The sequence below is a fragment of the Nelumbo nucifera genome, chromosome 5 (genome assembly GCF_055504915.1).
Source record: "Nelumbo nucifera cultivar China Antique chromosome 5, China Antique-T2T, whole genome shotgun sequence".
Taxonomy (NCBI): Eukaryota; Viridiplantae; Streptophyta; class Magnoliopsida; order Proteales; family Nelumbonaceae; genus Nelumbo; species Nelumbo nucifera.
The window spans coordinates 49,170,080-49,242,168 of record NC_142653.1 but is presented as its reverse complement, the minus strand read 5'-3'; the positions used below and the strand labels follow the sequence as shown (position 1 = coordinate 49,242,168).

The 72,089-nt window shown below is 38.7% G+C and overlaps 1 protein-coding gene and 1 long non-coding RNA gene across 2 annotated transcripts; both read right to left on the bottom strand.

The window, feature by feature from the left end:
- Nucleotides 1–8,017: 8,017 nt before the first annotated feature.
- On the bottom strand, nucleotides 8,018–8,825 carry LOC148791582 (uncharacterized). The gene is made up of 2 exons (XR_016076055.1): nucleotides 8,688–8,825; nucleotides 8,018–8,574 (listed from the first exon to the last, which is right to left on the bottom strand). It is a non-coding gene; the product is annotated as an uncharacterized LOC148791582 (long non-coding RNA).
- A 3,916-nt stretch (nucleotides 8,826–12,741) lies between these two features.
- LOC148791581 (uncharacterized) lies at nucleotides 12,742–57,963 on the bottom strand. Its single transcript, XM_088888242.1, has 13 exons — nucleotides 56,894–57,963; nucleotides 56,651–56,812; nucleotides 51,568–52,440; nucleotides 40,093–40,254; nucleotides 38,400–39,589; nucleotides 26,626–26,751; nucleotides 23,367–24,330; nucleotides 22,977–23,138; nucleotides 21,861–22,718; nucleotides 21,183–21,341; nucleotides 17,911–18,783; nucleotides 16,425–16,592; nucleotides 12,742–14,077 (listed from the first exon to the last, which is right to left on the bottom strand). The coding sequence occupies exons 1-13, from the start codon at nucleotides 57,894–57,896 to the stop codon at nucleotides 12,897–12,899; spliced, it is 7,881 nt and encodes a 2,626-aa protein (XP_088744368.1). The 5' UTR covers nucleotides 57,897–57,963; the 3' UTR covers nucleotides 12,742–12,896.
- Between the last annotated feature and the right edge of the window lie 14,126 nt (nucleotides 57,964–72,089).

Sequence of the window (72,089 nt, the reverse complement as noted above, 5' to 3'; positions counted from 1 at the left end):
TTGAAGTTCCCATCCTTCTTCTTTTCTTGTAATATAGGGTTAGTCTTCTTTGATTCATTTTCCACAAAATTGACATTAGAGTTCAGCATACAAGCCAGGGTCTTATCCCTACTATCACTAATTCGAGACTCTTCTTCAATACGAAGGTTTTGCTAAATTTGCTCCAAGGTAAGTTCTTCAGCCTTGTGCATAAGCTTCTTCCTGTAATCCTTCTAAGAGGGTGGAAGTTTGGCAATGATTGCTCCCATTTGGAAAGATTCAGGAAGGATGACGTCAAGGGATCGAATTTTGTTGACTATCACCTGTTGTTCATGAACTTGCTCTAGTATGGGTTTATGGTCGTTCATGGTGAAGTCAAAGTATTCTGCAATAAGATACTTATTCGTACCTACTTCTTGAACCTTGTATTTAAATTCCAAGGCCTTCCCGATTTCTTTTGGAGATGTAAGTTCCTTGTAGAAGTTGTAGAGTCGGTCTAATAAGGCATTCAGTATGTGTCATCGGCACAAATGTGAGTCATCTTCTTATTTTGCTCTTTCCTTCTTTAGTTTTTTGGAGTTTTTGTCAGTGGGTTCAGGAAGTGCTTGCAGATTCGGGTCCAGCAGATAGTATAGTTTTAGTGTGGTCAGAAAGAAGATCATCTTGTCTTGCCACCAACTAAAGTTTATTCCATCGAACTGGTCTAATTGAACAAGATCTTGGTTCATCATCTTGATTGAAGTGATACTTGCTTCTACCTCCATTGGAGAATAATGTTCTAAAATTGTTGGAGATATGGGGTCACTATAACTTTAGAGGAGAAGCTTTGAAGCACATCTGAAGACACTGTCTTTAGAACGTTATTTGCCCCCACTTAGTTTCACTGAGTTTGCTGTTGGATTACAAGCAAATCCATTCCCAAGATACAACAGAGCCTTGGGCGAGAATTTGCAACCAACAAAGTAGAAGAATCTCTGAAGAAACCTTTTGTGAGACTATAGCAGACCGGACTGAGAAAGAGAGAGAGAGAGAGAGTGAATTTCAAAATTGTGTGTTTTTGAGTCTGATTCATGCTTCTTAAATAGTTTATGAAGAGGTATGAAGAAAAGGTAGGTGCTAGTTCAAAGAAGGCACCTTGAATAGTTACAATTTCAAACATTTTGACTATTTAAAAAGTAGTTAACAGTTAATGACTGTTAACTTTGAAATGTGCCTCTTGATCACACCTGATCGAATCGTGATCGTTGATCTCATCAACGGTGATCAACGGTCAGCATCGCACCAAAACATTGTGCCTTTTGATCACCCCCAGTTTTTTAGACTTGATCAACTGCCTCTAATTCTGGTAGCTCAGCACCATTATCTAATTAATCCTCCTCTCCTATATGGTGATTAATACGAAGTATAACCATTTTGCTCAAAGTATTTCTCTTTTAATCTCATGAGTTTTCTTTTCCTTATGATGAAGTATAACCAAGAGATACAAATGAGTAATACGAAGATGCAAAGGCTTATACCTGCATACAATATATGTCAATTATTAGTTAGTGAACAGAAAATCTATAGAGAAATGGTCATACGATATAGCCTTTGTTATATTGTAATTTTCTCAAGGAAGAAGGTTTCATAAATTGACTAATAACATGGCCGTTTCTCATAAAAAGAAAAAGGAAACTTGGCATAAAACTTCTAGAATCCATGCAGATTTTCTTTTTTCACTGTTGGTTTAACCCCTACAACATCCCCTATATATACGTACATACATACATATTGTGTATATAATGGGATTGGCTGAATATCTATTTGTTGATCAGCCTCCTTTTATAGTTGCTATAGTTCGTTGTATCTCTCTCTATTGTAATTTTCTCAAGGAAGAAGGTTTCATAAATTGACTAATAACATGGCCGTTTCTCATAAAAAGAAAAAGGAAACTTGGCATAAAACTTCTAGAATCCATGCAGATTTTCTTTTTTCACTGTTGGTTTAACCCCTACAACATCCCCTATATATACGTACATACATACATATTGTGTATATAATGGGATTGGCTGAATATCTATTTGTTGATCAGCCTCCTTTTATAGTTGCTATAGTTCATTGTATCTCTCTCTTAGTTTTTCTTTTATAAAAATCTTCTTTTATTACCAAATATGTATAATAGATCCCATAGAATGAACATGAGATATCCATTGTTCATGTTAATTGATGTATAATAGTTCGTTGATCAGCAGTTTTTTCTAGCCAATTAGACATGCAAAATACGAGAACCGTCTTATTTTGCTAGCCAAAATCTTGTTTGAATGTGAAATAGATCATCAAGTAACAATATTTTTAATTCACTTCCAGACTTCTAATCTAGAAAAGGAAATTTGTAATCAGCTTTTACAAAAGAAGAGCTCATAGCCAAATCCAATATATTATGATTAAATGTTACATATTATGTTCTATAAAAATTATACTTTTATATCATATGGCATCTCACCAAATGTTGGGTAATTATTGGTGAGAAGTTGTGTTGTAAAAATAATAATCAGAAGGTAGGGAAGTTATCAATGAACACTTTGTAAACCAAAATGTGACAGTGTTGCAGAATTGTTGTGTCAAGACTGAGAATTGCAGAGAAAAAAAGGGTTGAGTCATACCATTAGGCCACTCTCCTTAAACCATATTTGCCCCTACAAGCAGCCGAGTAAATACAAATCGGTCGTAAAGAAGGAACAGCCCACCACTACTAGTAGATGTGCACTCGTTTATCAAACCCCCACGAACCATTCAAAGATAATGCTTAGACATAGAGACAACTGATAGAAAAGGAAAATTGTGTTATAAGTGCATGTGATAGGGAGATTCATATGATCTCTCTAAAAGCTTTTCATCATTAGCATGAGAATGGGTTTATTAGTAATGAGGAGATGCACTATAAAATTAGGGTATCCATTTGGTAGTGAGTTTATTTGATTGGTTCATAAGATGATAGGGACATCATAGACCAATGTGGGAGGGGCCTATCCTAAAATGGAAAACTCTCTCATAGTACCTTAGCGTTCACAAATATGACAGGTCTGCACTTATTGGATAGAAGGGTTTAACCTATAATGGCAATGAACCTTTTCTGACAGAGGCCAAAGGGAAAACTCAGAAGATGAATGGATATGATCCTTCACAGAAAGTAGTGGGGTTTTGCAACTGAAGCAGTTGGCTCTATGTAGTGTATGTAACTTCCCACATTTCCAAAGACATAACCACAGCTGTCTCTGAGATGGGAGCAAAATCTCATAGATGAAAAAATGAAAATGAAATATAGATTAAAAGCCATTACTATGTAAATAACATGAACCAATTTAGGTTGTGCACTAATAATTTGCTCTGCCTTTTATTAGAAATGGAAAATGGATAGTTCTCCAAACTATTCGACGATAATAAGTTTAAGGGCCTAAACTTTGCTAACTAGTTCCGTAACTTATGCTTGTGTTAACGTCAAAGAAATTGGACAATGTAGCCAAAAACCTGCACTAGAACATCTGGGTGATAGGTCTTCCAAGGCACGAAAGAAAGAGTATCAAGAATGGGAAAGAACTCTCCTGCCTAGTGCTTTATCATAGCCTCCTTAGACAATTTGATTAGATCGAAGTGTACAAGTATATCCTAGATAGTCTGAGGACAATGTATGAATAACAGAATCGTTCTAATTGATAGAAGGTCCCAATGATGTTTATGGCCACAAAAATTATTGAGAACCAATAGGTTCATGACCATTATCTAAAGATGATGGGTTATATTAACGAAATGGAGGCTCTCGGTTCCAGGCTTGGTCATGCCACTAAAATTGATGCTGTCCTAAATACCTTGCCTCCCTCCTTCAATCAATTCATGATAAAGTATAACATGAATAAGCTAAATGTTAGCCTTTAGGAACTTAGCAATATGTTGTAGAGAGCTGAAAAACTAATTAAGAAGGACAAACTGATAGTCGTGCTTGTTGAAAGTGGCAAAGAGGAAGCCTTAGAAAAAGGTTAGCAAGCCTAAAAAGCAAAAAAAGGACAAGCCATCATATGCCTGCCACTTTTGCAAATAGATCAACCATTGGAAGAGGAATTGTCTTTAGTATCTAGAAACTAAGAAGTAAGGTAATTTTGAATCTTTTGTCATAGAGACCAATTTGTTGGTCGCTTCTGCATCCTAGTGTATTGACTTTGGGGCTTTTACTCATGCATGTAACACATTGCAAAAGTTTAAGACAAGCAGAAGGTTGAGTGATGGAGAAGTAATACTCTATTAGGGGACTTCTATAACAGTTGCAGCTACAACTATAGAAACTATAGAGTTAATTTTCAAAGAAGGCATTATTGTACTAAAAGTTATCTTTATGTATCTATATTAAGAAGAAATTTGATTTCAATTTCAAAGTTGTGCAAAGATGGTTATTCTATTTTGTTTAGTAATACTATTACTATTAAACCGAACAACAAATTCCTTGCTCATGAAGAATCTGAGAATTATTTCTCTGTTCTCCATCCTTCTCTAGAAATAAACATAATTGAAACTACACTAGAAATAATCCCAAGAAAAGAACTCGTAATACAATTAATCCCATGTGCCTATGGCATTACTGACTTACCCACATTAATATAGATCGTATCACAAGGTTGGTAAATGATGGTCTTTTGGATTTTCTAATTATAGAAGCTCCTCCAACTTGTGAACCTTGCCTTCAAGGTAAGATGACAAAATGACCATTTATGGGTAAGCCTAAAAGATCTATAGGCATTATTATCCTGATACATACTGATGTATGTGATTCCGTGAATGTTATGACATGTAACTAGTACGTTTATTTTATAATATTTACCGATGATTTTTCACGGTATGGTTACATGTACCTAATGAGACATAAGTCTGAATCTTTTAAAAAGTTCAGACAAGAAGTCGAGAAATAGTTGGAAAGACAAATTAAGACTCTTTGATCAGATCGAGGAGGCAAATACCTATTCGACGAATTCAATGACTAATTAAAGGAAAATGGGATTATATCATAACTAGCCCCTCCTACAGTACTATAATTAAATGGTATATTGGAGAGGAGAAATCGAACTCTATTAGATATGGTCCGTTCACTTCTTATCCACTTAGAGTTACCTGTATATTTTTAGGGTTTTGCATTAGAGATTGTGATTTACATGCTGAACCAGGTTCCAACCAAATTTGTTCCTAAGACTCTATATGAGTTATAGACGGGTAAGAAACCAAGTGTAAGATACTTGAAGATTTAGGGATGTCTGATACATGTTAAAAAAACAAGTGTTGACAAATTAAAATCCAAAACCAGCCATTGCCTATTTGTAGGATACCCCAAAAGCTCTAGAGGTTACTTTTTCTATGATTCAAAAGAGCAAAATGTGTTTTGTAATCGAAATTATTACTTCCTAAAGGAAGATTACATCTTGGACAATCATAATCAAAAAGTTGTTCTTAATAAGGAGAGCCTAGGGGTAGTAGGAGATGTCCTACAAGCTTCAAATTATAACTAACCTAGAAGGACTACCCGGGTATCCAGGCCTCCAATTCGTTATGGCTATAATCAAGAAAGTTACTTGATGGAGGCCACAATAAGTGAGGAGAATCCCATAAGTTATATGAAAAATATGTTGGACATGGATTCTTTGAAGTGGGTAGATGCAATAAAACCCGAGATGGACTCGATAGAGACCAATAAGGTCTGGACTCTTTTAGACCATCTCCCTAAGGCGAAAGCAACTGGTTGCAAATGAAACTACGAGAGGAAGAAGGGCCTTGATGGTAACATTACCACCTATAAAGCTTGTCTTGTGGTGAAAGGGTACAATCAGAAAGAGGGAATCAACTATGAGGAAACCATTTTGCTAATAGTCATGCTCAAGTCCATTAGTATCCTACTAGTTGTAGCAACACACAATGATTATGAAATTTGGCAGATGGATGTCAAAATCACGTTCCTAAATAGAGATCTCACTAAAAATATTTACTTGCAACAACCACAAGGATTCATAGCTGCAGGTCAATAATACATGGTGTATAAACTTAATCGATCCATATATGACTTTCACAATAATTCTCCATGAAAGATCTTGAAGAAACCTCCTACATCTTGGGTCTTCGACTGTATAGAAATAGATTGAAAAGAATAATAGGATTATCCTAGCCTACTTATATAGACAAAATTGTCAAGAGATACAGTATGGAGAAATCTAAGAAAGAAAATGTTCATTTTAGCCACGGAGTCATTCTTTCCAAGGGTATGTCTTTGAAGACTCCCGAGGAGATTGAGAGCATGAGAGAGGTTCCCTATGCCTCAACCATAGGGAGCATCGTGTATGCCATGCTGTACACTCAGCTAGACATTGCTTAGGCAATGAGTGTAGTAAGTAGATACCAATTAAACCCAGGATAGGAGCACTGGACAGTTGTGAAAAACATACTCAAATACCTTCGAAGGATAAAAAGAGATTTATTTGATATTCAATGGTAGTTCACTACAAATCATTGGATATACTAATACCAACTTCCAATCATACCCAGATGATAAAAAGTCTATATCTAGTTACATCTTTACGATGGGGTCCTGTGAAGTAAGTAAAATAGTCCACAACCCAAGTCATGCACATTACTGTAAGTAGGACTGCCTAATGGATGAAGTTATTCATATAGCAATTAGGAGTTGTTTCGTCCAACACATCACCCATTCCACTGTTGTCCGACAACATAGGATCTACAAAAGATTGTTGTTGGAGGAGATATCTCGATTCAGAAGGTAGCATCAATAGAGAATGTGGCAGACCCATTGATTAAGCGACTAATATAGAAATATTTGAGAAACATGTGAAAAGTATGAGACTCCAGTTTGTACCCAATTAGACTTAATTGCGAGTGGAAGCTATTAGACAGTGTATGCCCTTAGCTCCAATCAAATTGATGTACATTATTTACATTTTTTGTAAATATATAAACTACATAATTGATTTATGTTATTATGGCGTGTTTTTGTATAATACCCTTAACTAGACATATAAGAGACTCGTGTTAGTTTAGAATCTTCACAACCATTGGATAGACCTGGGGAGGTTTATCTTGGCAAGGCTGATACAAATGTGATGGAAAGTTAGTTGGGGTGGCTTATATTAATTGCTAGGGTGAGACCTAATGCACATCTAGTGTAGGTTTGCTTGAAACCTTAAACTGGACCATTTTCCATATAGATTAATTTAATTTTTCAGCAACATAATAAAATATTAATATTTAAGTTAAATTTAAATATTGAAATAAGATGAATAAAAAATATGTAAAATAAAAAAATAAATAATACGTTAAGACAAATAATAACTTTTATATTTAATTGAAAATATTTTTATAATTATAAATAATATTTTAAGATTGTAACTATAAAATCTATCTTCCTAACCATGGTATATTTTGGGCTCCACACATCGCTATTTTGTATTGACATTGAAACACTACTGTGTTCGCACTTTAGCATGAGAAGATGACTCTAATAGATTGAAAAAGTATCCCAATTTGTTTAGTTACTTGTTCGAATAAATCTTGACTGATCTGGTTTGGTTTGCCAAATCTATTATATAAATTTTTAGAAAATATTTCGTGAAATTAAATTTTAGAAACATTATTAATTTCACTATTAATAAACAAGCTTTTTTTAAACATTAATTTTACTTTTAATTAAAATTTCAATAAATAATTTTCTATTATATTTTTAGAAAAATTAAAAAATTAAAATTTTCTAAAAATATTTATTTTTGTGAATATAAATTATTTCCTCTATATTATAACTTCTTTGTGATGAACTCAATTTTTTGAAGCATCATGTAGTTGATCAAATGAATCAAATTGGTTCCCCAACTTTGGTAGTTTGGCAACAAAACAAGAGCCATCATCATTGGTTCCCCAATTTTCTAAAGGACCGAAATGGTCAGTTTGGCAACAAAACACAGCCCGAAGACAGGACAACCAACACTTGAACAAAAAAGCCATTTCATTTTAGATGATGAGGTGTACATTCAAAAAAAAAAAAAAAAAAAAAAAAAAAGAGCCATCATCATTTCAGATGAGGAAGTGTACATTTCATTTTTACAAATCCGGGGCTACTTCATCATTATTAGAAGCTACTTCGACAACACCCGAAGGCCCTACCTCCCCCTCGGAGTCTGGTTCGGCATCCGCAGCATTGGCCATCTCTTGAGTAATGCGCGAAGTGGATATGGCGCTGGTGTTGAGCTCAGGGTACGTGTTCCAGATCATCCACTAGCTTAGCTTGAAACCCCTCCTGTAGGAGTCCACCATCAGATCATCGAAATCCGGCGAAGCAATATAATCGCTAACAGCTTTCTTCTTCGCGTCTCCGTTGCCTTGAGAGAAGATCTGAGTCCGCACCCTGATATCCTCCTGAAGATACTCGACCTGATGCTGCAGGTCCAGCTTCAATTCCGCCATATGCTTCACCACCACTCCCATGGCCTCAGCATCTCTCTGAGACCTCGCCTGCCTAGACCGCGCGAGGCGAGCAGGCTCCTCGGCAGCTTGCGCCTGCCTCGAGCACCTCTCCACCTGGTTCGCCAAAGCGTGAATAGAAGAGTTCACATACCAAAAGAAAACAAGTGATCAAAGGAACGAATAGAAGAATAAAAGCCGAAGAACTCTAAAGAAGGGAGATCACTTACCACCATGGCATGGGTAACGGCACGACAGGCCACTTGGTGCAGAGGGAGCTCGGTCCACACCACGACTTCCTCGGGAAACATGGCCTCCTTACTCCTCAGAAGAGCGTGAATAGGCGACAGCACACTCCTGAAGTCCCCCAGGGCCTCCGAGCCAGACAGCCCAGCTCGCGTATGGGCAGACCCGGAGTAAGCAGGAGCCCCTGTGTGAGGGGCCCCCGCCGGCTCCTGCATAGGAGGAACCATTTCGGGCTCCATAGGCTGACCCTCCGCCAGGTAGTCCGGCACCTCGGGCTCCGCACCCTGGGGCAGCTCGGCGCGAGCTCGCTTAGCCACCCGTTTTCTCCTCTTCATGCCCTGGAATAAGTGCCCACCTCAGGTCCCTCGAGAGTCCATCGCACCTGCAAAAAGAAGTTCGACATCAGTAAAACAAGCAAAAGAAGAGCAAGACAGGATCACCAGGGGAAGAACCTACCCGAACTCAGGCCAGCAGCAATAAGCTTGGCCTCCGTCAGATACTGTTGACACGTCAGCCCAAGCCGCGCCCATTGCCAGAGGCCCTTCACCGTCTCTTTATCAAGTGTAACGCCGGAGTCGAGAGCGGCCATCCCCCAGCCGTTCTGAAACGGCCACCCCAGCGCACTTCGCACCCCGAAATAGTCCCGCTTCCACGCCGGGACCTTATTAGGGAGTTCGTGTAAGAGCTTGAAACCTGGGCGAGGAGACAGGTAGTATGCCCGCCTATGCCCAGGAAGGGGACCCACTTGCTTTTTTAGCATTAAAATAGAAGAAAAAATCTCCAAGTCCAAAGGAAAGTTCTCGTCGCAGAATAGGGAGATCGTCCCCACTAAATTCCCAATGGAGTTCGGGTGAAGCTGGCCGACCGTCACACCGAAGTGGTTTAGGACCTCGACAAGAAGAAGATGGAAAGGCAGCCGCAGCCCCGTAGCGAGCTGCTCCTGGAATATCACGATCTCATCAGGACCGTGTTCCCAAGGAAAGTTGCCTGTAGGGATAAAGTAGGCTTACTCCCCGGGCAAGTTATAGTAAGTTATGAGGGATTGGAGTCCCTCAGGTGTCACGGCCGAAGGTCCGAACTGGTCTAGAACCCGATCCCAACGAGAGGTGGACGCAAAACTACCCGAAGCCCCTCGACCTACGGGTTCAACCTCTTCCTTAAAATCTACATCGGGCTCGCTAGAACTACCGGGGGATGCAAATCGGTTCGTAGAACCTGCATCAGACCCGCTTGGACTGTCTGAACCCTCCGAGATAGACATCAAGGAATGGAAGACAGAGTTCCAGAAAAAGCACTCACCCGGGAAGAAGACTAGAGTAGACCACGAAAGCTCGAACAAGCAGAAAGAACCTGGGACGCGAGCTGAAGAGCTTGGACGCGAACTGAAACTTAGTCGCGAGCTCGAGAGGTACAGTGGCAGCGACTGGGGTCCCCCCCCTCGATTTATATCCACAGCAACCGAAAAGCGACGGTCCAGATCGAAGCCAATCCAACGGACCACAGCCGCGCTGACCGCACATCCTTCGAAGCCGAGACGTGACCAGTGCACGTCTTTCTGAAACGGACGGCGCCGGTGCACGTCTTTTTGAGACTGACAGGGTGTCAGCTCACATCTCTTCGCAATAAAAGCGTCTGCGGCACGACTCCCGAAATTTTAGAAAACGGCTACCGACACGTCTCCCAAACGCGCGCCTTTTTGAAAAATCAAAACGCACGCCATCAGTTGAGTAAAATTCAAGGTACGGGCCAAAACCCTCCTGCTACCTTACGAAACTCCCCACGCCAAGACAGGACCCTTAGCGCAGGGAGTGGGGGGCAATTGATGAAGGGAAATTTGGCCCGACCTCGCAATCACCCGACACGTAGCAAAAGCGAGCAGCTCGAGGCAGCAGAGCGCCCAAAACACAGGCACCAAAGGTAACCTGCAGTCTAAGAACTCGAGCTCCCTACTAGGAGCCCGAGCTCCCTACTAAGAACCCGAGCTCCCTACTAGGAGCCCGAGCTCCCTACTAAAAACCCGAGCTCCCTACTAGGAGCCCGAGCTCCTTACTAAGAACCCGAGCTCCCTACTAGGAGCCCGAGCTCCCTACTAAGAACCCGAGCTCCCTGTAAGGAGCCCGAACTCTCTCTTAGGCCCTAAGCCTCACAAAGCCGTGACCCGAGCTAGTCCACAACAGCTCGGAACACTCCCTAAACCGAACTCAAGACTCCATCTCGCTCGCCACCCCAGTACTTCACCTCCGAAGCACTAGACTGACCAAACATACCTGACACTGAGGAAGTCCGTATCCAAGGGCGGTGCGCCTGACTGATTTGGGATCTAACGCCTGACAGCCGCACTTCAAATGGTCTCCTACCACCTGCCACCGTCGTCACCAGCCGCAGAGATGGCTCCGACAAAAGGAGCAGTGGCGGTTCTGCCCGGCCAGAGGGGGTGACATCCGAACTGGCAGGGGCTCAGAGATAATCATGCCCGATCTGACAGAAGCCTAGAAGTGAGTGCGCGAGATGGTTATAAAAGGCTCCCTACCCCCCAAGAACGAGGTATGCTAACTTTGCGCTATCTAGCTTATCTTGCCTTTGAAGGATTCTAACTTGAGCTTCGGAGCCTTTACACCGGGTTCTTCCCGGAGCTTCTTCATCTCCTCCGTTTCAGGTCCCCCGCTACTCAATTCAGAGGCAAGATCGTTGATAGCTAAGACCGGCTGGATTGTGCATCATCACTAAGAAAAGTTAAAGGTAATAAAAAATACAAAAATAAAACAACCATCTATACATTTTCAATAATGTGCAAAGATAAGAATAAGCAATTATTTGCAAAAAAAAGAAGTTTGCAATATGTCTTTCTTTTTTTTCAAAAGGGACTCAAAAAAAAAAAAAATAAGAGGAAAGCAACCGAATCGCCATCAATCTATCATTACCAATCATGACTTGATGCCAATAACTAGGGTTACCTTTGGCTGTTGGGGCCCAACAGAATAGGCTGTTGAGATAATTTCTGGGTTGGGCATGTTCTAGAAAGTTCACTTATTGATGATCATGTTTTACTTTTAGTCAAAATAAATTAAGATATAATTACTAATTTATCCATTTTCATGATGACATAACATTCCCAGAAATTCTCTTAATAACATGGGGTGTTGACCCCAAATAGCTGCTAAAGTTTTTCCCCATCACTACCCATTATCGTACAATAGATTCTATTAGATATAAAAGCCATTGACGGTTTTATATAGAGTAGAGTACACGATTAATAGTAATGAATGATTGAGTCTTGATCGAGTTATTCTCTCCATCGTCTCCATTTCTCACAAATTAGCGGACTATCGTCTTTGAGCGGTACTTTGGCACTATGAGTTGACGGATTTTGTCCTTTCATTATTCTAAGAGAAATGGCATGCATCAAAAGCTTCATCGGAGCTAATGAAGTGATCATATTGGGAAAGAAAATAAGAGGGTATTTTGGGTATTATGTATTTGGGGCTTAAAGAAAAATATTTAAAATGATGTAACAGGAGTTAGTAATAAACAAATGATTAAATGATTATGATGCGACAAACTTGCTGCCACGTTCTTATCTGATGAGCCAGTATTTCATACATGGACTAAATTGTAGAAATTCCACTAAACCTCTTTCCTCTCAAAGTTTACTTTTAGTTGAATAGAAATGCAAATATATAGAATACAAAACCTTTCTGACAATCTGACGGTTCAACATTTCCTATTTCATTTTGGAGAGGGTGTTACGAATAACTCTCTTTCAACATAAAGATAACACATATATACTCACGATTTTGTTGTATTAGATTCAAATTTAAACTCTATATGGTTGTACTCACTTACATTTGGGAAAATTCACCCAAAACTCTGAGTTGTTTCACCCTCACATCAAATCTCAACTTAAAATAGATAAAATATAGAGGTAATAGATAAAAGAGAAGAGGTAAAATAAATCGTTTTATTAAAGTAGACACAAGGAAAGGTAAAATTCTCATTGATATTTTGGTAATAACGTGGAGATAAAAAATTTATTAAAGTAGTCACATGCCTTTGATATTATAATATGGAAATGGATCTTGTTATTTTGTCCATATACATAACTTCTTGTTCTGAATTTAATAAATATAGGAGCACATTATTTTCAAATACCATGAACATAGAAAAAGAACATTATCCTTACGGGACACCATATCTTAGCGAGGGAAATTCATTGACAATATCATATCTTTTACCAAAGTAGGTTGGTTAGATGTATCACCATCACCACCATGATATAGTTCTAAGGGTTTAGATAATAAGCTCACACTCTCTTCTTCCATTGGTTGAATCCATGGATGGTTTTTCGACTTTCTCAATCTTTGTAGCTCCATTGCAACTTCTTCCATAGTGGGCCTTTCTTCACCTTTTATACTGAGGCATCTTTTTGTTAGCTCAGCAACTACACAAAGTTCATCAACATTTTTCTCATCCACAAATCGATTTTCAATCATCTCGAAGAGACAATTTTCTTTCATTGATGAAATGAAATATGTAGCCAAGTTTCTTTGCTCTTGTGATCTTTCAAAACAAAGAGGTTTCTTACTTGTTAAGAGCTCTATAAGAACTACTCCAAAGCTATAAACATCGCTCTTCTCTGTTAATTGACTTGTGTGGAAATACTCTGGGTCCAAATAACCCAATGTCCCTTGAACCAATGTGGTTATTTGACTTTGATTCATAGGAAGTAACCTTGAGACTCCAAAATCAGATATTTTTGTTGTATAATTTTCATCTAATAAAATATTTGTAGATTTGATATCCCTATGAATGATTGGTGTAGAAACTGTAGAGTGAAGATAGGCAAGTGCACTGGCAGTTTCTGTTGCAATTCTTAATCGGTCTTCCCATGAAAGCAAGATGCCATTGTTTTGATGAATATGGTAAAAAAGGGTTCCATTAGAAACATATTCATAAACTAACAAAGGTACTTCGATCTCCAAGCAGCACCCCAAAAGCTTTACCACATTTCTGTGGTTAATTTGAGTGAGAATGAGAACCTCATTTATGAATTGCTCATTTTGGCTCTGATCCATTACTCTTGACATTTTAATGGCAACAGCTTGATGATTAGGTAAGATACCTTTGTATACTATACCTTGTCCTCCACGGCCTATGATACATTCTTCATTAAAGTTATTGGTTGCCAATTTTAACTCTTCAGTTGAAAAGATCTTTAAGAGCTTTGAGCCTCCATTTGAAGTTAATTGTTGCTGTAGAAGGAAGCCACCATTTTGCCTAAAGTATTTCTCTTTCAATCTCATGAATTTTCTTTTCCTCGTGATGAAGTATAACCAAGGGATACAAATGAGTAAAAACAAGATGCAAAAGCTTGTACCTACATAGCATATATATAAATCAATCATCAGCAAACAAAATATCTATAGGAGAGAAAGGACTCGTACAAAATACTCATTGATATATTATAATTTTCTTACACAATTTCATAAAAACAAAAATAATTCCAAGGATCCGTATATATTTTTTTCTTCCAATTTAATTTATACAACATTAGGAATGTGCATGTATACAATAGATCCTACAGGATGGACAGGAGAAGTCCATTGTTGATGTTAATTCCAGTTAACTAGTAGTCCATATTTTGATTTTTTTTTTAATATTTTGTATTAATAATTTTTCTATCCAGAATACTTGTCAGTGTTGTACTTGTTGTGAAATTGATGTAATGTTTCTAGCTCACTCCCAAACCTTCAATGTAGAATTGCACAACATAAGAACTCATTTTCTTTTAAATTAATAGCAAAAACCATTGTACTACTATTAAATGATACAAAACATTATGAAAAAGGTAGACGTGAATATACCTTGAGTTTTCTTAAATTGATTTAAATGTACCCTGATTTTTTTACACAGTCTAAAATATATCTCTCTCCAATATGCATAATTGAGGTGGCTTTCACTGGTGGCTACCTTCTTCACGTGTCCAACAAGTTAAAGTTGGTTTTCTGTCAAGCTTTTTCACGGTATAAAAACTATAAAAGCATTGCAGAATTTAATATTCTCTCCCACTCTGCAGTGAATTTCTAATTTCTGTTATACATAGTTTTTATTTTTTCAAGTGCTTGGTTGAGGTAAAACAAAATTTTGTCCTTATAATTTTCTAGTTTTAATCAATTTAATTCTCCATTAATCACCTTTTACTATGTTTTCTTTATATTTGCAGGTTTTTTTGTTTCTTCTGTACCTTCCCTTTACTGTAAAAAATAGCCCAACTTTCTTTTTGTTATTCTTCCACCTCACTAATAAGGTTGTTCACGGGTTGGGTTGGATTGGTTTATTGAGATTTTTTCAACCGATCCGACCTGGTTGGGTTACCTGGAATTAAAATCGAAACTGACCCTGTGTTAAGCAAAGCCGACCTGGTCGATTTGAGTCGGGTTGGGTCAGTTTCGGCTTTAAATTTAACATGGTAATAAATTGGTAGGTTAGAGAAAGAAGACTGAAATTTGATGTAAAAAAGGACACCTAATTCTATTAGAGAAAGAAGACTGAAATTGGTAGGGGGCAGACCAAGTTAAAATAGAAGTTATTAAGAAAATAGAAAGTTAAATTGTATTAGAGAAAGAAGACACCTAATTCTAATCTAAGTGAAAAAGGACACCTAATTCTAACTGTAATTGATTGCATATTTGGTGTAAAAGACCATAAAAGCTAGGATCCTTTGATTCTTTTCTTTAAACTTTTTTCAAAAAAATTCATTGTCTAGTTGTCTTACAATACTTGCTATTAATGTCATTCCTAAATAGAAGACTAGAAATTAAGTTAGGTTGTAAATAGGATAGAGACAACTTAGTTAAGTAGGAACTAAGTAGGTTATAATTACTAATTAAGAACTAAGTACTAACTACTAAGTCGGTTCGGTTCGGGTTAGTTTTGGTTTTCACGTATGAAAACTGAAACCGACCCGGACCATCGATTTATGATTTTTTACAACCCAAAACCGACCGGTGCTGAAGAAAACACGGCCAACTCAGATTGGGTCGATCCGGGTTGATCGGTTTGGTTCTTCTTATGAACAGCTCTACTCACTAGCTTCCTTTTCTTTTATTTCCTATTCGTAAGGGTAAAATAGGTTTCTTAAAATTTTAAATGACTTGTTTCATTGAAGTCCAATGGGATCAAACCACAAGGTATTAAGTCTATGTGAAAAACTCAAGATACATTTATGTCAATTTATAACAACTCATGGTATGTTTATGTCCTTTACCCTTATAAAAATTATAATTTTGTATGGTAGTATCTTACCATATGACATTTGAATCGACTGCTAAAGGATGAAAAATGCCATTAAAAATATGTTTCACTGGCATTTATATAAGTGCCATTAAAATTTGAATAAATGCCACTAAAGGTCAATTTTCCTGGCATTTATTTAAGTGCCACTAAAACCTTTACTGATGGCGCAATTCAAAAACACCACTATAACCTTTAGTGGCGCTTTTACCTATCTTTAGTGGCATTTTCAAATGCTGCTGAAGGTCAATTTTCTTGTTGTGGATACCGCGCAAACAAAAAAAAATTGATTTTATATGTCCTATGGTTACATTGATGATTTTTTTTTTTCTCCATGCTTTATCATACAAAGGTCCTTGACAACTGGGACTAAATGCAGAAGATGAATTTACAAAACTTAAACAAAAATTGCATTAGGACATGAATATTACCTAGGATAACCTTAATCACAGGAAAAGATTTGCTCTTTGGCTTGCAACCTGCAGGTTTCCTACCATCACCATAGCTACCGTTTGGGCAAGAGCACTTGTAAGATCCATTTGTATTAGTGCAAGCTCCTATGCAAGGATTATTATTTGGATCTTTACACTCATCTATATCTGGAAATATAACGATAATATATAAAGCATTAGATCAAATATTATAAGTTCTTTCAATTTCAGCTTAAATTCTGTTACATCAGAAGTTAGAAAAGATAGGATTATTATTTTAAAGAACTTTTTAACCCACTGATTAATATTGAAACTTGTAGTCACGTTTTAACAAAGTCATAAGAAAGAACATAATACCAAAAGCTCGGGGATAGGACATGGTTCGAGGTAGTAACAAATAATATGTGGACTCATATTTTTTCTGTGAATATAGCACTAAACAAGATTCATGTAACAGATCCCATATAGTTCATCTAAAACTTAGATGATGATAATATTCACGGTGATTCTAATAGAAAAGTATAAATGACATGATTAAAACAGTACTCAAAGAAAATTATCTCATGGCCTTCATTCCACTTTTTATTATTACATTATTTAGAGTTATGGTATTTCTTCACTTTTGAATTTATATTTATGAATTGGAATGAAAAAATATCTTTTAGATCATCTCAATTATGAGTTTATAAGTGATAATAGGGCTGATCAGCAATCAACTACTTTTGAATCTTCATACATGACCCCACCTGTTTGGTTCTGCTAAACAGAGGAGCCATGTGATCGAATCAGACCATCGTCAACCCCTAGAGCAAAGCTTGTGTAATGGAGTTTCTCCATGGAGATAATAGGGAAACTTGTTTTTATATGTGCTGCTTTTGAGTACTGGACCTAATGGTTGCTCTGGGCCTTGACTCTGTTTCGTTGAAACTATTCATTGTAAATTTTCTGAACTTTGTTTTTCTTTATTAAAATTTATACCTTAACTTAAAAAATTATTTGAAGTTCTGAGCTCAGGCCAAATCGAGTCCAATATGAATATCTATGCTGAGTTTAAATGAAACCTTGGGAACTTCTCCATATAGTATGGAAAATGTTCTCAATATGGTTGAGATATGCTGTAGGACATGTGTGCGGACACGCTCTGTAGGAAGCCAACACAAACTCTCCATTCAAACCAGACAATGGGCCTGGCCTAGGCTTTTGGAACGTCACTTCAAACTTTGATACATCTGTGTGATGTGTGCCATAATTTATTTATAATTCACTAAAAATTCATGGAATGAAAATAATATCATATTTGCCAGTATATTTATATTTATATTTATTTTATATATATATATATATAATTATAAAAGATGTATACAAGAGATTGAGAGGCGTACTCAAACCACAAATCAAAATACGGGCCCAGGCCCAGGCGAAGGCAAACTCGGACAATTCTATGTTTCAAAATTTTGAAGGAAGAGAGAATCCATGGAATTCGTACCTTGGCACCCTTCGGGGAGATAAGGATTCCCTTGAAAACCATTCTTACAATGGCAAAGATAACCTGGGCCATTTCTGGAGTTGGTGCAATAGGTGTTGTTCCCGCAAGCATAGGCGGTGTCGGTCAATCCTTCTTGTGCTTCCTCGCATGCATAGTTTCCAGTTCGAATTGCCCAATCAAGTACTATTGGAGTTCTGAACCCAACGTTGATAAGGTATTCGACTTCAGTTCTTGAACTCCATAGATAAGAAGCATTTGATTTAAACCATTCTTTATCGGACAGAAAGGCCATGCTGCATTTACTGATATTCGCAGCGGAGGATGTGGTATTTTGATTGCTGTAATTGTCAACTGATACCCCAAACGAGTTAAGATCCCCTGGTATCGACTCCTGACAGCATCCGTTGCCATCACGACGTACATTCGTCACCTCCCTATTATGAGGACAAGATGAGACACATTGGATGTACGACTCTTGGTCATCGTAATCAGACATATTGCCTTGTGTGTTACAACCGATTACCGTAAATTTGTTCCGTGAGTTAGAGAATCTGTATGCCTTTGGAATTTTGGTATAGACTGGGTACCATTCTGAGTCTCGGTTCTCCCCCATATAACAGTCGACAGCAGCCCAATAGGAGAAAGTTAATACGCCATCTAGTGATATGTTCAACACAATTTTATCACTATACTCATCACTGTCAGGGCCATACATCATCAGTTGCGGATGGTCAGTGGCTGTATTGCACAACAACTTGAATTCATCTCTATAACAGCTTGGATCATCTCCAACGAGGCCAAACGGGTACGGAATGCTGACATTTCCGCATTTGCTTTGACAACCTAGCTTTGTCTCCGGAGATTTTGGCAATACTGTTGGAATCGCTATTATCATCAATTGTTGTAACTTTAGGTGAACAAATGCAGCGAAAGCATTTTTATTTTGGATGAATTGATTTTGATGCTGCTGTTACGTTGAAATATTTTTATATGAATAGCCTTTACCAAATGAAGTTATTTACTCAACATCTCTCAACCATCTGATGCGTTTTAGGGCTTAGTTTTAGCTGGACAGTTATAAACAGATAGATAGATATTGCTATTGCTTAAAGCCTTAAACCTCCTCTCAGCCATCTCTCAACAAATTTTTCATATTGTTGAGTCTAAACTCCCTCCATTATCTTGAGCTGATGGAAGTGGCAGAATTACCGAAATACTCAACTTTGTGAATGGTAATTTGGTTTCTAAATTTGTCCTCCCCTATTACACTGGCTATAAAATTTAGTTAGTATAATTTTTTAAAATTTTATCAGTTTTTGTATCTCCTACATAAACATTTGTATGTATTTTTTTTAAATTTTACCGAAATACTCAACTTTTTATAATTTAATTAGTATAATTTATTAAAGGTTAGGTTGGGTCGGGCCTACGTTAGACTTAAGCTTTCTGAGACCTCAGCTCAAGCCCGTCCCAAGTTTAGGTCAATTCAAGACTTCAACCAATGTAAATTTGCAAGCCAAGTTGGTCTGGACTTGAATTAGGATCACCCAAGTTGCACCGTAGATATAGGTGCTTTTTGAGTATAGACATGTACTGCGTATGGGTCCATTAGTTCATGACTTCAATCCGAAGCGCGCCCATGATTCAAAACTACAGCGCAACAAGCAACGGCTTGAGCGCTACTAAAATTGCTATGCATGAATAAAATGAAGTTCATGGGTCCAACTAATTTAATACCCAAAATTATCCAACATGCTACCTTTAATTACTAGTTCATATCAAACTAGACAAATTTGGTTTGATCAGTTCAACTTGGTTATGCAATTTTGAAAACAAAAGGGGCAATAAAGGAAACTTTCACTAGAAGTTTGTTAATTAGAAAACAAGGAAAAATCAACAAAATAAGGGAAAATAACAAAAAAACACTATTAACAATTTTGTTAATAGACAGAAAAACGAAAAAAACGTAAAGGAAATTTTGTAAAAATATTGGAAAACTAAAAATGACATAAATTTTTTTAATTTACTGATAAAATTACAGAAAATTTTACTAAAAAAAATAACATAATTTTTTTAACATGTTAAGAGTAATATTTTTCAAAAAAATACTGAAATCAGAAAGTAACTAAAAATAAAAATAAGGGAAAATTACAAATCAGCAGCTTACTTTACATGATTAACTTATTAAGTACTTTAAAATAAATTAAATAACTTAGTTTTAATATCTTACTTCAAAATTAGTAAAATGAATTTCACAAAATTTATAATAAAATTAAATTTAAATTATTAATAAAAGAGTAACATAATTTAAACAATAAAAACTGTTATTATAATGAGAAAAAAGAGTAATTAAAGTTAATACAAATTAAAAAACATAAGTTAATTAAAATAAAGAAATTAACTTACTAAAAAAGTAACTCCCTCTTCCTAATGCCTTCCAGATTTTTGTTAATTTGTTAGAGAATACATAACCCAGAAAGAATTCTAAGATGGATAGGGTTGAGCTTTGCACAATTATAGATGTCCTAAGAATGTTATTTAACAAAGCTTGTGCATCACATTTTTGAGTAATAAAACTAATGAAATATAGTAACATAGTAAAAAAATATGATAAATAATAAAATCTAACACCTTTATCTAATAACACGTAACCCAAAAGTAGTTTGGATTGAGCTTGATACCATTTGACCCAATTGATATTGTCATAAGACTCATGCCACAATTTCTTTAAACAACACTTGTGCATCACATATGGCCGCTGACTAGTTACGGTCTGATGCCCATCAAGGATGATCTAGGCAGCCTGATGGTCTGATTGATTCTACAGTCGCACAACCTAGCTAGTTATGTGATAATATTTGAACAGTGTTCACAACTTTGACTATGTATTTTTCACGGCAAATCTAAATTTGTTTAAGTGGAATGTTATAGGAGAAAACGGATCTCCTGAAAGTGAAAATCATTTACACACCTTGAGAGCACAATGTGTACAAGTAGGAGGGATATTCCCGATGTATAGCCGGATGCCATGCTCTTACGGTGTATACATGATTTTTGCTCCAGGAGATCCGAGCTCGTTCCAGGAATAAAGATATTCTTGATCCAAATAGATAAACTAATAGTTCAAACTGGATACGTGGTCCCACTATTTCTTGCAGTATTAGAAAGTGTAATCAAGAGAAGTCTAATCTCATTGCCTTAATTGGCCAATTGTACTAAATTTTCCATTAAAATTTTGAAGAAAAAGGGAATTATTGTAGATGAACACGTACCTTGGCATCCATTGGGGAGATAAGGATTCCCATGGTAACCTTCTATACAATGGCAAATATATTCACGCTTGTTGTTAGAGTTGGAGCAGTAGGCGTTGTTTCCACATGCATTCATTCTTCCTTTCTCACATGTCTTGTTTGCAATTGAACTGTCTACCACTACATATATATCCAAAAATAATGCTTTTAAATATTACTTTTTTCTAATTAAGAGATATTGAAAATATATATTGATTACTTCAGCCATGATCAAATAGAATATTGGGTATAAGATTAGGGTCAATCTTAATTAGGTTTCAGGTTGAGGCTGACCCACACACCAGGCCCAAGGTATAAAATATTGAAGAGAAAAAAGATTATAACCGAAGGTAGCTAAAACACTGGTACTTTTATTTGGATGGGTCGATCAGATGGGGTTTCATCAAGTCGGGTTGGATTGCCTTGAGATGGGATTTAGGTTGAGCAAAACCCATAATACAGAACACTGTGAGTCCTATATGGAAGAGAAGGCGAACTCTTGGGGCGATCCAGACAAAATCCCTTACCAGATCAATGGTTTCGATTGATGACTTCCATATCTTTCCCGCATAATAGATTTTCCCTACATTTTAATTTAAATTTTGAAGGAAACAAACAATAAAAAAAAAAAAAGATTAACTATGTAGATTTAGAACATACCTTGGCATCCATTGAGGAGATAAGGATTCCCTTTGTAACCTTGTATACAATGACAAAGATATCCTGCACCATTTGTGGAGTCAATGCAATAAGTGTTACGCCCACAGGCATAACCTGTTGCATCTCTTCGTGCTTCCCTGCAAGTCTGGTTTCGAATTGCCCAATCCAATACTATGGAAGTGTTGATCCCGACGTTTCGAAGGTATTCAACGTTGTTTCTCATATCCCAGAGGTGTGAAACTTGTGAATCAAATGTGTCCTGTTCGTCGGACATAAGAACGGCGAACCCACATCTACTAATATTCCAAGTGTATGCGAAGTTGTTACGGCTACCTATGGATGGAGAGAAGTTATTGAGATCCTTTGGTATGGTTGTCTGGCAGCAACCATAGCCACCACAAGACGAAGGATCTGTGAGTACTTTTGTATCGTTCAAGCATGATGACCAACAGTCGACATAAAACGCCTTGTCCTCGTAGTCATACAACATTCCATATGCATCGCAACCGATTGCCATGAATCTGTTTCTGGTGTCTGAGAGCCTGTATGCATTTGGAAAATAATAGCTAATACCATGGCTCTCCAAGTCATCTGCATCCATGTAGCATTTGACACCGCCCAGAATGGAGATCGTCAGTTGACCTTCAAGTGATATATTCAGAATGTTATGATGCCATCCCCGATCATCGCCATAAAATGTCAATTTCGGAAGATGGGTGGCAGTGTTGCAGAACAACCTGAACTCGTCACTTTTGTAGCAGATTGGTTTATCACCCACTAGACCAAATGGGTATGGGATGGTAACATTCCCACATTTGTTTTGGCAACCGGGAATCGTATTTGATGATGTCGGTATTGCTGTTCCCATGTGAAATCATCACCACCAGTAATTGGATATGAAATGTAGAATTAAAATATTTTTCTAGCTAATTTCTTTGATGATTTCAGGCTACATCATTGCACGAGTGTTTTGAACATTTTCATTTATGAACAAAAATTTTGCAACAAAATATAAAATAAAATTTGTAATAAGAGCCGCACATGCAGGGCCAAGTGAGCACGATCTACAAGCCCTAATCGCGCGTTATCTTTATTTTACAGCAAACGAACTCATACCTTGGCAACCATGGGGGAGATAAGGATTCCCTTGATATCCTTGCAAACAGCGGCAAACATATCCAGGGCTGTTGTTGGAGATAGAGCAGTTGGTGTTAATCCCGCATGCATAATTTATGCTTCCTTTCTCACATGCCTTTTTTGCAGTTGACCAGTTGGATGCTAGGCACACAAAACAATATTTCTTAAATCAAAGGCTGCTTTTCCAAATATTAAGATTATAAACTGAAAATTGATCAGCCGGCTTATATAACTCCAAGTAGAAGATATGGAACGAGCAAATGGCACGATGCAGAGAAATCACATAGAGCATGTTCTATAAATAGTTGTGATTGGTGAAATGCTTGCTCCATGTCATCAAAATATATAGTAAGAATAAAAAGGTCATACCTTGGCATCCATCAGGGAGATAAGGATTTCCTTGGTAACCTTCCAAACAGTGGCAAAGATATCCAGGGCCATTTGTTGAATTAGTGCAATAGGTGTTGTTACCACAGACAATATTATAGCCCATTCCTCCTGCGTCCTCGCAAGCAGCCTTGTTTCGAATTGCCCAATCCAGTATTATTGGAGTTTGGATGCCAGAATTTTGCAGGTATTTCAGGTTGTTTCTTATATTCCGAAGGCGTGAAACTTGTGAGGCCATCAAATCCTTGTCGCACAGAAAGGCATACCCGCATCTAGTGATATTCCATGTGTACCTGAATTTGTAAAGGCTACCTGTGGAAATTTGAAAATCGGTGATACCCTTGGGTATGGTGGTCTGGCAGCACACAAGGCCATCACATGATAAATCCATCATAACTTTCGTATCGTTCAGGCAACCTGAACGGCACCCCACATAGAATGCCTCGTCCTCGGAGTCATACAAAGTTCCAGATGTGTCGCAACCGACAGTCATGAATCTATTTCTGGTGTCCGACAGCATGTATGGTTTTGGAAGTTCCCAGTAATAATCATTCCCTACCAAGTCTTTGTCCTCCCCTGCGTAACATTGGACAGCCGCCAACATGGTGGTCGCCAGTTGCCCATGCAGAGATATGTTAAAAATTGGTGTATCATCGGAATCGGAGTACATCGTCAGCTGGGGTTCGCCATTAGTGGTGTTACAGAACAACTGAAAATCTTCATTCAGGAAACACTTTGGATCATCGCCGACGCCAAACGGGTATGGGATGCTAAGTTTCCCACATTTCTCTTGATAGCCGGGTTTCGTCAGAGACGATGTCGGCGATGCTGATGCTCGTGCTACTGCTGTCTTGGTCATCAACAGCAACAGTAGGACCAAATGAAGCAACATGGACCAAAGCATGGTCATAGGATAATCGATCCTGGTGGGAAAAGAAACAAAACGCTACTATACCGGGAATTATCTGAGCCATGCCACCATATATAAGTGTTGATCCAAGCTTTCTATGGTCACGGTTTAATTAGCAAGTCAACTAAAGTTAACGACTCTCTCTCTCTCTCTCTCCATCATCTTCACTTCAGATGTCAATAAACTAAAAATAGTTTTCCAATTCACTAACGTTAAGGTCACGGTGTGTTATATTAATCAAATTAAAGCCCATACAGAAAGCTGATCGGACAAATGTGAATACCTTGTCTTGACTGAACGAGTAATAAGCTATTAGTGTATTAGTATTAGCTTATGGAGTTTGCAGTAGATTGATCGGACTAAAAAAGTTGATAAAGCAGTAAGCTGGTGGGTGACGGTTTACTTGTTACTCTGTCTGGTTCAAATGATTTGCTGATCCAAGGGATGTCATGATGAATAAATGAATGCACAAATCGGAGAAAAGAATAAAACACGGAAGAGAAAAAACACAAAGAAATAGTTAATCCAACACTAATACTGTAGTTAATTAAACCCGTCACTAAATATCACTAAACCCAAATGGTACGTTGGAACATATTGGCCCAAGTCCCCACATACAAGTCTAATAATGTAAGCTGCTGCTGGAATCCAACAAGATAGTGAACATCAAGGGTTCATGGACGATTTTAAATGGAAAATCTGGGTGGACGGTTTCGTGTGTACCTATAATAAGACTTCACGTCATAATCATATAACTTCGCGTGCGGGAGGGGCTGGACTAAATGTAATCTATCCGTGTATCTTCTTCGCTCGCATTCAATTCCAAATATTTGTAAAAGATTCCTTTTGGTCTGTTTTTTCTTTGAAATGTCATTCATGAATCTTTCAATTCCGATTCCACGTCTTGTAGAACTATTCCTCTCTTGGCGATATTATGATTCAAGTTTGGATGAGCTACGAATAAGGCCGTGTAAAATGGGATTATATGGCTCAATCATGTTAGTATTATGAGTCAAATCCTGATAATCTACAAACAAAAGTATGTCTAATGGCCAATGGCCTGCTCTAAAGGTAGTTTGAAGGGCAAAACGTCTCACATGAAAACACATAATCACTCTTGACATAGAGATGTTTTAGAGCAAGATGTTACATTTTTTAGGGCAGCAAATGGATCAAATGGAATTACATATAAGGTGTATCTAAATTTGATTTACTTTTATTTGACTTCTAATTAAATTTTGTTTGTTGAATTTAGGTTGGATTTGAATTAAATTTGGATATTGTAATTAGATATCAAATAGCATAGATAAAGTAAACTATAAATCATCAAAATATTACTTATCATTAATAAAATGAACTAAAAATGATTTTAATGTTGTATCACAAGAAGAAATGGATAATTATATATATATATATATATATAGATACCCTGACGATTCAGGAAATGGAATTTAATACAGTAACTATCGCTTATTTCCTTAAAATACCCTCCCCAATAAGATTTATTATTCTTTGAATACCAAACTCGTTGCATCGGCTGCCATCTGTCCAATCGTCGGGACGTAAAATTGGGCCTGACTGAGAGCTGACCAAACCAGCGTGAAATGTGGCTTGCTTGCCAGTTGTGAGAGCGAAAACAATGAATGCGACGTGAAATTGGAACCAGCACGAAAGAAGAATCTCTCTCCCTTAAATTTTTTATAACCTATTCTCCCTACCTTAATTTTCAGAAAAGAAAAAAAAAATAACTTATCTTAATTTAATTTTACCTTTCCCAGAAATGCAGACTTATTTACTTTTTTTATAACCTATTCTCTCTACCTTAATTTTAAAAATAACTTACACAAAAATAATTAAAAAACCTGCCTTAATTTTTTGAAAAAATAATTAGCTTTGCCTTAATTTAATTTTACCATAATTTTCAAACGTAAAGATTTATTTATTTTATAATAACATACTCTCTATCTACCTTAATTTCATGCCTCCAATCTTTCTTCTTCCTTTTTTTCTTTTTTTCTTCTTCTTTTCTCTTCTCTTCTCTTCTCTTCTCTTCTTCTTTGTTTTTCAATCGGATTTATTGCCAAGATGGTATAAGAGCAAGGCTATTGAATCTAGGCGATCAAGTTTCTTCTTCAAGTTGTTGAATTTAGGCGGAACAAAAGATTGAATCTGGGTTGATTGAATTAGATCTACAACTAATACAACCCTATTTTTTTTATTTCTTCCTTGGTCGTGTACCAAGAGGAAAACGAATGAATCTGAACCACTGAATGTCGGCACACCCTTGTGAAGTTTATACCTCTTTTTGTTTTGGATCGTGTGATCTTATACCTGTGAAAGGTGACTGTAGATCACAGATGACCTGTTTTCTTCGCTTGTTGGCTTGATTTCATGTGTGTAAGGATCTCTCTTAATGATCAATGCTTGTAGACCTTCTGGAAAACTAGTAGGCTGGGACTGTTATTCCATATAGGTCAGAAAATTAGTTTTGTCATATTTTTTTTTTTTTTGAAAATTGGTGTTGTTCTTGTGCTTAGATTAAGTCCACAATTGAAGTGTGTGTGGACTGGTCACTTGTTGTGTGTGGAGCTTTTTTTCTGATATAAGGAGGGTTCCTAAGTTGGGAATTTAGATAAAAAATTCTGTGTTGACCATGTCGTTCTTCAGGGGTTTCAAAAGTCAAAATGGAGTGAGTGGGAAAATGGATATGAGTTTCCTCATGGCTGTTATTCCATTTGACAGTCTGAACTAACTTGAATGGTATAGGGGAATAAAACTCTACATCAGTGCTAGGGGAAAAATATGATACATCAATGGGAAAGTGAAGGACCCAAAGAAAAGATGTGTTGAATATGTTAGGTAGAACCAACAAAATAGTATGGTGATGTCATGACTCTTGGTTTCCATGCTGCCACAAGTAAGAAAGACATTTATGTGGGCTGAAACTACTTGTGAAATATGGGAACAAGCAAAGTTCATCTATTCAGAGCAAAGACACTATGCCAAGATATACCAACTATACGTTGAATCCTCTACTTGCAAGCAGGGGGAAAGATGTCTCTCAATGCACTATTTAGATCTGACATCAATATAGAAAGTACTTGATCACTATCATAATGTGAATTGGAAGTATGATGAAGATGCAAAGATATACAAGTCACTTGTATCTTAGCAACGGGTATTTGCTTTTTTCTTTGGGCTAAATCCTTCATATGAGTCCACTAGGGTGCAGATCTTGGGAAGTAAAGACTTTCCATCAGTTTAGGTGGTTTATGCCTTAGTTCAGTCAAAAGAGAGTAGAAGTGTGATGAATTGTATAGAGGGGGAACTAGTTGCCCTAGCTGCTCGGGAAGTTCAGATACTAATGTTAGAAGTACTTTTAAGAAGGGTGACTCTCAAAAGAGAATAGATGACAAGAGTAAACTTTGGTGCACTCTCTGCCAGAAGACAAGACACACCAGAGATACATGTTGTGATCTCCATTGAAAACCTAAATAAGCATAGGATTTGGGTAAAGTCAATAATTGATTTGGTCAAGAAACACAGTTAACAGATTCAGAAAAAGTATAACTCAGATAATATGGCATCTCAAGAGATTAGGCCCATGATAAATCAAGAAAGGCATCCCAGTTTTGACCCTAAGGAAGAGATTATCAACTCCTTTAATGACCATTTGGAGTTATATAGTAGGATTCTTTGCCATATGGATTCAGGTCCTACTCCTTCTACCTCTTTTGCATCGACATCAGGTAACACTGCCATTACCTTCCATGTGTCATCTCATACTTCTGATTCTCCTTTGGTAATTGACTATAAAGCCTCAAAACCACATCATGACTAGTAAGATAAATTTATTTTTGGCATACAACGTTCTCTTTGGGAGTGATAAGGTGAGACTAACTGATGGTTCATTCTCCACCATAGCCGGCCAATGAACCATATCTCTCCCACTTGGCCTTACCTTTTCTAATGTACCGCATGTTCCTAAATTACCTATAAATTTGCTTTCCATTAGTAATATTATTCACTCATTGAATTGTTCAGTTACTTTCTCTTTGTCTTCATGTGTGTTTCATGATTTGGCCTCGGGGAAGACGATTGATAGAAGAAGCATGGTGGATGGTCTATATGTGTTGGAGAATAAAACTAGTCTTATGGCTAAAGAGTCATTGAGTTCTTCTAGTGAGAATCAAGCCTATTTATGGCACAATCATTATGGTCATCTTTCTTTTGAGTCATTAAAGCTATGCTTCCAAAGTTGTTTGAGTCTTTGTTAGTGAGTCAGTTGTAGTGTCAGACATGTCAATGGAGTAAACATTATAGAAGTTTTTTTCCTTTAAGAAATAAAAGATCTGAATTTATGTTTCATATTGTTTATTTTGGTGTTTGGGGCCTTATTACTCTACCTAATGACGCTGCATAAAAGTACTTCATTACCTTAGTCCATTATTATTCTAGATACACTTGGGTTTATCCAATGCGATCTAGAGATGAAGTCCCTAAAATTGTGAAAGACTTTCAATGCATGGTGTTCACTCAGTTCCAAACTGAGTGGATTGTTCACTCAGTTTCAATGCATTGTGAAACTTTCTTTGCTTCGAGTGGATTGCTTCAACAAAGCTCTTGTGCTAGGACACCCTAAGAATGTGGCAGAAGCTTTATCCAAACCTGAATGGACAGATTCAATGAAGAAATTGATGCATTACACAAAAATGACACTTAGGAGTTGATGGATCTTTTTGAAGGGAGGAACCAGTGGGTTGCAAGTGGGTGTTCATAGTAAAACACAATGCTAATGGAACTATTGAAAGGTACAAAGCTAGACTAGTGGAAAAATGTTTTACATAGATATATAGAGTGGACTATGTAGAGACTTTTGCTCCAGTAGCCAATATGAAGTCTATCAAGATTCTTCTTTCATTGGCAATAAATCTTGTTTGGGAATTTCATCAATTGAACATTAAAAATACTTTCTTGAATGGTGACTTAGAAGAGGATGTATATATAACCCAACCTCCAGGTTTTTGTGCCAAAGGCAGTGAACAGAAAGTGTGTAGGTTAAAAAAATCTTTATATTGGTTGAAACAATCACCTCGGGTCTGGTTTGATAAGTTCCACTTAGCAGTTCAACAGATGGGGTTCAAACAATGCCAGTTAGACCACACTTTATTTGTGAAGAAAGGTGAAGGAAAAATTGCAATTCTATTTGTGTTGTTGTAAAAGCAATTGAAGATAGTTGTTATTGCCTTTGAACCTCCAATTGAAGATAGTTGTTGTTATAAAAGCAATCCACCATTTTTCTCAAAGAATTTCTCTTTTAATTTCATGAGTTTTCTTTTCCTTATAATGAAGTATAACCAAGAGATACAAATGAGTAAAAACAAGATGCCCAATCTTACACCTGCAAAGAAATAGATAACGAGTTAATAGAAAGCAGAGGTATCGTATAATGTAAGTACTTATTTCATATTGTAATTTTCAAAGGAACATGACTTAATGAATTGACGAATAGAAAGAAATTGAATGCAGAAAACATATTTTATAACACTTGGGTGAAAATTGGATTAGGACAAGAGCATTTACCTAGGGTGATCTTAAGTACAAGGAAAACATTATTCTTGCAACCTTGGCCCTTTTTCCTACCATCACCATAACTCCCCTTCGGGCAAGTGCAATGGTAAGATCCAATTGTATTAGTGCAACCGCCTATACAAGGATAATTATTTGGATCTTCACATTCATTTATGTCTGGCAAAAGGACAATAAATGAAGCATTAGGTCATACGCAATAAAGAAAATTATTATTACTTTTTATACCCCAGATTAATATTGTTTAATGAATTCATTAATCACATTTAAACCGTGTAATGAAAATAGTAATAATTAAACAATATTAATGGCATGAATATGCTTTGGAGGGAATGATTAATAATGAAAATTTTCCTACCAAGTAATGCAATACTTTTAATCTATTATTCAAGTTAGGGATCATGAAATTTCAATGATATTTTTTCTAAAATTATAATTTTCTATATTCTATATTCCAATGATATTATCACTATTATAAGTTCTGTGGGGGTTGTGTGTTAGCCACACATGGGGAACATATACCCACATGACATCTTAGCCACATATGGGAATATCTCAATCTCTTAGAAATTATTGTATAGGGAGATATTCCGAATGCAGGGAGTTAGTGTTCTGTGAATAGGTGTGGGTGGAGTTTTAGCGGTATCTGATCCAGAGTCCTTTTTGTCTTCAGCCTAACGTCCAAAGTGCTCATTGAACGTACAGCATTATCTCTTCGAACTGGGAAAAATCAGAGGGCTCCATGAAAAATTGCTTTGATCCATGAAGATAATTGATATGGTGCGGGATTAGACATACTTGTCATATATAGCATAAAATTCCTCAAGGAGTCTTCTACACTACTCCAGCTTTATCTCCCAAGCTTGAATCTAAACTTTGGTCTAATTTGGAGGCAAAAGTCTATTGTTACAAAATGGACAAAGCCAGCAGTGAGTTGTGTAAAGCTAAATACAGACAAGGCTTCATGGAGGATCCTTAGTCTGAATGGTTATTGATGATGCGCGATCTAGCTATTCTTAGTTAGAAGATGATATGGGAGCTAGTTGTGTAGTAATTTGGTTTGAATTACAAGAAAATAGATCAGAGAACTCGGAGTCGCTAACTCGGCGAGGTCGCTCCAATGCTTAAGTTAGTATTGTATTATTTTAGTTGCGAGCTAAAAGCTTGAGTGTAGAGAGAGCTAGTGAGCAAATAATCGCATGTACCTTCTTCTCTGGGTCTTTGGAGTTAATGTCTTTATATAGGCATTGTTTGGTGTGGGCCTCATGCACCATATCTGAGATTTCTAAGAGGTCATGCCTAACTAGTCCGAAATCCTCAGAGGTAACCACCATGCACATTGACCACCCTCTGAAATGTTTGGTACGTGGGCCAACTTTTGAAAAATGTGAGTCTTGGGATATGCATGTTGAATTTGTCGGTGAACACGTCTCGCAGGTCACTACCTGGACCTTAGTCAGGCCAACAAGCCCTCGAGGGAGGTCACTCCTCACGTCAAGGTCACTTCGGCTAGTGACGAGATGCTACAGGTCAGCCCTGGACGAGGTGCTTCTAGTCAACCTGAGTTGTTCTCAAGGTTGCTAGGTTGGCAGTGAAGGTAGGTTGCCAGGATGGGGCAAAGAGAAACCGTGATCTATGTCAATTTATGAGGGTGGATTTGGCCCTCCAATGACATCATGACACATCTCATCTTGGAATAACTGGATGACACCTGGACATCTTCTAAAAAATGACTTGGAGTCCTAGATTGCGGTTTCTCTTTGCCCCGACCTGGCGACCTACCTTCACTGACAAACTGACGACCTCGACCACAACTCAGGTCGGCTAGAAGCACCTCATCCAAGGTCGACTTGTAGCACCTCGTCACTAGCCAAAGTGACCTCGATGCGAGGAAAGACCTCCCTTGAGGGCTTGTCGGCTTGACTGAGGTCCAGGTGGCGACTTGCGAGACATGCTTGTCGACAAATTCGGCATGCATATCTTGACACTCCCACATTTCTCGAAAGTTGGCCCACGTACCGAACATTCCAGAGGGTGGTCAACATGCATGGTAGTTACCTTCGAGGATTTCGGACCGATTAGGCATGACCTCCCAGAAATCTCGAATGCGATGCGTGAGGCCCACACCAAACAATGCCTATATAATGGCACCAACCCCAAAGAACTAGAGAATAAGGTATGCGTGATTATTTTTCTCACTAGCTCCTCTGTGACAATCAGACAAAGGGGGAGGGGGGGGGGATAGAACATGTACATTATGATCTTGCAAGTACTCACCCAAGAAGATAATCCTACGGGACGACGTTGGAGCAACTAGATCGCGCATCATCATTTACCTTGGCACCCATTGTTTCGAAATGTTTACCTTCGTTTTTTCATACATTGATCTTATCTTCGCATAAAGAATAAAGTAGAAAGATAAAGTTTAGATTGGTTACCTTGGCACCCATCGGACAGGTAAGGGTTCCCATGAAAAACTTTCTTACAATGGCAAAGATATCTAGGGCCATTAATGGAGTTTGCAACTTCTGCATTTTTCCCGCACGCAAAGTCAGACTTTCCTCTCTGCATTTGCTCGCAAGTCATGTTTCGATTTGCTTGATCAACAATCATTGTAGTTCTGAACTGAATGTTTAATAGATAGTCCACCTTGTTTCTTAAATTCCATATTTTATATCCAGTCGAAACGAACCAGTCTTAGTCCGAGAGAAAGGCAAAGCTGCATCTGCTGATGTTCCAAGTGTAAGCGGAACTGGTGTCATTACTATACGTTTGATGTTTTAGATCAAATGTGCCAAGATCATGTGGTATTGCCGTCTGGCAACATCCAATTCTTCACAAGATGACCCATTCACTTCTGTGGAAGTTTTTGTCATGGGAGTCAGACATGATGCCAAGTGTGTTACAACCAATTGCCGTGAATTTGTTCCGGGTGTTGGAGAATTTGGTAGTTCGATGGTTGACGCGATCCCCTGTTGATCTTGGTTCTCTCCCATGTAACAGGATGTAGCAGCCTTCCTTGAGAATGTCAATTGGCCTTGTAGTGATATATTCAAAATGCTATGGGAATAGAGAGAATCGCCATAAATCGTCAAATTTGGTGGATCAGTGGCAGTGTTGCAAAACAACTTAAATTCATCTCTGTAACAGGTTGAATCGTCACCAACTAGACCAAAGGGATACGGGATGCTAACATTCCCACATTTGTTTCGGCAACCAGGTCTTGTCTCTAATGATGTGGGCATTTCTGTTCCCACGCAAAACTACCGTCACCATTAATTGTATGTCAATTGTAACAATTAAAATGTTTTTTAAATTTGCAAGGTGCCAACCAGTAGGTTGGTACTTTGTAGGGTCTATGCAGGCCGTTGTAGAGACTTGGGATCCAATTCCGCCTGCACCTCGGTTGGGATGGTAAAACAATAAAAACGTTTTTCTAATTTCTTTCATTTCAAGCGAACCCTTGTTTAAGCAGGGATATGATGGAGGTGGAGGCGATGGTTTGGTTTCCGAAGCTCTGAGGAAAAGATGACTATAATCGGTACGGAATGAAATAGAATGATCAGACCTTGAGATGGGCAGCTGTATGTACATTAATTGGGATCAATTCCGGTGGCTTTTTTCAGTGTAGTAGAGATTATTCCAAATCCACAGCTGTGGGTAGGGATGTAGGAACAACTCTGGGGAGCATATGCGTCTTTTCTTAGAAGTAAACTTAAAAAAACATTTAAGTGAGTAGGAAATGCCGAGTGCATACTATGGGTCAATGGCAATTATCTCTTTGGACTTTTATTAGCTATAAACGCCCACTCTACTATGGGTTCAGTGACAATTACCCTCTTGAACATTCATTTGCGACAAAAACCCTCCTGAACTTACACTTTGTGACAAATGCCCCCTTCAGTAGAGTTCTATCAATTAATTTCAAAAAAGATTCTTATTGAACCATTTAAATTTTTTTTATCCCCAAATTACTTTTTCTAATTTATTTGTACAATTTTTGATTTGATTAGTTTTCAAAATATAATATTGAAGTCCCCTCTATTGCTTTAATAGATTATCACAGATTTCCGACTGAATTAAATATTCAAATGAAATCATAGGGGTTTCTTTCTGATGGATATAAATTTAGACTATATTTGGTTTGAAGGAAAAAGTAGGGAAAGAAAGGAAATGATAGGAAAACTTATACAAGATTTGTACATCTTTCTCTACCTTTTCTTTACTTTCTACACTTTTTCCTTAAAACTAAACACAACCTTAAGATTACACAACCTTAAGGTTTCATTTGGTTTTTCTATATTTATTAAAAAAAGGAGTGTATAACTTTTATATTTTAAGATGAAGAGAGACATTTTTTCTTAGTGAAATGAAGTAAGAGTTTAAAGCAACTTGTTTTTCTATATGCAAGATGCCTACTGGTTGGTTGTAAGGCCTCTTGATGGGTAGTGGGTGGGGTGGGGGGGGGTATGCTTAAAAAGACTATACCAATAAAATGGCTCTTGTTATTTTTGCTGATTTCTTTTAGAGAAAAATGAAAGTATTTTTGGGTCAATAAAGATTTTAGAGAAAAGGGCAAAGAAAAGAAAATAACAAAAGTTCTGATGAGTATTTTTGTAATTTAACACATTTTCTCGTCTGCCTTAATGACTAGAGGTATTTATTTCAAAGAGAAAGTTAAAAGAGATCTTTATCACAAATGAAAGATTAAGAGAGTAATTGTGACTGACCCCCATAATATTGAGTGATTTTGATGTAAATGAAAGTTCAAGGGATAATAAAAATCTTACTAACCACCCCAACACTACGCTATCGACAACACCACCTCAGAACCAATACTAACCATAAGTCCATAAGTCAACTACCGACATGAAAAATGGGTTTTATATGTTTTCTCTGTCTTTGCTAAGCAGGGGAGTTATTCTAGAATTTTCCAGCAGTTATTCCATCTCGGTATAGGTGGCCATCTGTCAGCCACCCATCCATTCTATATTCATGACTGCTTTGGAATATTGGATCGAGTCAGAACAGACACATTAGTGATCTTTTACAATCTTGTTTCTCTCAACAGTATAGGCTGTTAGTCCCAATAGCTAAAGTTTTTCCCTAGCTTCCCATCCTATCCCATCTCATAACATCCCACAAACCAAAATATGGGAAGAGAAGAATGTTCAAGAAAAATCCATTTTATCCCTCCCCATCCTATAAATCAAGCAAAAATTGCTTTGGCTGCTTTTGGTTTTGGAAAGTATGGTAGATAAGGAAAAGTGTTTCAGCAAATGGTTTAAAGTGCTTTTCCAAATTTTCAACCATTTTTATCACTTACGTCTAAGGATTTGGAAGCATAGCATTTCATACTTTATTTTCCAAATCAACAAATATAAATTTGGGTTGCAAGGTGGAAAGATAAGGATTCCCTTGGTGAGCTCTCAAACAATGGCAAAGATATCCAAGGCCATTTGTGGAGTTGGTGCAATAGCCAATAGGTGTTGTTTCCGCAGGCATAAATAACCAGTTGTCCCGCTTCTTTGAGCTTCCTTGCAATTCTTGTTACTGGAGTTTGGAACACAAAATTTAGGAGGAACAGACGACGTAAAAAAGCTCGCCATTGTAGTCATACAAATCGTTATATGTGTCTGTTGTCAGAGAGCGTGTATGTCTTTGAAAAATTATATCTAATGACAAGTTTTTGCTTGTCCCCATGTAACATTGGTAAGCTCCCCAAATGGAGGCCGTCAATTGGCTTTCAAGTGATATATTCAGTTCAGAATGGTATGACTGACTATTACCATGGCCATAAATTATCAATTCTGGAGGATCAGTAGCGGTGTTGCAAAATAACTTCAAGTCATCATTTTTATAACATGTCCGATCATCTCCGACTAACCCAAACGGATATGGGATGCTAATATTACCACATTCCCACATTTGTTTTGCCAATCAGGTCTTGTATCCGACGATATCAAAATTGCTGTTACCATCATCATCGACATCGTCAGCTTGTTGCAGTAATAAAGAAAACGTGAAGCAAACACGGATGATACGTCACATATATATATATATTAAAACAAATTGATAAAGAAATTTTCTCATTTTTTATTTTTTTATTTTATGTCATTTTTTAAAAAACTATTGAGATGCAATTTCCTAATAACTTAAATAATCTTTTCTTCTGAAATTTCTCCTAAACTATCTCCCCCACTATTCACTACTTTCTCTAAAATTATAAATTATCTCCAATTCCTATTTATTTGCAAAGTTATCTATAATTTAGTAGAGACTTTCTCTCCTAAATTATCTCTAATTCCTATTTATCCTCTCCCCTACTTTTTATCTATATCTATCTAAAGAAAGTTTAAATTAAAAAAATTTAAGAATTATTCAAATATTCAAACAAAATTATATAATAACTTTAAAATATTTATTAAAACTCAAAAAAAAAATTTATATTTTTACAAAATATATAACAAAATTATGTACTAACAATTTAAATTATGTTTTTCTTGACTATCAACTTAAATGTTTTTTTTTCAATATTTAATAATATGTAATAGATTGAAATAAATAAAATTTAATTAACAAAAGATTTTAAATATTTTTTAGATTATTTAAATATTTAAATAACTAAATATTTATCATAACTATATTTTAAATATTTAAAATAACAAAATTATGTAATAAATTTAAAAAAAATCTTCAAAGTAGAAAAATATTTATAACATAAAATTGGATTTAATAATAATTTAATATATTACAAAATTAATAATAAAAATATGTAATGATAATATAAATTATGATTTTATGGATAATTAAATTCAATAAATAATTCGAATTTTAAATTTAAATATTTTACATATTATTTAAGTATTTAAATAAATTAACTATTTTAAATAAAAAATTATTTAACATAACTATATTTTAAATAGTTAAAATAAAGAAATTTTGTAATAAATTTAAAAAATCCTAAAAATTAGAAATATAGTTATAACATAATATTGAAGTTAATAATAATTTAACATTTTTACATAATATTGTAAATAACTAATTTCAATTATATCAAGTAATAATTCGAGAAAATAACTTTTAAAAATTAATATTTATTTATAATAATTTTAAACTCTTGATCTGTATTTATTATATAATTATATATACTAAAATTAATATTTATTGTACTTCAGTAATTATTTATTATTTTCTTTTGGTGATAAATGTATTTTCAATGATTATGTATAAACTTATTTTGTTTGCTATTTAACAAAAATATTTTTAACAATTATTGGAGATTAAACTACTATTATTGAAAATTTTAAATTTAATTCATGGTACTTATTGTATTTATTATATTTTTCTTCTAACTTAGTGATTAATTTTTATTAGAGATTAAACTATTATTAGATAGTTTTTGGGCCGGTCTTCTTCGAATAAGGCCTATATATTGTATGTTTTTTCTCTTCACTTTTGTTTCTATAATAAAACTTTTATTTTACAACGGAAAAAAAGATGAACCAGATGAGGAGTCGGACTTGGACAATGTTCCACTTCTAATAATTTTGACTACCTCAGAAGCTGTAGAAAATCCAAAAAGTTGGTAGATTTTTACAGTGATGTGGTGGTGAAGTCTAGCAACAGGTAAGCATGCAGTACTTGAAGTAGGGGAACAGAGCCCGGATCTTGTGCAAGCAAATGATTTACTTACATAGCATCCAGCTGTATATTAGGAATATCTGTCATATAGCATCCAGCTGCACATTGGAAATATCTGCCATACATGTATGTTAAATCCACAGGGTGTGTTCTCAATGTCTCACTGTATTCTCATGCTTTCAAAAGTATGTAGAGAGTATTTAATTACTTGCGATCGCAAGGGAAAAAATTCAGCCGTCTATTGAAATTATGGACTAGCTAGGCTTGGTCTTGCTTTGTTTGTTGTGGTAATAGATAGGTTTTAGCTCCATGGCGCTTTTGTTTTGAGTCTTGGTGTGGGTGGTGTCTTTGATGTTGGGCATTTTTTTTCCAATTGTTGGTGTAGTTTCAACTGATCAGGCTTAAGCCCTGAGCTCGCCTTGGTGTGTGGGCTTTGGCCTTGTTTTATGGTGTCTCAATTGGCATTCATTGTTGAAAGATGTACCCTTATAAACAACATAGTTCTTTTGCTTCTCAGAATATTTTAATTGCATTCATCACATTATATGATATAAAAGATGTATTAGAAATAATATATGTCGATGGTTGTTGAAATATGAACATGAGTAGTTTCTTATCCACACGAAAAGACAACGACAGAGAAAAGAAAAACCATGCACCAATCACACAAAACTCAAAATAATAAACTGAATCCAAAAACCCAACCTGCTCCGACACATCAAAAACAGCAACACCGAGCTTTCACGCAAGCAAAAACCACACTTCAACCAGAGATCCACAAGGCCTTACCACTTCTGCCGCCTCTACCTCTTCTTCTGATACATTCTGCTCCTCTTTCTTTCTTTGTGAAGGGATAGACAATCTCATCGAGGGAGATCCATTGATAGTATCATATCATTCACCAAAGTACACTGCCCTGATACGTCATTAGGGTAATTACTTGAAAATGCAGGATTGAAGCTAGAGGATTCAGATAGTAAACTTACACTCTCTTCTAGGTTTGGTTGAACCCATGGGTGTTTATTTAACCTTCTCAATCTTTCTAGCTCATCTGCTACTTCTTTCATATTTGGCCTATCTTCCCCTCTCACACTAAGACAACTTTTTGCAAGCTCTGCAACTGCAAGAAATTGTTCAATCTTGTCCTCAGTTGTAAATCGATTCTCAATCAATTGAAGAAGATGATTCTCTTTCATTAATGAAATGAAATATGTAGCTAGATTTCGTACTTCTTCAGATCTTTCAAAACAAAAGGGTTTTTGCCCTAGTAGGATCTCCACAAGAACCACTCCAAAACTATAAACATCACTTTTCTCTGTCAATTTACTCGTGTGAAAATATTCTGGATCCAAATACCCTAAAGTCCCTTGAACTAATGTGGTTATTTGAGTTTTGTCCATGGGAAGCAACCTTGAAGCTCCAAAGTCAGATACTTTTGCTGTATAATTATCATCTAATAGTATATTTGTAGATTTGACATCTCTATGAATGATCGGGGTTGAAGCTGAAGAGTGTAGATAAGCAAGTGCACTAGCAGTTTCTGTTGCAATCCTTAACCAATCTTCCCAGGAAAGCAAGGAGATTCCATGCGTTTTGTGGATGTGTTCAAAAAGTGTACCGTTGGAGATGTATTCATAAACTAGCAATGGAACTTCAGTTTCTAAACAACACCCAAGAAGTTTTACTACATTTCTATGATTAATTTTGGAGAGAATAATAACCTCATTTATAAATTGCTCGATTTGGCTTGCATCCACTATTTTCGACTTCTTTATGGCTATGGCTTGATGATTGGATAGTATTCCTTTATAAACAGTGCCATATCCACCTTGTCCTAGGATGTTATCAATATCATAGTTATTGGTAGCAACCTCTAACTCTTCAGCTGTAAAGATCTTTATAAATTCAAAACCATCATGATGTGAAGATATTTGCTGTTGCAAAAGTAAGCCACCGTTTTGTCGAAAGAACTTCTCCTTCATCTTCATTAATTTTAATTTACTTATAATGATGTATACCCAAGAAATACCAATGAGTACAATCAAGATCCCAAAGCCTATACCTGCATCACATATTCAGAGATTAATTGAGATCGATGACTACTACAAAGAGAAAAAATGCATGCATGTCATACAACAGTCACCATATGACTTTCAAGGGCACCTGATTTCTTGGTTTAAATAATAGCATCATAGCATAAGCAAAGTTGAATTGTTGTTGGGATCACCTCTTTACAAAATATGCTTTAACACCCTCCCAACATTAATTATCTAACACAGCATCTCTCTCATGCCTGACAAATCTCGCTTCTATGGTGGATCATAGGTGTTGGAACATAACACACTTATCTAGATAAGAACTTCTCTTTATATTATTATTTTTAATATTTAAAATAGATATTCATGAGTAAAATAGATGTCTATGGGTAATCTTCTAATTCTAATGAAATGCTGACTTCAACTGTATTTAGAAAAAAATGCAGTACATGGATTTAAAGCTCTCGGATGAATACAAAATATAACACTAACATCATGTACCGGTAATTAATAAATAAAGGAGGCTTACCTAGCGTGACCTTAATTACTGGGAAGACTTTTCTCTTCTCCTTACAACCAGTCCCATTTGTTCTCCCATCACCGTAACTATCGTGTGGACATTCGCAGTGGTAAGATCCTTCTGTGTTAACGCACTTGTGTGAACAGGGCTTATCCTCGCACTCATTCACATCTGTAAAATCATAATAACAATGTAAACAAAGCTTGGCCTACAACCTACATAATACATGCATGCTTTGTAAATTACTGGTTAATAAGTGATTGACAAGTGATGATGCGCAATCCGGCCGGTCTTAGTTGTCAATGACCTTGCTTCTGAATCGAGTAGCGGGGATCTAAAATGGAGGAGATGAAGAAGCTCCGGGGAGAACCCGGTGTAAAGGCTCCGAAGCTTAAGTTAGAATCTTTCAAATGCAAGATAAACCAGATAGCGCAAAGTTTGCATACCTTCTCTTTGGGGGTGGAGCGCCTTTTATAACCACCTCGCGCACTCACTCCTAGACTCTTGTCAGGTCGGGAATGAGTATTTCCGTGCTTCTGCCAGTCCGGGCGTCATCGCCTCTGCTGGGGCAGAACCGTCACTGCTCCTTTTGTCGGAGCGGTCTCTGTAACTGGAGGCAGTGGTGACAGGTGACGGCGGTAGGTGGCCGTTGGAAATGCGGCCGTCAAGCATCAGATCCCAAATCAGTCAGGTGCGCCGCCCTCGGATACGGACTCCTTCGGTGTCAGGTACGGCGTGGTTCGTCCAGTTCAATGCTCCAGAAGCGAAGTGCCTGGAGTGGTGCGTAAGGCAAAGTCTCGAGTTCGGAGAAGGGGAGGCCCCGAACTGTCAGAAGACGGGCCCGTTCGGGTCTCTGCTTTGTGTGACGGGGTCAAAAGGGAGAGTTCGGGCTCCTCGCAGGGAGTCCGATCACCAAGTAGGGAGTTCGGGCCTCTTGCTAGGGAGTTCGAACTCTAGGTAGGGAGCTCGGGCACTAAGTAGGGAGCTCGGGCCTCTTGCTAGGGAGTCCGAGCTCTAAGTAGGGAGCTCGGGCCTCTTGCTAGGGAGTTCGAACTCTAGGTAGGGAGCTCGGGTACTAAGTAGGGAGCTCAGGCACTAAGTAGGGAGCTCGGGCCTCTTGCTAGGGAGTCCGAGCTCTAAGTAGGGAGCTCGGGCCTCTTGCTAGGGAGTTCAAGCTCTAAGTAGGGAGCTCGGGCCTGCTGGTCCCTTCCCTTTGGCGTTTGTACCCTCGGTATGCTGTCTTGAGTGCCGAGCTGCTTGCCATTTTTGCCACGTGTCGTGATTTGCGAGGTCGGGCCAAATCTTTCTTCATCAATTGCCCCCCACTCCTCCTGCTAAGGTCATGCCTTGGCGCGAGGAGTTCGCGAGGTGCCAGGTAGATTTGTCCTGCACTTAGAACCTTGGATCTGCTGGCGCGAGGTGCGTTTGTTTGGGTTTCTTGGGTATCTTCGAGCGTCCATTTATGCGGGAAGCGTGTTGGCCTGTCTAAATGTTGCTAGATGTGGCGGTGTGCGCGCTTTGCTTCGAAATTTCAAAAAAAAAGGGGGGCACGCCATTTGGGGGCGCGAAAGCGGGCGCTTTTTCAAATTTGAAAAAGACGTGCCGCTGCCGTTTTTTCTGAGACGTGTGCTGATGTTTCGTCAGTTTCGAAAAGATGCGCTCCAATCACGTCCCGGTTTCGGGCGACGTGCGGTCAGGGCGGTCGTAGGCCGTCGGATTGGCTTTGATCTGAGCCGTTGCCTTTTGGTCACTGTGTGCATAAATAGCGGGGGGGGACCCCGGTTTGTTGTCGCTTTTGTATCTCTCGAGCTCGCGTCTGAGTTTTTTTCAGTTCGCGTCCAAGTTTTTTTCAGTTCACGCTCAAGGTCTTCCGTTCGTCCGAGCTCCAGTGGTCTACAGCTTTCGTCCGGGTGAGTACTTTCCTGGGTCTACTCCCAATGCCTAGCTCGGATGGCTCGGATAGTCATTTCAGCGGGTCTGATGCAGGTTCTACGAACCAAGTTGCATCCCTCGATAGCCTTAGCGAGCCAGAGGTGGAGCTCGAGGAAGAGTTCGAGCCTGTAGGCCGTGGCGTTTCGGGTAGTTTGGCATCCACCTCTCGCCGGGGTTGGATGTTAGACTAGTTCGGCCTTTCGACCATGACGCCCGAGGGGCTCCAATCCCTCATTACTTACTATAACTTGCCCGAGGAGTATGCTTATTTCATACCTTCGGGTAGCATTCCTTGGGAACATGGTCCTGATGAGATCATAATATTCCGGGAGCAGCTCGCCGCGGGGCTGCGATTGCCTTTCCACCCCCTCTTAGTCGAAGTCTTGAACCACTTCGGCATGACAGTCGGCCAGCTTCACCCGAACTCTATTCGGAACTTGGTGGGGACAATCTCCCTTTTCTGTGACGAGAGCTTTCCGTTGGACTTGGAGATTTTTTCTTCAATCTTGATGCTCAAGAAGCAAGCGGGTCCTCTCCCCGAGCGTAGGCGGGCTTACTACCTGTCTCCTCGCCCGGGTTTTAAGCTTTTACACGAGCTCCCCAACAAGGTCCCAGCATGGAAGCGGGACTATTTCGGGGTGCGAAGTGTGCTGGGGTGGCCTTTTCAGACCGGGTGGGGAATGGCCACTCCAGACTCCGGGGCTATGCTTGACAAGGACACGGTGAAGGGCCTCCGGCAATGGGCGCGGCTTGGGCTGAAGTGTGAACAGTATCTGACGGAGGCCAAGCTCATTGCGGCTGGCCTGAGCTCGGGTAGGTTCTTCACTTAGAGACTCTTATCTTGCTGTCTTTCTTGCTGCTTTACTGATGGCGAACTTCTTTTCGCAGGTGTGATGGATTCGCGAGGGACCTGAGGTGGACACTTGTTTCAAGGTATGAAGAGGAGAAAGCGGGTTGCCAAGTGAAGCAATGGCGAGGTCTCAGAGAGATGCCGAGGTCATGGGAGTGGTGGTGAAGCAATGGCGGATTTGAGGCTGGATCTGCAGCATCAGGTCGAGTATCTTCAGGAGGACATTAGAGAGAGGACACAGATCTTCTCCCAAGGTATCGAAGATGCTAAGAAGAAGGCCGTCGAAGAGTACATCGCTTTGCCGGGTTTTGACGATTTGATGGTGGATTCATATAGGAGGGGTTTTAAGCTAAGCCAGTGGATGATCCGGAATACGTACCCCGAGCTTGATGTTAGCGCTATATCCACTTCGCACATAACTCAGGAGATGGCTAATGCTGCTGACGCCGAGCCAGACTCCGAGGGCGAGGCGGGGCCTTCGGGTTTTGTCGAAGTGCCTTCTGACGATGATGAAATAGCTCCTGGCTTGTAAAACTTTTTTTTTTTTATTAACCTACTTTTGGAATGGAATGATTTGTTCAAGTGCTTGTTGTTCTCTCCCGAACTGAGCATATTTGCCGAACTAAATGTATTTGCCAAACTGACTATACGTCCGGTCTGTTTTCTGCCCGGGTTACCGCACTCGTGTGGACTGTTTTCTTTGCTTGTGTCGAGATTCCTTCGTTAGCTCGACATCCTAGCCCATAGGCTTTGGTGGTGATTTTACCCATTTCGCTTGGCGGTCTATAGGTAGTATCACCTTAGGTTGACAATGTTCCATGCTCGGGGTACTTGTTTTCCCTCTAGGGTTTCGAGCTCGTATGCCCCTCCGAATGATTTCTTTACTCTGTAGGGTCCTACCCAATTTGGTCCAAGTTTCCCTACGCCGGGTTCGGGCACCATGACCTTACGGAGAACCAGGTCGCCGACGTGGAAGTTCCTCTTCTTTACTCACGCGTTATAATACCGAGCTACCTTTTGCTGGTATGCCGCAGCTCGGATGTGCGCGAGGTCTCTCACCTCGTGTAGTAGGTCGAGATAACTCGCCTTCGTTTGTTTGTTCGTCGTATGCTTCTAGTTGCAGCGTAGGTCCATCGGGATTACCGCCTCGGTGCCGTAGGTGAGGTTAAAGGGGGTCTCTCCTATGGCGGTTTTTTCTGTGGTTCGGTGAGCCCATAGAACACTTGGTAGCTCGTCTGCCCACAACCCTTTAGCTCGGTCTAGTCGTGCTTTCAGTCCGCGGAGGATGGCTCTGTTCATTACTTCTGTCTGACCGTTTGCCTGCGGGTGTGCGACCGACGTGAAGTTCTGACGAATTCCCATATTTTGGCACCATTCTTGGAACTTGATATCCTCGAACTGTTTGCCGTTGTCGGAGATCAGTACCCGAGGTAGCCTGAAGCGACATACTATGTTCTTCCAAAAGAAGTTCTGTATGTTTCGGGCTGTAACTATTGCCAGAGGTTCAGATTCTATCCACTTTGTGAAGTAATCTACTGCCACCACTAGGAATTTTCTCCCGCCTGTCGTTGGTGGGAATGGTCCCAGAAGGTCGATGCCCCATTGGGCGAAGGGCCATAGACTGGTGAGGTATTTGAGGTCGGTAGCGGGCTGGTGGTGGAAGTGCTTTTTGGGCGAGGGCTCTGCCCCCCAGGTAGTATCCTTGTCGAAGTGCTTTTTGGGCGAGGGCTCTGCCCCCCAGGTGTCCGCCGCACAAGCCTTCATGAGTGTCGCGGAGTACCAGCTCGGCTTCGGCTGGGCGCAAGCATCGCAGGTAGGGGAGCGTGTAGGATTGCCGGTACAACCGTTCGTCTATCATGACGTATTTGGCTGCCTGGCGCTGCATCCTCTTGGCTGCGTTGCAGTCCGCAGGGAGGGTTTCGTCTAACAGGAAGCTCGCGAGTGGGTTGATCCAGCTTGGCTCTGCTCTAGTGACGGGAGCGACCTCTTCTGCCCCACCGAGAATGCTGGGCCGAGGTAAGTCCTCTACGTACACGGTCCTCATGGCGTTGTAGCTCATGCTGGCTAGTCGGGACAAGGTGTTGGCCTCTGTGTTCTCTGACCTCGGGATTTGCTCGATGAAGTGTGACTGGAAGTTGAGCAGAGCCTCCTTTACCTTTGCCAAGTATGCAATCATTGTGAGCTCGCGCGCTTCGTATTCGCCTGTAACTTGGTTGACCACGAGCTGGGAATCACTACAGATAACTACGTGCTTTGCTCCAACCTTGTGTGCTAGGTTCAGCCCGGCTATCAGTGCCTCGTACTCCGCCTCGTTGTTGGATGCCGCGAACTCAGTGTAGTGCGTATTCCAACTTTGTTCCGCTCGGGCCGCGTAGCACTATTCCAGCCCCGCTGCCTTACTGGTTCGAGGAGCCATCTACGTGAAGGATCCAGGGCTCCTCATCCCAATTCGCGCTTGGTTTAACCAAGAGGGATGCTACACTGGCTGCTACTTCACAGGGTTCGGACTCGATCGGCTTGGTAGCTCCGAGCTCACCTGAACTGGGGATCTCGGGCTCGACCGGCTCGGGGGCTTCAAGGCTAAACGTGCATTCTGCGATAAAATCTGCCAAGGCTTGGGCCTTAATGGCAGTTCTTGGCTTGTACTGGAGATCGTACTCACTGAGTTCGAAGGACCATTTCGTCAGTCGACCGGAAACCTCGGGTTTGAGTAAAACTTGTCTCAGAGGTTTGTCGGTCAGGACAATGACGATGTGAGCCTGGAAGTACGGGCGGAGTTTCCAAGCTGCTATCACCAGTGCATAGGCTAGCTTTTCTATCTGCAGGTACCTTGTCTCTGCTCCCTGCAAAATTTTACTAGCATAATATATGGGTCACTGGACCCGGTCTGTTTCCTTTATCAGTACCGAACTAACCACCTCGTCACTTGCCGAGAGGTATAGTTCTAAGACCTCACCCTCCTCGGGCCGAGCTAAGGTTGGCACACTGGCGAGGTAACCTTTTAGCTCATCAAACGCGAGCTGGCAGTCTTGGGTCCACTCGAACCCTTTGCCTTTGATTGCTTTGAAGAAAGGTAGGCAGCGGTCTACTGACTTGGACATGAAGCGGCTTAGGGCGGCTATGCGGCCGTTTAGCCTTTGAAATTCTTTTACTTTCCGAGGTGGTCTCATATCTAGGATGGCTTTTATCTTGTCCGGGTTGGCCTCAATACCGCGCCAATTGACAATGTAGCCTAGAAATTTGCCCGAGGTGACGCCAAAGACACATTTGTTGGGGTTCAATTTCATGCTAAACTGACGCAGGATTTGGAAGACAGAATCTAAGTCTTGTATTAATTCTTGTGAAAATTGTGTCTTGACAACCATGTCGTCTACATAACACACTATCTTCGTGCCAATCAGGAGCCAAAACAGCCTATTTACAAGTCTTTGGAAGGTTGCCCCGGCATTTTTTAATCCGAAGGGCATGACCTTGTAACAGTACAGATCGAACTCGGTTATGAAGCTGGTTTTTTCCTCATCGGACTGGTCCATCCGGATTTGGTTGTAGCCTGAGTAGGCATCCAGGAAGCTTAGCAACTCATGTCCCGAGGTTGCATCCACTAGGCGGTCAATTCTTGGGAGGGGGAAGCAATCTTTCGGGCAAGCTCGGTTCAGGTCGGTGTAGTCGACGCACATGCGTCACTTGCCGTTCGCCTTTTTTACCAGCACAGGGTTGGCCACCCAGCTCAGGTAATGGACTTCCCTTATGAAGTCTGCTGCGAGGAGCTTCTCGACCTCCTCGTCGACCGCCCTCCAGCGTTCTGGGGCTAAGTTGCGTTTCTTCTGTCTAACGGGTCTGACTACAAGGTCAATGTTAAGCTTGTGAGTTATAAGGTCAGGATCAATACCGGGCATATCGGCCGCGGGCCATGCAAAAATATCTAAATTTTGAAGTAAAAAACTCACCAGTTCGGTCCGTAGGCGTTCTTTGACGGAAGCACCGATCTGGAGTGTGCGAGCCGGGTCCGTAGGTGAAGTCGGGATTGCGACCGTTTCTTTTGTGGGCGAAGCTCGTTCCTTGCCTTGCTCCGCAGGCCACTCCAGATCGAGGTCGCCGGCTGCCTTGGTTTTTCCCTTCAGGGCGGCAACATAACACTTGCGGGACTCGAGCTGGTCGCCCCGCGCTACCCCCACACCGAAGTCCGTAGGGAACTTCATGGCCAAATAGTAGGTGGAGACCACCGCCCGTAGGATATGCGTGATCGGCTGCCCTATTATGGCATTGTATGGGGAGGGGGTCACGACCAGCAGGAAGTCATGGTTGAGTCTGACTGCACAAGGCCATGTGCCGACTTCCACAGGTACTGTTATTTTTCCAAGGGGCCTGACTTCCTCTCTGCTGAAACCCACCAGGGGAGTGTTCGCGGGCTTCAGTTCGCTCCTCCGTAGCTGTAGCTGGTCAAACGCTGATTTAAAGAGGATGTCCGTCGAGCTACCCGAATCTACGAGTACGCGTCTGATCTCGAAGTCGCTGATCCTTAGTTTTATGACAAGCGCGTCATCGTGGGGGTAGCAGACTCCTCGCGCGTCGTCCTCCGTGAAGAAGATTGGTTCTTCGGTCTTTGGTCTCTTTGGAGGGTTCCGCTCTTCGAGGGCCGCTTCGCGAACTGAAGTTCAGGCTGCCGCCGAGGTACACCCTGCTACCACCGAACCTCCCACAATTACATGGATGGTTCCCCGAACTGGCCTCTCCACCGGAGGCTATCGCTACAACGGTTCGGCAGGCCTGCTGCTAGATTCGGGGGTATCCTTTTCGTGCTCCCCTGGCCGATCTGCCTTATTGTTATTATTGTTGTGCTGTACAAAGTTTCTCAAGTATCCGCGATGGATGAGCCCCTCTATCTCGTCTCGGAGATTATTACACTGCTCGGTACTGGGACCATGGTCTCTATGGAAACTACAATACAAATTCTTATTTCTTTCGTTCGGATTTCCCTTTAGGCGATGTGGCCACTTCACGTATGGGGCGTCCTTGATCGTCATTAAGATCTCGGTCCGCCTTGTGTTCAGTGGCATGTAATCCGTCCAAACTGCTAGGGGGGCTCGGAACGACTGGTTCGACTTCGGCTCTCGGGCCGGGTTTTTTCGGTCGACTGGGTTAGAGGGCTCACCTTCCCTCTTTCTTTTCTCGTTTCCGCCCTCGATTCGTTGGTTGATTTCTTCCTCTGTCCTCATGAACTTGTCCGCGAGCTTAAGGAATTCGGCCACGGTTGCGGGCTAGTTAGCTACCATGTGCCATTTGAATTCTTTGTGCGTTACCCCTCTTTTTGCCGCCGCGAGCTGCACCGCGGGGTTTAACCGCGGTATCTGCAAGCATGCTTCATTGAATCGCTTGATGTAGCCCCGTATGGATTCTCCTTCCCTTTGGACTACTCTGAAGATGCTTTCCTCTGCTCTGGGGCACCGTTTGCTGGTGACAAAGTGTGCGGTGAAGACCTGCATGAACTGAGCCCAGCACTTTATCGACCTGGGGGCCAGGTTCTTGTACCAAGTGCGGGTTACCCCCCGGAGGGTGGTGGTGAAGGACACGCACATGCATGATTCGCTGGCTCTGGCGATGTGCATTTGGGACTGGAAGGCGTCAACATGATCGTTGGGGTCGAAGGACCCGTCATACTTGTCCAGAGGTGGGAGCTTGAAATCTCTGGGCAAGGGGACCACCAAGAGTTCTGATGCGAGGGGGGAAGGAACTGAGAGAATCGGGGCAACTCCTATCTCGTCCGAGCTCGTCTCTTCTTTGCCTCTGAGCTCTGACAAGACACGGGTGGCGGTTCGGCGACTTTGCCGGCGCCTCCGCTATTGAGTGGGCCTTGTACTGGCGCTGCTGGCCTCCGTGTTGCTGAGCTCGATGGGCCTAGAATGCTGGTAGTCTGCTGCTGCCAGTGCGCCGAATCGGTTTTCCGTAAGGGGGAACTCGGGCTTGGAGTGCCGAGGTGCCGACCTCGCGGGCGAGGTTCCCGACCCACCTGCGAGCTGCGAGGCGGGGATGACTTTTTTCTCTCTTCGGCCTGGGGACAAGGCCTAGCTGTTAAGGGGGTTCTAGGGCCCGGAGGCCTTTCCTTGGTGGGGGCGCCCATCCTGCGGGGAGGCCTTGATCGGCTTCGGAGCAGGGTGGCGAGGTGGAAGTAGTGATTGGTCCAGTGGCAGTTGGGGGAACTGCTGTTGATAATGATACTGGGAGATGTTGTGCAGCACTTGGTGCGGGTGAAGCTGGTGTTGCTGGAACTATTGCATTTGGGCTTGCATTGCCCGCATGCACTGCATCAGGTCGTCCAACCGGTTTTGGCTGGCTGCCCGGGGGACGGCAGTCGGTTCAGTAAAGGTTGTCTCAATAGGGGAAGGGAAGGGGATGCTTGTGGCAGGAAGGTTTACATACGCCACCGCTTGTGGCGCATTCAAACTGGGGATTCCATCCACTGAAAGGGGGATGGTGAATTGTCCAACGCACACCACGGGAACTTGAAGCTGTTCCCCGGTGGTGTTTGTGTCTGTGCCGCGTCCGGCGTTGCTGGAAGAGGCCATGAGTGTTGGATTTTTTGAAGAAGAAAGAAGGGGGTATGAGAGTTTGGGGGGAGGCTTTTTGAAGCGAATTCCCACAGACGGCGCCAATTGATGATGCGCAATCCGGCCGGTCTTAGCTATCAATGACCTTGCCTCCGAATCGAGTAGCGGGGACCTGAAACGGAGGAGATGAAGAAGCTCCGAGGAGAACCCGGTGTAAAGCCTCCGAAGCTTAAGTTAGAATCTTTCAAAGGCAAGATAAACCATATAGCACAAAGTTTGCATACCTTCTCTTTGGGGGTGGAGCGCCTTTTATAACCACCTCGCGCACTCACTCCTAGACTCCTGTCAGGTCAGGAATGAGTATTTCTGTGCTTTTGCCAGTTCGGGCGTCATCGCCTCTGCTGGGGCAGAATTGTCACTGCTCCTTTTGTCGGAGCCGTCTCTGTAACTGGAGGCAGTGGTGACAGGTGACGGTGGCAGGTGGCCGTTGGAAATGCGGCCGTCAAGCGTCAGATCCCAAATCAATCAGGTGCGGCCCCCCCGGATACGGACTCCTTCGGTGTCAGGTACGGCATGGTTCGTCCAGTTCAATGCTCTGGAAGCGAAGTGCCTGGAGTGGTGCGTAAGGCAAAGTCTCGAGTTCGGAGAAGGGGAGGCCCCGAATTGTCAGAAGACGAGCCCGTTCGGTTTTCTGCTTTGTGTGACGGGGTCAAAAGGGAGAGTTCGGGCTCCTCGCAGGGAGTCCGATCACCAAGTAGGGAGTTCGGGCCTCTTGCTAGGGAGTTCGAACTCTAGGTAGGGAGCTCGGGCACTAAGTAGGGAGCTCGGGCACTAAGTAGGGAGCTCGGGCCTCTTGCTAGGGAGTCCGAGCTCTAAGTAGGGAGCTCGGGCCTCTTGCTAGGGAGTTCGAACTCTAGGTAGGGAGCTCGGGTACTAAGTAGGGAGCTCGGGCACTAAGTAGGGAGCTCGGGCCTCTTGCTAGGGAGTACGAGCTCTAAGTAGGGAGCTCGGGCCTCTTGCTAGGAAGTTCGAGCTCTAAGTAGGGAGCTTGGGCCTGCTAGTCCCTTCCCTTTGGTGTTTGTACCCTCGGTATATTGTCTTGAGTGCTGAACTGGTTGCCTTTTTTGCCACGTGCCGTGATTTGTGAGATCGGACCAAATCTTCCTTCATCAATAAGTATTCAAAAAATTTAACCACGACGCAGCATTGAAGCATTTAGATTTATGATTACTCATGAATTTTGTAGTTATATTTTTAAATTTGAATGAAGAATATTTTCAATTATGACAATTGGCGATTGTGTTGACTAGAAATCACCTATTGTATCATCGTACATGACTGAAACAGTTTGTTTCAGCTATTCATAGGAGTCATTTAGCCGAAAGAGACCATGCATCCAACAATTAATTAAACAAATTGCTCCTTATATGGACCTCACGACATGTCCAGATCTCAGATTGGGAATATCTCAATGTGTAGTCAAAATACACTGTGAGATTGGTGTAAAGAGTGTTCTTTGAGGAGCAGATCCCAATTCCCAACAAACATAGGTGCATGTGTGTGGAACGGGATTTGCTCCTCACATGCACATCCACCGTGCATTGAAAACATCTCCCGTAAATAATAAATATGGGAGATGTGGCTAATGCATTGTAGGATGTGCGTGTGAGGAGCAGATCCGGTCTCCATGTGTACCCCCATGAATTTCGTCAACCCCCTATAGCAAAGCATGTCTGATGGAGATTTTCCATGGATATAATTGCTACTAAAGCTGCAATTTGGGTCTCTTTGGGTCATTACTGGATCAGCCCAAAGATGCTGACTGTTGAGTTTGAATCAAGCCTAAGTCAAAAGTTAGCCTAAGTTACATTGTTGAAATCCAGCCCAGTAAATCACATTGGGCCTGAGTTGGGTCTTGGCCAACCTGAACTTCAAATCAAGCGTTGGTAATATGATACATCTGTGGAATGTCTTTTCATCGGAGGTCAAGAATTATTTTATAGTTTCTTTTATTAGAAACTCATGGAAATAATATCATATTTATCACTTAAACTAATTAAATATATTCATGACTCATATATAACTTTGATCTGTTGAATTGGCTTATTCTATATGTTTAAATTTTGAAGAAGGAAAAATAATCTACCGGACCCGTACCTTGACACCCGTCGAAGAGATAAGGATTCCCACGAAAACCTTGTTTGCAATGGCAAAGATATCCAGGGCCATTTTGAGAGTTGGCGCATTCAGTGTTATTCCCGCACGCATAATGGGACAATCCTCCTCTTCGTGCATCTTCGCAACTATTGGCGTTTCTAATTGCCCAGTCAAGTACTATTGGAGTTCTGAACCCAATGGTTACAAGGTATTCCACCTTATTTCTTAGATTCCACAGATAAGAAGCATTTGAGTTAAACCAGCCTTCATCGGACAGAAAAGCCATGCTGCATTTGCTAATGTTCCAAGTGTAGTCTGTGGTAGATTCATTGCTATAAGTGTCAAGTGATAGATAAAATGAATCAAGATCTTCTGGTATTGCAGTTCGGCAGCATCCGATTCCATCACAGGATGAACCCGTCACTTCTGTAGCATTATTAGAACAAAACGAAATGCAGCCGAAATGGAATCTTTTGTCATCGTAATCAGACATGACGCCTTCTGTGTTACAACCAATAGCGGTAAATTTGTTTCGTGAGTTGGAGAACCTGTATGCCTTCGGAATTTTGGTACCGGTTGTGTAGGAATCTGAGTCTCGATTATTTCCCATATAACAGTAGACAGCAGCCCACATGGAGAAAGTGAATTCACCTCGTGGTAGTGATATGTCCAAAACAATCATATCATAAGACTCATCATAATCAGGGCCATACATCATCGGTTGCGGAGGGTCAGTGGCAGTGTTGCAGAACAACTTGAATTCATTTCTGTAACAGGTTGGATCATCTCCAACAAGGCCAAACGGGTATGGAATGCTAATATTTCCACATTTGTTTTGACAACCCAATTTTGTATCTGGAAACTTTTGCAAAGCTGTAACCATTGTCATCATCATCAGCTGTATTAGAATAGGAGCAAAGCCATAGCGTTTTTCTAATTTCTTTCCTTCCGGTTTAAATCAATAGCACTGGTGGTACGGTGACACTATTATCTATAAACAGCCTGAACCTAATGAATTCATTTCAGTTAGCTCTTTGGCTAGCTCCATTTGGAACGAATACAAATACAAATTATGTACTGTACAAATTGCAAATACGGTTTTGCGCTATTTGTACTTCTTCCAAAATCCAAACTGAGCCTTGGAAAAAGTTATCGTTCCTTGAATTTAGGACGCTAACGTTCTTCCATGCACTCTACTGACGGAAAGGTGTATGTCAGGAATGCCGATTAGCTGAATGCTTTAGCTGTGTGACCGGCTGTGGCGACATTGGTAATGCTACACGTCATTGATAAAATATAACTGGTGGGTAGCATTATCATTGACTCTACAACCTGCTGAACAGTTATTGCATTTAGCTAAACCTATCTCGGGCCTAGTTGAGGATTCTCAGGATTAGATATGGTATTGGTTTCAAAAGGATTATAAAGAAACTAAAAAATATCAGAACTCATTTGTCATCAATTGCAAAAGAATAAGAATTTACTTGTCATAAAATGAAATGCTTATTAATGATCCTTTTATTAAAATTTGTATTTATTTCAAGTTTCTATTTATTATATTAGAATATTTATTTATTATAAAAAAGTAAAATAAAAAAATATAAGACTAGATTTTAATAATATTAAAAATAAATAGATCAACTAATTTACCTAGCCTATTCCTAACGAAAATATTCTATATTTTAGAATCAAAAAAATATTAACTTAAAGTATTAATACTCCCCAAATTTAATTTGATATTAACCCAATATTCTATGCATGTGACTAGAAAATATGCTTACTATGACCGTTTATAAATTTAAGGGTTATTAATTCAGTGCTATATTTATTTCTAGTAGGAATCCGTGTGATTTAAGGGTTTTGTTAAATGAAAGCTAAACAATAGAAACATATAAGAGTATACAATTCTTTTATAGTTTAATTTTTTAAACAATTAATAATTATTTGCTTTTTATATATGACTTTTAATAATTTTTTATAATACAAAAATAACAATAATTAATTTCAACTAGGGTTGTTCATCAAACTGATGAAACTAACAAACCTGACCCAACTTGACTCTAGTTGGTCGGTTTTTAGTATTTCTAGTTGACTTTGGTCCAATAATTTCCCAACTCTACAAGGTTGGATTAGTTTTGGTTTGGCAATTCGTAAATCAAATTAACTTGTGAATAGATGTATTTTAACGTTTTATATTTTAAATATAATTTTCCATATAGGAAAGTAGAAAAATTCCCATATTCTTTAGTCTAAAATATTTTGTCATAAATTTAATTTTTTAATAATACCACTGTAATTTTTTTAATTTTTAAGTTTAAATCTTTTAAACCAATTAACCAATTTGAAAATCGATCAAATCCTATGCAATCCAATTAGTTGATTTTCACTAGTGATTAATTAGTTTGGGTGACCAAATCCCTAACCTGACCAATTCGATTTGGTTGGCCAAACAGCTTGTAATCAAACCAAACCAACTTGTGAACACTCCTAATTTTTGCTAAATTAATAGTCTAATCTCTAATAAAGGATAATAGTTTAATCTACACTAATTATAGAAAATTTATAGCAAAAATACACAAGTATTGAGAATAAATCTATTATGAAAATACAATAAAGACTAATAAAAATATAATAAATGCAATAATATATTAAATTATTCAATAAATAGTGTAATGTCAAATAATATTTCAATTTATAATAAATAGTAATCAAGAAATTATAAAAACTTATAATTAATCAAAATAAATTTATAAAAAATTAAAATAAAAAATAGTATAATAAGTTTAATTTCAAAAATTAATATCAATAGTTTAATCTCTAATAAGTAATGAAAATAATTTGATGATAAATAAAAAGGCAAATGTACATTAATATATAGTTATTGAAAATATAATCACAAAAATAAGTAATTACTAAAAACACAATACATATTAATTTTATTAATAAATATTAACTTTTTGAAAGTTCATTTCTAGAATTATTAATTGGTACAAGTTAAATTACTTTACAATATTATTTATTTATTTAAATAATATCATCATTTAACATTTTAAAATATTAACTATTTTTATTTAATAATACATAAAATTATAATTTATTCTATTATTACATAATTTTTTATTCAGTTTTTAAAATATTAAGTTATTATTAATTTGAATGTTATGATATCTATTATTTTTTAAATTTATTATATAACTTTTATTTTAAATATTTAAAATTTAGTTATTTGAAATATTGTGTTACACACACACATATAAATATGTAGATAGATAGATAGATAGATAATATGTAAAATATTTAAAAGTTTCCATTATTTGAATTTTATTAAATACTTTTTTATACAATTATTTCTCTATTTTCAATATTTTATTGTTTAAGATATCTAGTAACTAAAAATTTTCAATAATATTTTATTTTGTAATGTTAAATTTCTATAATTTGAATAACATTTAAATTGAATAACCAAAAAAATTATAATTTTTATTTTTATTACAAAATTTCATGGTGAGTTTTGTAAAATATAAAATTATTAATAATATAAATATTATTAGATGTGTTATGATTATTTTTTGGTGTATTTAAATTATATAATTTAATTGTAATATTTAAATAGTTCTGAAATTTGTTAATTCAAACATTGTTTAGATAGATATAGATAAAAAGTGGGGGTAAAGATAAATAGGAATTAGACATAACTTAGGATAAAGTGGGGGATGGTGGTATCACTTGGCAAAGTGAGAGAGAGGATAAAAAGAAATTGGAGATAATTTAAGAGATAATTTGAGATAGTTTAGTAGATAGTGATGCCACTTCGCTAAGCTCGGATCTCCTACCCACAACGATCCTACCCATAGGACAGTGGGGAACATCTTTCTTGTTTACTTGTTATCATCTGAGGAGATGTTCCAAATATACAGCTGTAGTGCCTTGGATCAAGTGTTGGTAGGAAAACCAAATTCCACTTAGCTAGACATTAGCAAAGCAAATTCATCTTTCTATATCTATTGTTTTTAGAGATAATTTAGTCTATATATATCATTTCCTTATTGGTTTAATGGATAATTATGTGGAATTAAAACATAAAACTTAAAAAAAATGGAAATTAGGAAGGAGGTTTGGAAGAAGGAAAGGCATGGTTACTTTGGACAATCTTACTTTAGATATATAGATAGATAGTAGTGAATCTATTTGATATAAGAAATAAATTATAACAATTAATATAATATTAGATGTCTTAAAAATCAATAAATTGGTTTGATAGTTACCACAAATTATCCGATGTATTGGCCGAAAAAATCTTAATTTAAAGTATCAATAAACTCCAAATTATTTTTCTAGACAGTTGATTATAAAAATAATTTAGTAAAATAATAAATTAGTGTTTTGGGTCGGGGCAGGTGGAAGACGGAGGTCAGCTTAATTGTTTCTTTTGCCTTCCAGTATGGCTCCTGTTTTGTTTTGATGGCTTTAGTTTCCTTGGTCCAGTGGGTTGTAGTTATCAGCTGTGGTGGGCTAGTTTTTGTTTGGACCTACCTTCGTATAGGGTTGTAATGCTTCATGGCTGTTCTCATTTTTAAGTGGTCCCTGGTTGCAAGGTCCCTTTTGTATCGTCTCCTCTCTCTCTCTCTCTCTCTCAATAAAATATTATTTTATTATCAAGAAAAATAAAAAGATGAAAAATGTTTAAAAACTAACTGTCGTTGCATCATATTAAAAAAAAACAAGTATGCTGAAGAGGGTTATTGTTATTAATGATAGAAACAGTTAAAAATACAAAAAAAAAAGTAGGTCGTGAAATCAAAAAAAAGAATCTGAACCAATTGAGATTTTTTTAGTTATAAAATAAAATTTAGTAAAATGAAAAAAATAGAGAAAAAAAAGGAGATACAAGAGGACTCATAAAAGTATAAAACACCTCCATTAATTCGAAAAAAACTGAGCCCAAATAAAAGCTACCAGGAAACGAACCACTTTACAACACCCAACCCAAAAGAATACCCGCAAAACACAGGAGCTGAGATAGCTTTACAACCACCAAAAAGAAAGATACAGACAAAAAGAAAACCCAAAAGAGAATTCATACCTTGGCATCCATTGGGGAGATACGGATTCCCATCATAACCTTGCTTGCATTCGCAAATGTATCCGGGGTTGTGGCTGGAAATAGAGCAGTTGGTGTTATTTCCACATGCGTAATTCCTGCTTCCTTTGTCACATGTCTTGTTTGCATTTGACAAGTCTACCACTACGTATAAAAAATAAAGCATTTGAATCTGAATAGTTAAAGAAAAAGAGAATTATTAGGCAGAATTAATATAGTTGATACCTTGGCATCCATCAGGGAGATAAGGATTCCCTTGGTAACCTTGCAAACAGTGGCAAAGATATCCAGGGCCATTTGTGGAATTAGTGCAATAGGTGTTGTTACCACAGACAATATTATCTTCCATTCCTCCTACGTCCTCGCAAGTCTTATTTCGAATTGCCCAATCCAGTATTATTGGAGTCTGGATCCCAAAATTTTCAAGGTATTTCACATTGTTTCCCATGCTCCAAAGGCGTGAAACTTGTGAGGCCATCAAATCCTTGTCACACATAAAGGCATACCCGCATCTGTTGATATTCCATGTGTAGGAGAAGTTGAAAATGCTTTCTGTGGAAATATTAAGTCCAGTGATGCCCTTGGGTATGGTGGACTGGCAGCATCCAAGACCATTGTCGCATGGTAACAATGTCTCTTTCGTATCGTTCAGACAACCTGAACTGCAACCTATGTAGAATGCCTCGCCATTGTACCCATCCAAAATTCCAGAGGTGTCGCAACCGACAGTTATGAATCTGTTTCTGGTGTCTGACAGCATGTATGGTTCTGGAAGTTCCCAGGAAGAAGTATTCACTACCAGGTCATTGCCCTCACCCGCGTAACATTCGGAAGCCGCCCACATGGTGGTGGCTACTTGTCCTTGCAGCGATATGTCCAAAATCGGTTTATCATCCGAAATGGAGTGCATCATCATCAGCTGGGGAGGGTCACTAGTGGTGTTGCAGAAAAACTGAAAATCTTCATTCAGGAAACACTTGGGCTCATCGCCGATGCCAAACGGGTATGGGATGCTGAGGTTCCCACATTTCTCCTGGCAGCCGGGTTTTGCCAGAGACAATTTTGAAGACGCTGCTGCTTTTGCTTCTTCCGTCGTCATGATCAGCAGCAGTAGTAGGATTGGGTGAAGTAACATGGACCAAAGCATGGCCATAAGATATACGGGTCCTGGTGTGGTGAGAACTGGGAAGAACAGAACGCTGCTATACCGGAAATCATAACGAGCCATGAATTCCACTATTAACTTATATATACAAGTGTTGATCCACGCTTATTATGGTCAGGTCAATTTAATTAATTAGCATGTCAACTAAATCACTCTCTCCTTCATCTTCAATTCACAAAATCAATGAATTCAACTAAACATATTTTCCAATTCTCTAGCGTTAAACTAAGCTTTCAACCCTATAGCTATAGGACAAATGGAAGTACCTTTCTATCTTGACTGAAAAAGAAAAGATATTATTGTATTAGTGCTGGCTTAGACCGGACTCAAAAATTTTGTGCCTTTTAAGCTGGTTGGTAACGTTTTTACTGTTACTCCGCCTGGTTCGAATGATTTGCTGATCCACGGGATGTCAATATGTCATGAATAAATGAATGTACAAATTGGAAAAAACAACAAATCACGGAAAAGAATAAAACAAGAAACACTTAATCCAACTTGGCAACTCTATTTTAATATAGGTAAATTGTTTTCAATATTTCTTTTTAATTCATCACAACTTTTTTAAATGTCTAAAACTCATCATGTCACTGATTTGACATTAAACAGACTAACGGGTGTTAATATATTAGCATTTTAATTAATCTTTATAGAAAAATATAAAATATATACAAAATAAATTAAAGGGTGTACATATATTATCATTTTAATATTAAGACATGAAAAAAGGAAAAAAGTTCAAAAAATATTTTCAAAGATAAAATACATAAAATTATATAAAAACACAACTTGCAAATAAAAAAAATATATAGAAAAATTTATAGATTGTAGAAAATAGAAAAATGTAAAAGAAACGGAAATTATAACAAAACACTAAAAATGCAAAAAAGAAAACAATCTAATTGAAAACTGAAAAAGTTGTGATGAGTTTTAGGTATTTTGAAAAGTTGTGACGAGTTTAAGAGGAATGTTGAAAACTCATGGTGAGTTTTAGATAATTTCTGTAAATATTATATTTTGTACAATTATATTGCTAACTGGTCACCATCACCAATTCTCATTGACCCAAATGGTACAACTATATTGGCCAAAGATAGGAATCTAAGAAAATAAGCTGCTTTTGTAACCTTATGAAATTAATTATAATAATTTACAATCTATATTTCTAAGTGAACATTAGGGCTATGGCTGTGTTTTGTTTGAAGGAAAAAGTAAGAAAAATGACTTTTCTTACAGTTTTCTGAATTGGAATCTACTCTTTACAGAATACAGAATATACTTTACATGGACCTTAACATCACATCCCACCCTGTATTGGAAACATCTCTACATATATAACAAATACAAGCATGCATGTATAATATATACAAGATGTATGGCTAAGATGTGCCGTGAGATCGATCGATCTAAGGTGTGCTGTGCAGCTGTGGCACACACTTTTCCTTCAAACCCAAACAAGAGTTAAAATTAAAATTGACGATTCTAACAGAAAAATCTGTGCATGCTTTTGTCTCGTACATTTGATATAATCTCTTCAAAGCGACAAGACACCTAGTGGTTGCTCTATCTACGTCTAAAACCTTGTCTCGTCTACTCTTCCTTTCGCTTTCTGTCCACTAGAAAGACAAATGAGGATAGAAAAAAATAAAGAATTAAAAGTCAATCTATTAATAAGTTTTCATGTCACAATTATAACTTGGCGTGTGGGAGGGGCTGAGTAAAGGGTAATCTGATTTCAAAGTCATTTTTTATGACTTTTTATAGTTCGATGGGTCCACCCCTAGGGTAGAGTTAAGATTTCTAAGGATGGATTCAGTCCTTCCCGTGGATTGATGTTAAATTAGGAGGGGGCTGCCATTTTCGTTTGGTTCAAAGATTTCATATCCAGTCATAATCTATCCCATTAAGGGTCGCTTTAAGTTCTAAATATTTGTGAAAATTTCTTTCAATTTTTCTTTCTTGAAATGTCAATCATTAAGGCTATGTTTTATTGAAGGAAAAAGTAGAGAAAAGTAGGGAAAATATGAAAACTTATACAAAATTTGTAAAGGTTTCCTTGTCTTTCCTTTTCCTACTTTTTCCTTCAAACCAAACACAGCGTAATAGAAAATATAATTCATAATTTCACATATTCTAATTTCTAAATAACTCTCTTGTGGATATTTTGATTCTAAGTTTGGATGAGTTACGAATAAGGGCGTGTATAAATTTATTTCTGATCTGCTTTATTCATGTAAAATGAATTTGGATCTCTTCATCATAAGGCCCTCCTCACACCAATCTCACATCATATCCTAATAATATATTGGGAAGATCTCCCATACTTAATGTTATTTTTGATGAGGAAATATTTTCAATGCATGGTAGGATGTACAAGGAAACTTCTGTCAGGAGCAAATCCTGATTTGTGCAAAATGGGATTATAAGGTTCAATCATGATAATATTATATATGGACCTCTCTTTATGATTCTAGTAAATTAAAAATAAAATTTGGATTATTGAATTGAATCAATAAAGCATTTTCTGAAAAATATACTTTTACACCTGCTGTACAAGGTGAACTTTTAAACAATTTACCAGTAGAGTTCGAGTTCTAATCTCACTGATTAAGGCGTATGTAAATTTGATTTGTTCATATTTCGATTCTAATCAAGTTTTATCTGTTGGATTTGAATCGAATTTAATCTATTGTAATTATATATTTAATAGCACTAATAAATTAAACTAAAAATTAACAAAATTTTATTTATTATTAATAAAATGAACTAAAAAGATTTTGACATTGCATATCATTAACCAAAAATCTTGAAAAAAAATTGAAACATATATTGGATTAGATAGGGGTAGACCCATATTCGATCTAATTATAAATAGTGAAATTAAGATTATGACTGTGTATGGAAATGATGCAAATGGAGTGTAAATCCCGGTTCAGAGTAAATTTGCACTCTGGTTCATTTTTGCCTATGTTTAGCAACATTACATTTATACATGGACAAGTAACAGACCAATGCATATTTACATTGATAATATGATGTAAAAGTACATCAATAAAAAAGGAGGAAATTTGCATTCAAGTGGGCTTTTGATAAAAAAAAAAGCATATGCTTTATTGGAATTCATGTTTGCATCCATTACAACTAAAAGTCTGTTTGGTAAGAAAGTAAATTTGCTAGTGCAAATCTAACCCAATTTTGCAATTTATATGAAACATTTTACACTCTACATATTTGCATTCACACTTATTTGCATCCTACATATTTGCATTCACACTTATTCTGCATCCTTTCCACATGCAGCCTATATGATATTTTGGGGGTAAGTGACATATATCCAACATTTTGCCTTAGCTCATTGAGCTTTCATTTCTAACAAAGACCACCCTGAAATTTCAGATCCAACATTTTGCCTTTTCTTAGCATTTTGTCAATTAACTTTAAACAATATTCTCAAGTTGCTGTTTTCTGTGTGTTTTAAACATCACAATGAAAAGAAAAATAAGGTTGTGTTTGGCTTGAAAGAAATGTAATGAACATGTGAATGCTATTTACACATGTTCATGCATTGTTGTTTGTTTATTTCAGTTTTTAACTTATAATTTGAAAAAGTGTGAACGTAATTTAGCATTTTCAAGAATATGTGAAATGCAATAGTAAATCCTCAAACCCAAAATAAAATGGATTCTAACCTTTTTGTTTTCTGTAATCCTATCACTTAGAAATGGATTTTGATCGAGTAGCATCAGAATGGCATCATCTATGGAAATGCACAAAAAGCCTTCCCAAAATCTCTCTCCACAATGCACAAAAAGCCTTCCCAAAATCTCTCTCCACACAATCAACAAAATGATTAAGATGCCAAGAAATCATTCTGAGCGATCAACAAGCCGATCCCCATCTCGGGAATCTTGCCACTGCAGTCCTCCACCCCAAGAAGCCCAGCAACACCCAGCCATAGTTGACCCCATGCAATTCCACACGATGCAGAAGAAGGTCGACAAGATTTTCAAGATGATGTAGAACCTAGGACCCGTAGTACCACCCAACAGGGCGGCCTCGTCTCACACCCCGACGTGCACGAAGGATGATCCTCATCCTGAGGATAACAAAACACACCAAGCTGACAAGGGGACAGTACAGTCCAAACAAGAAAAGCAGGATATAACAAGAAATTTTACCCTCTCTATCTACTTGTAAACCCAGTAGCCACAATAGAACACACCAAACCACGTAGATCCCCACCAAAGAAAGGCTTGGTAGACAGACATCACCTCTCGTGGTCTCCATTGCTGAACCTAGCTCTGTGAAAGACTACCCTGTGCGTCCTAAGAAAGAAGGGACAATACACACCGCGGCTCTAGACCATAGGGATGCCGAAATCTTGGAACTCTGAAAGCACTTAAAGGAGTTGGAGCACAACCAAGTCTAGAGGAGCATGGCCTCAGCCGTAGATCAGCTAGTGGAACCAACTACTCAGCTTACTTGAGAACCACTATTTACCCAAGAGATCGTGGACGAGGTGCCTCCCGTGGGGTGGCACGCCCTGCAATTCGATAGATACGACGGGAAAACAAACTCTTCTGACCACATCGACGCACTTAAGGCCCAGATGATGCTCCATGGGGCGTTAGAAGCATTGATGTGCAAGGCACTAGTAGCTACTCTCAATGGCCCGTCCCTTACATGGTTCTCATCCCTTCCGCCGTGCTCCATTACGTCATGGGAACGTCTGGAAACCCAATTCTTGACGTAGTTCACAGTCACTCAAAAGCATTGGAAAACTTCGGCCAGCCTCACGCAGGTGTGGCAGAGGAAAGGGGAATCTCTTGGAGACTATCTGGCGAGGTTCAATTCCGAAGCATTACAAGTCTACAACCTAAACCAATCAGTAGCCATCACTACTATTCAGCATGGACTTTGCCCTTTGCCCTTCAACTTCCCCATCTCCAAAAACCCTCTGTAGACCATAGTCGCATTGATGAAGCACGTTCAAAAATACATTACCATGGAATAAGTGCAGGCTCAACTGAGTGAAGAAGAGGAAAAGTCTGATAAGAAGAGGAGGGACACAAACGAACGAAAGTCAGAAAGGTCAGACCGGGACCATAAGAGGCAAGATCAATGGCCCGACCATAGAGCTCAGACACCTCCGTTAACCTTTTGGAACTTCATGTTGTTGAGTATACCATAGTCTGAAGTTCTCATGTAGATCTACAACTACAGCTATGTCTGGTGGCCTGAGAAAATAAAAATGCAGAGCAACAAGAGGAACTGTAGCAAGTACTCCAAGTTCCATAGAGACCACAACCATGATACAGATACTTGTTTTGACCTGTGCAACCACATTGAAGATCTGATCAGGCGTGGGTGCCTCGATGGGTTCGTCAACAAAAGCAAGAAGCAAGCACACAAAGAGCCATACATCAAAAATGCCCAGCCACCCCTTGAGCTCCTCCTACCGATGTAATTCATGTGATATCCAAAGGCATTGTTGTAGGCGGAGAGAGCAGCTCGGGGCATAAAAAAGTACACTCAGTTGTGCGAGGTCAACCATTGTGAACAAAAAAAGAGGCAAGATGATCCAATTACATTCACAAAAGATGACCTTCAAGGAGTGTAGAGCCCACACAATGATGCACTGGTAATCACTGCCGAGATAGACAACTTTGGAGTACGCCATATCTTAGTGGACACAGGTAGCATGGCAGATGTCCTTTTCAAAGAAACATTCGATAAGCTTGGCATCGACAGAAATTGCCTCGCCCTTGTCAACACTCTCCTGATGGGCTTCTCCAAGGAGTCCCTCATGCCAATTGGGAGGATAACCCTTCCCTTGTTGATAGGAGATGGCAACATCAGAATGATGACCATGGTGGATTTCATCATGGCTTGTTGCCCATCCTCTTACAATGCCATCCTTGGCAGGCCGACCCCCAATGCTCTACAGGCCTCCATCTCCACCTTCCATCTTGCCATAAAGTTCCCAACCCAATACGGCATGGGATTCGCACGTGGGAACCAGAGGATAGCATGACATTGCTACCTGACCTCTTCCCGAGGAGCACACCTAGCCACAGAAATGCTGATAGCTGAGATTTATGATTTGTGATATGAGGTTAGGACGCAGTGTGACCAACCTTTAGAAGACCTCATCTAGGTGTGGCTCAATGAAGAAGACCATGAGAAAATGGTCCAAGTCGATTCTCTCCTAGGCAATCACCTTTGGGAAGAGCTAATACAATTGCTAAGAGATCACATCAACATGTTCGCCTAGTTGGCTGCGGATTGATAACTTTGTATTTTGATACCTTAAGGGCATCGGTTAAGGGTTATTTTAGGCCTTAGAATAATCAAAGTGTCCCTTTTCCCAACTAACTTCAATATTGTGACCTCTAAGGGTCTTTAGAAAATTCTCGTGGAAAACTTGGGAAGTTTCATGGCTGAAATGCAGTTTTTGGGAAGCTGGTGTGAAGACCAGCTGAGAGAAATGGTGTTTTTGTGAAAAACTGAGCACAAGAGGGTGGCTCCTATCTACTAAACCTAGAATGATGCCCCTCCTACTGTATTAACATGCTCCCCTCTCCTTAGCAAACCCTAGGGTGCCTTCTAATTCATTCTTTTCATCCTTAGCAAACCATAGCCACCCCTAGCTGCTCAATCTCTACCTTCCATCCCTTCTAATCTCTACCATTCATTCTATGGCACTCTCTTTTTAGCTTTCTAACACAAGGGCACCATCTAACTTCAAATCCTCACCATTTAGCCCTTAACCATTAGATCTCATCCCTCCATTCTATTCTTTATCTAAGCCATCCACTTTAGGGCGTCACCCATTCTTTTTAATCTCCACCTTTCAGCACTAGGCGTCTTAATCTCCACCACCCATTTCTGGGCGCCCAAATCTCAACCCTACATAATATTGGGTGCCCTCTCATTTTCTTCTCAGCCTTAGGATCACCTTAGAACCATCCTAACCCTCCATTAGAAACCCCAAGGCATCCACATCTTTGCTAAAACCCAGCTATCACCTCCCTCTTTCTCTCTAATCCCAGTTGTTTCCACCCTTCTGTATAAAAAGGACCCAAGGGCTCCAGAGAAGGGGTTGGATTATATCCCCAGGTAAGATGGAAGGTTGATCTTGAGAAGTTCAAGGGTAGAGGAAGGGGAGGACGCGCAGGCAAGAGGGGTTCCTACTTGCAGTTTGCCTAAGCCACTACTGCTACCTCTAGATACGGATCCCAACCAATTTATCTTAGATTTCGTTTTAATTTCTATTCTTTCATTTCCTGTTCCATTTTTTTTCTTTTCTGCAATTTACTTTCATTCAGCTTAAATTTTGTTTTCTTTTGTACAGGTTTGGATTTCGGCCAGGTATGACGGAAGGCTTAGCTTCAGAAGTTTGAGGGTCAAAGGAGAGATCTGGAGACTACTACCTCTGATCGGATTATAGACTTTTTAATTAGTTTCTTTTATTTATTTATTTCTGTTATTTATTTATTTTTATGCACTTTTCACTTTTAGTAGTGTTCAAATTTTGTTTTTAATGGATTCCAATTTAATTAATCAAAAGTTTGTGATTCTACAACTTCCCTTTGTGTTCTTTTATCTGGATTAAAGTTCGTAGCGATTTTTCCCTTGCTTCCTTGTGGATACGACCCGTTCTCACCATTTACTGCATTTGTAATTGTTATGAGAAATGGAGAAATTTATAAATATTAAAATTTGTGTTCCGAAGTGGTTAACGACATGCTTTTGGACACACCAAGTTTTTGGTGTCGTTGCTAGGGAAGCAATGGAGAAAAATTTTTATTTGCTTTGTCTAAATCTATTTCATTATTTTTTTTTATTTTCATTTGATTACTTGATCTGTAATCTCAGTTTAATTCTTGTTTCTCTTTGATTTTGCAGGACGTAATAGTGAAAGGTAGGGTATTGGAGCATTGTCGGACTACGGAAGAAAATTGAAGAGAAGAGAAATTGGATTTTATTTCAAGTGTAGTCATTCCAATTTATTTTTTATTTTCTTATTTTTATTTTTGAACTGCTTTTTTGGTATAATAGTGATTTTTGAATTTTTAGGTAACTTTTTTAGATCTGATTTATTCTTTTTAGTATTATTTCTCTATCTTTTTTTTTTATCTATTTTTTCTTTCCATTCAATTTCTTGAACAAACTTTTGTTTTGTTAGGATCATTTTTTTCAAAAAAATATAAAATTATTTTATTTTATTTTCTCCCACTTAGTCTTCTTTTTTTTGTATTTTTGATTTAATCTTTTGAGTAGCTATTTTTTGTTGGAATTTATTTTGGCATTTGTTAATTTTTTAGCATAATTAATTATTTTATTTTCTATTAGCAATAATTATTTGTTGCTTTATTTAATTTCGTTTTTTTAGTTATTTAATTGAATAATTAATTGTTAAATAGGAAATTATTAAAATTTTTGAATTTGAGTTTAAATTTCAAATTTGAATTTAAATTTAAATTTAAATTTGAATTTGAATTTGATTTTGAATTTGAATTTCAAATTTCAAAATTTAAATTTCAAATTTTAAGAAAAATAAATAAATAAAAATAAAAATAAATAAATAAAATAAGTAAAATATAAAAAATTAATATTTTAAAAGTTTTGCAATTGCATTCCAACATTTAGGGTTTGACAAGTTCTAGTGCATGCATCATATAGGGTTATTTAATTGTTGAAGTTATCTTGTTAGTTGTGAATGTGTTAGGTTTTTAGTTTTATTTTAATTGCTCCATTTGTTTAATTAGTTTTTCTTTGTTATTTTATTTTATATTGTGGAATTGAATAGTAGAAATACTTGTTCATGCATTATAATTAGTTGCATTCATTTTGTTTGTTGTTTTCTTTTAATTAATCCATTTAAGGGAAATTCAATTTAAATAAGATAAGGTGGGGATTTCATCACCCTTCCTTGGCCCAAAAATCACCATTCTTCATGTGCAGTTCACCTTAAACCCTAATTAAAAATTTGGATAACAAGATCCTTTAGGGAGCCTCACATTTGGTTCAAAGGTGTGCTGAATTTTAGGGAAGCTTGTAATTACTTGTCATAACCGGCGTTTGGTGTCTAAGGAAAGAGTTAAATGGTTAAGCACAAGCAGGTCTTGTGGTTACTTAATTAGGTCCTTGCGAGAGCAAGGGAAGCCTCCCGCATCCCCACCTCTTACTTGGCTAACCAAAGGAAGTGGTGTAATTCCAAGTGAACCTAAGAGGATTCAAATTGGTTGGACAACTAGTTTAGGAAACTCTAGGTCATCCCTAGGTTGTGTGTTTGACTTACTTGCTTGCATGAAATTAAATTTCAAAAATTTAAATTTTAAATTTCAAAAAAAAAAGATAATTCAGTGGTTGGAGTTTGTAATGAGAAACTACTTTCAACCTAAGCCATATATAAAGTGGAACCATGTGTCTCGACAACTGGGCAAGATTAACGGGATGGCCCAAAGACTTGACCAAGTCCTTGCATGTCGTCAATAATTTAGCCCATTCCCAACCTCGTCATCCTGCCCAACATGTTCCATCTATGCAAGCCTGCCCCTCATGTTAGTCAGTGCTCTGCTACGAACCCATGTCAAACGGTCATTCCAGAGCAAGTACATGCAGCTAACAGATTTTTTTCAACCCAATGCTAAACCATCCTTTAGTCCATATAATCTTGGGTGGGAAAATCAGTCCAATTTCGCTTATTAGGCCCAAGCCTAAGAACCCACCTTGCTAGATGTGCACTCTCAATGGTCTAAAGCCCAAACTCTCTATGAATACAATGATTACCCTTGGACTCAACCAGTTCAGCCTTATGAAGTCGATTCCCTTGAAGATAGATTTTTGTAGCTCCAACAGCTGATCTTAGCTTAGCAACAATCAATCCTAAGAATAGAGAGCAAAGTAATTCGGTTCATGGAAGCTAATCTACACTGGGAAAATGATTTAATGCTTAGTCAACTAGTTGTAAACCCCAGATCTTACAACCTCTAATGTCCCATACTTAGAAAATGATGAAGAAATCTCAACCCTTCAAAGGGAGGAAATGTGTGAAGATCTGTATGAGTTTGGAAGTCCTTCTACCTACCCAGAACAAGATTGTTGTATAATAAATGTAAACCCCAGAGAATCCAGATCGGTCGTAGCAGATGACCCGATGAAGGAAGCTAATATTTTAACAAAGTCAACACACCCATTATAGTCTTGGCCTACTGTTGAACCTCTCCCAGAGCTAAAGAATGAACCACCCGTGCCTTCTCTTGAATCTCCTCCGCAACTAAAATTAAAACCCTTGCCAAACTCCCTTAAGCATGTGCTTCTAGGACCAAACCAAACATTACCAAACCCCTATACAAGAAGAGAAATTGATTAATATCTTAAAGCAGTATAAGGGTGCCATTGGTTGGTCGGTGGATGACCTGAAAGGGATTAGTCCATCCATTTGAATGCACCATATTTATATGGAGGAGGGTGTCAAACCAAGTAGGGAAATGCAAAGGCAGTTAAACCCAAATATGTGAGAAATGGTCAAGCAAGAAGTAGTCAAGTGGTTGGATGTGGGTATTATCTACACAATTTCAGATAGAAGTTGAGTAAGTGCTACGCAAGTGGTGCCTAAGAAGGGTGGACTCACCGTGGTCACCAGTGATCAAGGTGAAGTGATCCCTACCCAGCTTACCATGGGATGGCGAGTATGAATCGACTTTAGGAAACTCAACATAGTCAAGAAAAAAGACCACTTTCCTCTACCCTTTATTGACCAGATTTTGAAAAAACTTGCAGGGCAAAAATATTTCTGCTTCTTAGCTGGGTATTCTAGGTATAACCAAGTAGCCATTTACCTTAAAGACCAAGAGAAAACTACTTTCACCTGTCCATATGGAACATTTGCCTTTCGAATAATGACATTTGGTTTATGTAATACACCAGCAACCTTCTAGAGGTGCATGATGGCAATTTTCTTAGAAATGGTAGGTAACTTTATAGAAATATTTATGGATGATTTCTCTATCTTCGGGGATTCCTTTGAAACCTGTCTTGAACACTAATGAAACTTGGTACTCATTTGGAAGAAAAGTCACTTCATTGTCCAAGAGGGGATTGTCTTAGGCCACATAGTTTCCGAATGAGGGATCGAGGTAGATAAGGCAAAAGTTGACCTAATCTCTAAGCTCCCACCTCCTACTTCTATGAAGCAAATATGTTCATTCCTTGGACATGCTGATTTCTATCATAGGTTAATTATGGACTTTTCCAAGATCTCCAGGCCTCTATGCAATATTTTATTCAAGAATGTCTCATTTAATTTTGATGAGGCTTGTCTTAAGGCTTTTGACTATCTGAAAGAGGCACAGACCAAACCCCAATTCTTCAACCTCCCGATTGGTCGTTGCCCTTTGAAATAATGGGTGACGCCTCTGACTACGCCATCTGAGCAGTTTTGGGACAAAGGGTTAATATATTCCCTATGGTAGTATATTATGCTAGCCGTTCTATCTAAGGATCAATTGAATTACACCACTACCAAGAAAGAATTGTTAGCTGTGGTGTTTTCTCTGGAAAAGTTTCTCAAGAATTTGACCTTAAGATATTTGTTGTCTAAGAAAGAGGCCAAACCTAGGCTCATCAGATGGATACTTCTTTTGCAAGAATTTGACATTGAGATTCGGGATAAAAAGGGCTCTAAAAATGTAGTAGTTGATCATCTATCCCAAATTCAAATTGAAAAGAGCAAGCCCATGGTACGCTCATATTGTCAATTACTTAGCAATAGGTAAAATTCCCGATGAGTGGTCTAAGAATGAGAAAGACAGATTCTTTTCTCAACTCAAATACTACTTCTAGGAAGATCCTGAGCTATTTTGTATCTAATCGGATCAAGTGATCTGGCATTGTGTCCCCGAGTTTGAACACCAAAGCATCCTCAACTTTTGTCACACTCTCGCTTATGGGGGGCACTTTTCAGGAAAGAAAACCACGGCTAAAGTTCTGTACAATGGTTTTTATTGGTCGAGTTTATTTAAGGATGTCCATGTCTTTAGCCGAAACTACCTAAGAAGCCAATCTATCATTAATATGTCTCGTAGAGACATGATGCAACTCAACCCTATTCTAGCTATAGAAATCTTTCATGTTTTGGGGTATCCATTTCATAGGACCATTTTCGCCATCATCTGGTCATGAATACATTATGGTGGCCATTGATTATGTGTCGAAATAGATTGAGGCGGTAGCAACCCGGACCAATGACTACAAAGTTGTAATGAAATTTGTTCAAAAGTACATTTTCTCTAGGTTTAGGTGTCCGCAAAAAATCATCAGTGATGGGGGGTTGCACTTACTAATGCACAATTCCGTGCTTTGCTCTGCAAATATGAAATCACCCCAAAAATAGAAACCCCCTATCATCCCCAAACAAATGGTCAAGTGGAAGTGTCCAATAGGGAAATTAAAAATATTCTACAAAAGTCCATTAGGCTTAACAGGGAAGATTGATCTGACAGACTGGACAACGCACTTTGAGATTATCAAGGGCTGCCTACAAAACTTTCATTAGAGTGTCTCCTTATAGGCTAGTTTTTGGTAAAGAATGTCACATTCCCATCGAATGGAACATTGGGCTTATTGGACCATCAAAAAGTTCAATCTAGATTTAGGCCAAACGGGATCCCACCAAGCCCTATAATTAAGTGAATTAGAGGAATTGCACAATGAGGCCTACGAAAGCTTGCGCATTTATAAAGCCAAAAAAAAAGCCTTCCATGATAAAATCATTTCAAGAAAAACTTTTGAACTGAATCAAAAGCTTTGGCTTTTTAATTCTAGGATGTGTTTGTTCCCTAGTAAATTAAGGTCTAGATGGGATGGGTTGTTTATTGTGGAAATAGAGTTTCTATATGGTGTAATTAAAATTGTTGATCCAAAGAATGGAAGCGCATTCAAAGTCAATGGTCAAAGACTTAAACCATATGTTGAAGGAGTCTCTGAAAGCGGAAAGGTTGAGAAGATAAGCTTAAGTGATTCTGGAATTTACTTTGAAGGAGTCCAAAGAATGCAATTTACTTTCATTTAGTTTAATTTTCGTTTTCTTTCTTGCATATCTGGAATTCGGCTAGGTAAGACGAAAGGCCTAGCTCGAGAAGTTCGAGGGTTAAAGGAGAGATCCGGAGACTGCTACCTCTGATCGGATTATAGACTTTCTAATTAGTTTCTTTTATGTATTTAATTTTGTTATTTATTTTTTTATGCACTTTTCACTTTTAGCAGTGTTCAAATTTTATTTTTAATGAATTCTAATTTAATTAAATAAAAGTTTGTGATTCTGCAACTTCCCTTTATGTTCTTTTATTTGGATTAAAGTTCATAAAGATTTTTCCCTCGCTTCCCTAAAGATACGACCCATTCTCACCATTTATTATGTTTGTAATTGTTATGAGAAACTGAGAAATTTATAAATATTAAAACTGGTGTCCTGAAGTGATTAACGATACACTTCCGGACACACCACGGACATGCTGGGGATTGATCCCAAAGTCATCACACACTGGTTGAACGCTGACCGTCACTACCAACCTATCAAACAGAAGAAGAGGAGTTTCTCTACAGAGCGATGGTAGGTGATCGCCGACGAGGTATAGAAGCTGCTCGATGCCGGATTTATTCAGGAAGTTAAATACCCTGACTAGTTGGCCAACATGGTGATGGTGAAGAAATCCAATGGGAAGTAGAAGATATGTATCGATTTCATTGACATGAACAAAGCCTACCCCAAAGACAACTTCCCTTTACCGAGGATCGACCAGCTCGTTGACAAGACAACAGGGCATGAACACTTGAGCTTCATGGATGCTTTCTTGGGTACAATCAGATCTGAATGCATCCTAATGATTAGGAGAAAATGAATTTCATTACCAACCATAGATTGCATTGTTACAAGGTGATGCCCTTCGGCCTCAAGAACACCAACTCTACCTACTAGTAGTTGGTGAATGAGGTATTCGAGGATCAGCTCGGCCGGAACATGGAAGCATACATCAACGATATGCTGGTGAAAAGCAAGAAGGCCGAGCATCACCTTACCGACCTAAAGGAAGTCTTCAGCACCCTTAGGAAATACAAGATGAAACTGAACCCAACCAAGTGTGCCTTCGGGGTCAGTTCTGGCAAATTCCTAGGATTTATGGTGACACAGAGGGGGATCGAGGCCAACCCAGAGAAAATACAAGCTATCCTCGACATGAAATCACCTCA

Coding starts and splice junctions, on each gene's coding strand:
- LOC148791581 (XM_088888242.1), bottom strand. CDS start 57,896: ATGGCTCGTTATGATTTCCGGTATAGCAGCGTTCTGTTCTTCCCAGTT. Junction 18,784..21,182: donor TCTCCCCAATGGATGCCAAG/GTACGTGTTCAT, acceptor CGATTCCAACAG/TATTGCCAAAATCTCCGGAG. Junction 16,593..17,910: donor TCTCCCCGAAGGGTGCCAAG/GTACGAATTCCA, acceptor TTATATTTCCAG/ATATAGATGAGTGTAAAGAT.